We start from the raw sequence: 68,547 nt of genomic DNA, 5'->3' as shown, positions 1-68,547 counted from the left end.
TGTGGTTGTGGGTGCCTATAATCCCAGCTACTTGGGAGGCTGAGGTAGGAGAATCGCTTGAACCTGGGAGGTCGAGGTTGCAGCAAGCAGAGTTCGAGTCATTGCACTCCAGCCTGGGCAACAAGAGAGAAACTCCATCTAAAAAAAAATAAATAAGTAAACAGAAAATTTATACTAAAAAGATGGGCTAAACATCTGAATAAAAAAATACATCCTCATTTATTCCTTTCACAAACATTAAGTGCCTACTAATGGCAGATACTTTGCCGGGCATTGGATATAAATTAACAAAATACTCATGAAACTGGTCCTCACGACACTGGCATTCTTATATGAGAAATAGTGGAAACCCTTCTAGGCTGTTTTTAAATTTTCATTCAGTAAATATTTCTTGAAGTAGGCACTATTCAAGGTACTTCGTTTTCATCAGTGAACAAAACAGCCAGCTCCCTGCCCTTGTGGAACTCCCATTCTAGTAGGGAGAAAAAGACAATAAACACAACAAATGTGTCAATTACATGATATATACAAAGGAGAAAGGTGTGGAGAAAGAGCACAAGTGAAGCCGGGTAAGGGCATCAGGAGTGCTGTGGGGAGGGAGGTGTGCAGGGCAGTACGAAGTTTTAGGTAGAGTCATCAGCTTATTGAAAAGATACCTGAGCAAAAGCTTGAAAGAGGTAAGGGAGACAGTGTCTCAGATACCTGGAGAAAGAACATTCCAAGCAGGTAGATTCACCACTACTGAGGCTGGGGACATGCCTGTGTGTTCGAGGAAAGAAAGGAGACAAATGCAGCTACAGATGAGTCCACAGGTGGAAGTAATAGGAAATGAGACCAGGGAAGAAATGAGAGCAGATCATGGAAGACCTTAGCTGCCATTGAAGGACTTAGGCTTTTACTCTGAGAAGACTAAGGAGTGAATGAGGGCTTTTGAGCAGAGGAGTGACATGGCTTGTCACTCCTCTGTGACAAGAAGGGAGACGTGGCATGACTTGGCTTGTCTTTTAATAAGATTTTTCGGGCCGGGCGCGGTGGCTCAAGCCTGTAATCCCAGCACTTTGGGAGGCCGAGACGGGCGGATCACGAGGTCAGGAGATCGAGACCATCCTGGCTAACACAGTGAAACCCCGTCTCTACTAAAAAATACAAAAAACTAGCCGGGCGTGGTGGTGGGCGCCTGTAGTCCCAGCTACTCGGGAGGCTGAGGCAGGAGAATGGCGTAAACCCGGGAGGCGGAGCTTGCAGTGAGCTGAGATCCGGCCACTGCACTCCAGCCTGGGTGACAGAGCGAGACTCCGTTTCAAAAAATAGTAATAATAATAAGATTTTTCTGCCTTTGTGTTAGAACAGACTGCAGGGAGCAAGCGCAGACACTGGGAGACCTGTAGGAAGCTGCTGGAGTGACCCAGGAGAACCACGATGCAGGTTCTGAAGAGGTAGGGGCAGTAGAGGTAGCTCCCTATCTCTGCGATAGTGAGATGACAGATTCTGAGTATATTTTCAAGGTGGAGCCAGTAAGAGTTGCTGAAAGATTGGATTGCAGTGTGAGAGAAAAAGAGGAGCTGAAGATGACTTCAAGGCTGTAGATCTTTTGGAAGGAAGGAATGTTCATCAGCAGAGACGGGAAAGCTTACAGATGGAGCATGTTTGTGGGAAAAGGCCAGGAGTTCCATTTTGGGCATGTTGGGTTTGAGATGTTTATGGAAATATTAAGGTAAGTCTGGAGTTGGGTGGAAGATCTGAGCTGGAGGTATGAATTTGGAAGTGGCATCAAATCTGATTTTTATTGCATTTATTTAATATGATCACATATTAAAATATAGATGTTATTTTTTAAAATATAAAATTATATGGAGCAAAAACTAAAGTTTTTTTCTTCCCCCCCTTACTCCAAACCTACTACTCTCCCCAGCAGTAACCACTATTAAGGAGTTGTTATATGTTAAGGGACTGAAAAGATATCTGACGAATGCTCAATATACCATATTAGAAAACCAGAACCAGCCGGGCATGGTGGCTCACGCCTGTAATCCCAGCACTCTGGAAGGCTGAGGTGGGCGGATCACGAGGTCAGGAGATCGAGCCCATCCTGGTTGACACGGTAAAACCCCGTCTCTACTAAAAATACAAAAAATTAGCCAGGCATGACGGCGTGCACCTATAGCCCCAGCTACTTGGGGGCTGAGGCAGGAGAATGACTGGAACCCGGGAGGCGGAGCTTGCAGTGAGCCGAGATCATGCCACTGTACTCCAGCCTGGGCAACAGAGCGAGACCCCGTCTCAAAAAAAAAAAAAAAAAAAAAAACCAGAACCAACATGGGTTTTTCATTTCCACATGCATTTTACTACATGAGAAAAGGTATTTTAGAATTGCTTACATATTTATACATAGCATTTTTCTAAATAGAAAATGCTATTTCATATATATAGCAATGGGTAATATTGCTATTACCTATATCTTCCCTTTACAACCACACAGTAATATAATTTCCACTACCTTCTACAATCACAGTGGTAAAGTAACAGAATATCACAGCTGTTTGGAATAAACGATATTCTTGGATTTGTGTGCCTTTTCTTGTAAAATTAAGCTGATTTTTAATTGATTCTATGTTGAAATTTTTTTCTTTAGCAATCTGGAATGTATTTGAGATGAGTAATAGCATTCATTTAAAAAAAGTCATCGATTCTAGAGTACAGGATACACATTCAGCACCATAATAATAATACTCTAGACTCTAAGCTTTCATCTCTAAAATAGAACAAAGTTTCTTTACCTTCCATTAGAAAAAGATAACCTTCAAAATTTGAACTAATGCATTTCTGTTTTGTTGAGTTAGCAATTACTCTGTGCTAGGAAAGTAATGATGACTCCTCAAATATCCAGCCTCTTACGAGCTTACAGCTTCAGCTGTAATAAAACTAAATAGTCTCTCTAGTCTGAGGAGTTCACTATATCGCCCCTGAAATCAAAGATAATAAATTAATTGAAGAGGTTTTCCACCCTCTTTGGTTTGATTTTTGGCAGAGTTCTATGTCCAATGACATGTACAGAAACCTCTGCACACCTGGTGTGCCACATGATTTACCCCAAACAGTGTTTGTTATGCAGCTGTTGGATCCATTGTTGCAGCCAGTAAATAGAAAAAAAAAAAAAAGTAGGACATGAGTTCTCAAGAAGCTCACCATCCAACTGGGCAAGTAAAAATTTACCTGTAGGAAAAAACGATCACTATAATTGGTTCTGAAACTAACCGAACCAATGTATTCTGCTGTGGAAAAAAAATGAAGACTGTTCTCTATGTTTTACTCTGAATTTTTCTTGAACTTTTAGCACTGTTTGCTATCTTTTTTCTAGAGAAATCCAGCACATAGCAACATAAGTACCAGAAAGAAGTATTAACAGGAAAACTGACCACTGACCACAGGCTAATCATATATATATATATTTTTTAATGGAGTCTTGCTGTGTCACCCAGGCTGGAGTGCAGTGGCACGATCTCAGCTCACTGCAACCTCTGCCTCCTGGGTTCAAGCAATTCTCCTGCCTCAGCCTCCCTAGTAGCTGGGACTTCAAGCATGTGCCACCACGCCCAGCTAGTTTTTTTGTATTTTCAGTAGAGATGGGGTTTCACCACATTGACCAGGCTGATATCGATCTCCTGACCTTGTGATCTACCCACCTCAGCCTCCCAAAGTACTAGGATTACAGGCGTGAGCCACTGTGCCTGGCCAGACTAATCATACTTAATTCGGCAACTTTATTTTTTATGGGCACATGGGCTCCCACTTGCAACTTGACTTTGCATCCACTTTTGCTGGTAGAATGTTTTTATTTGCAGGATAAAATAAAACATATCAAAAGTTCATGGCATGTTATCAAGAACCACATACCTGAACAAATTTGAGAACCGTGTTCCATAATGTTTGTTCTTCGTGAGCAAACAGGCTCAAAGGACAAAGGAAGGGTCATATGATACTTCTCTTTCCTCCTCCTCCTCCTCCTCCTCTTGACTCCTCCTCTTCTTCCTCCTTTTCCTCCTCCTCCTCCTCTTGCCTCCCCCTACTCTTCTTCCCCTCCCTGCAGTGGTAGCTATCTCCTGGGCTCTTTCCCACTATCCTTCCTCTGCTTTCCACCTACCCACCCACCATTCCAGTTTATCCCAGAACAACCAAAATAACCTTCAAATTGATTCCCCTGCTATAGTCCCTACTCACTCCAATTCATCACACACTCTTCCCAGAGACTCCTCTTTCCGCAGCACGGATTTGTTCAAACCCTTTTCCCATCAAAAACATTGATTGATTGCCCGCTTAATAATGTCCGAAAGTCTTAGGTTCAGAATCAAATCCTCCAAAATACAACATCTGGTCTTTGGTTAATATTTGAATACATGTGTTATCTCTACACGATTTATGTTCAACTAACCACTCAGAAGAAATTTGACAAGAGATTTCTCATGTCAGTGGAGCCATGTCAAATCAGTTTAAAATGAATGTGGGGCTTTTTAAATAGCTGATTCTCAAGTAGAAGGTGGTATTGGCTGTGTAAACTTGTTACTATTTCCTGTTTCCTTAAGGAACAAAGAGATTTATTTTGACATCTATGGGTGAATATCAGGATTCCAAGTGGAAATGATCCCTTGTTTTTTTCTATGAATTGTCCTGTCACTGGAGGTTTACTGGAATCAAAGACAAATGTGCTTCTCTGGACTGCTGAAAATCAGAATGCTCAAAATCACATAACTTGATGTTTACTGTCAAGGGAAAATATGGTTGGTACAGTTATTTCATAGAGCCCTGAAATTGCCTAAGGGTCTATCATATTGTTTGCTATTGATTATAGGGTTAAAATATTTTCCACAAAAGTCTAGCAAGATTAACTTTATGCCAAATGATACCACCCCTCTAGTGTGGCAGGATAGAGCCCCACTTTCTTCTTTATATGTTGTTTTCCTTTTTATTTTTTAATAATCATAGTTTACTTTTAGAATATGGAAAAAAATATTTCTATGAAGAAACTTTAAAATTCGCTTTAAAAAGTGATATGAGCCTTAAACTTTGCAATCCGGTGTTTGTTGGATATTTTGAAATAAGCTTTAGTGGCTTCTCTCCTCTAAGTCGAGCTATTTCGACAAGGCCTCTTTCAGTACCTGTTAGAAATAACCACTAGATTCAGAGCTCAACAATGGGAGTTTGTTCATTCAATCTGATCATTATTGACTAATTTGCATTTAGAATGCTATCTCCAACCATTAATTAGTCATTCCTCAAAACAACCCAATGGGAGAGAGGAACATAATTATCGCTGTTTAGAAATGAAACCAACCAACAGTGCGTACAGTGCTCCACAGAGGCAGATCCCCTAGCTATGCAGTCATGGCTGCTGGGAATATGCCAGCTGTCAGGGCCACCACACATCCAATAGGAGATGCAAGAGTTAGAATTTTACAAAAATACCTCCAATGTTCCTATTTCATAAGCATTTGGGTTTAGATTTGCTGAGATTCAGTAACATTGATTTGTCTTGCAAACCTTTATAAATATAACATCAGATTTATCAGACCACTTTTTATGGCAACACAACATAAGATGTGCAACATTGTATATATGCTCTTAAATGTTCACAAATTCCCTCAAGTCACCAACAGAATTATAATAGTGAAGGTAAGGGATAATCAAACAGCAAATACATACTAAATATTCATTATTCACAGGGCTCCATACTGGAACTATGAACAGGGATGGGAGCAAGAAATTAAAAAGATACCTACAACCCTGGCTTTGCTCTAATCTAAGGTACCTAGAATTTGATAAAGAATCCAGCCAAATGCATATAAAATGTAATGTTTTAGAAAAATTTAATTATATGTAACCTTAACTTTACAATAAGCATTTTTTTTTTCTATATCTTTCTCCACAAAAATACATTTTCTTTAAGTTAAGATGCAAGGGTGCACAAGTTACTTTAGAAGGTTGGAAAAGTCCCAGGAATTGGCCCTGAAATTATTTATTTTATTACTTAAAGAATGCTGGTGAATTCTTTCAAGAAAGAAAATATGGGGCTGGGCGCAATGACTCACGCCTGTAATCCCAGCACTTTGGGAGGTCGAGGAGGGCGGATCACGAGCTCAGGAGTTCAAGACCAGCCTGACCAATATAGTGAAACCCCCTCTGTACCGAAAATACAAAAATTAGCTGGGTATAGTGGCACATGCCTGTAGTCCCAGCTACTCAGGAGGCTAAGGCAAGAGAATCGCATGAACCCAGGAGGCAGAGGTTGCAATGAGCCAAGATTGCGCCACTGCACTCCAGCCTAAGCGACAGAGTGAGACTCTGTCTCAAAAAAAAAAAAAAAGGAAGGAAGGAAGGAAGGAAGGAAGGAAGGAAGGAAGGAAGGAAGGAAATAAATATGGGCAGGGTGTGGTGGCTCATGCCTGTTATCCCAGCACTTTGGGAGGCCGAGGCACACATGTCACCTGAGACCGGGGGTTCGAGACCAGCCTGACCAACATGGAGAAACCCTGTCTCTACTAAAAATACAAAATTAGCTGGTCATGGTGGCGCATGCCTGTAATTCCAGCTATTCAGGAGGCTGAGGCAGGAGAATTGCTTGAACCTGGGAGGCGGAAGTTGCAGTGCACCGTGATCGGCACCATTGTACTCCAGCCTGGGCAACAAGAGCAAAGCTCTGTCTCAAAAAAAAAAAGAAAAAATTTCCTAGCTGACCATGGAAGGATAACAAATGTGATGAATCTAGCCAGGTGCGTTGGCTCACGCCTGTAATCCCAGCACTTTGGGATGCTGAGGCAGGCGGATCACTTGAGGTCAGGAGTTCGAGACCAGCCTGTCCAACATGGTAAAGCCCCATCTCAACAAAAATATAAAAACTTAGCCAGATGTGATGGTGTGCACCTGTAATCCCAGCTACTCGGGAGGCTGAGGCAGGAAAATCTCTTGAACCCGGGAGGTGAGGTTGCAGTGAGCCAAGATCATGCCACTGCACTCCAGCCTGGGAGACAGAGCGAGACTCTATCTCAAAAAAAAAAAAAAAGTGATGAATCCATGTGTTATTATTTCCCACTACACTAAGCCATCAATATATCATGATTCTCTATGTGCTCTTCTAACACACGAACACACACCACACACACTAACACATAATTGTTGCTTTTAATTGAAGAACATTTTCAATACCTCTCAAGTGGGCAAAAATCCTGTTTATATTCTTGTCTGCTCCAGTTTTGGCTTCATAAGAATTTTTTTGTTTGTTTTTTGAGGCAGAGTCTCTCTCTCTGCCCAGGCTAGAGTACAGTAGTATGATCTCAGATCGCTGCAGCCTCCACTTCCTGGGTTCCAGTGATTCTCCATCCTTAACCTCCCGAGTAGGTGGGATTATAGGAGCCCACCACCAGGCCCAGCTAATTTTTGTATTTTTAGTAGCGACAGGGTTTCACCATATTGGCCAGGCTGGTCTCGAACTCCTGATCTCAGGTGATCTGCCTGCCTCGGCCTCCCAAAGTGCTAGGATTACAGGTGTGAGCCTCCGCGTCCCAGCCCAGCTTTAAGAATTTAATCTTCATTTCAAGCACAAAAAGACTGTCTTTTTTTTGGTGTGGGGGGGTGTTGGGGCCTCTTTTTTGAACTCTTTAGGGCCAAATGAACCTTTCTTCCTTGATCCCAGGGTGGAGTCAAAATGAATCTAACAGACAAATGGCCCAACATCCTTCATGTCACTGCCGACTTCTCATTCAAAGGGGTACTTGGGGTGGCAGGTGGAGTTATAATTATAGCTTAGAAAAAAGCAGCATCAGCAGCTGTCGCTTCTGTTTGTTCCCAGCTATAACTGTCATCAGTGGGTAAATTGGCATAAACAGGCCTCCACAAGTGGAAAAACATTTAACCCCTGTACTTGTCACACTCTGGGTCCTCTCAGTGGCCAGAGAACGGAAAGAAAATCTGACTGTGCACGAGCGAAGGGTAACACCGGGCGTGCAGCACCGACCTGAAGGCGCCTCTTCAGGGGGAGCCCCAAATTTGAAGATTCTCTTTCCTGTCGGAGACTCCAAACCAAATAAATAGGTTAGTGCCCAGAGTAAACCTATGCATTTTAATTCTGACCTCTACTTGCTGTGATTTTCATTTTCCTGGTAGAGCTTAAAAAGAGTGAACTACTAAATGAAAGAAAGGAAAGTTATTTAAGGACTGTTACTTAAAATTACTGGGAATCCATGAGAACACATTATGAAATGGGCTTAATGTATTATGCTCCTCTCCCAATTTTGGCTGTATTCGCACTAGACAAATAGACAAGGTAAAGATGGAAAAATAAAACCGGTTTTGTGGCATAAGTCCCATCCTTTTGTAATGCCACTTACTTATGCCAAAAGGCCCTCCCTTCTTTATTAAAATCCGTAATGTTGAAAGCTAAGTTTGTGATTTTAGAAAATGCTGTAAACGTAGCTCCAGAGTTTCATTTCCTTAGGGAAAATAGGCAAATCAGAGTTGAATTGTTTTTCCAACAATGAGTAAAGATAGAACATTTTCTTGTTTATGATAAAATGTGTGGTGTAGGTTACTTTACAAAAGAAATCTGCTACAGAATTTATTTTTTGTGTCTAGTACAATTCTACCTAAAAGCTTCATGATTTCAGTCTAAGTAGCTCTATAAGACTCTCCTCATAGATCCTTTTGAGAAAAGATTTTAAATAAATCTAATTTTATTTGCATATATTCTATCTTAGCCAGAAATTGAGCAGGATTTAGCTCTGCGCTGTCTGTTTCAAAACCTGAATATTTAATGTATTGGTGAAAAGTGGTGGAATTCCAAAGAACTCACTGAAAACAAGGCTTTGGGGCCCAGTGCTCATCCTAACCACATTCATGAAATGGACTCAAGTAGAAAGAGTGGTAAATAATAACCTCATTTTGTTCAGTTCAAAAGAGAATGTGAACCATCCCTAAGCATTTATGTACAACCTTTCATGAGGAAAGTGCACCGTTCTTATTTATCATTATGGCCCAACTTTTTGGCTACCTTTTGAAATGCAATGAGTGCTAACGATGTACTTGGACCTCCACTAGAGAGACATCTACATGCAACCAAACCCACCAAAAGTGCCCCATCAATTACATTCCCATGAGGGCCTTGTTTGTCTCATTTGTTCATTCAAATACATATTGACCAATGGCTATATAATCTAAAAATAATATTTAACAGTTAAGGCAAGTTTAGGATGTCTAATATTACTCTTCCCAGAGACTCCTGTCTTCCTGCTTTCTGCTAAACTGAGATAATGGTTATCTGAAAGTTCCAAATTATAGAAACTAAGAAACACAAAAAAGAGATATAGCTGACTAGTTGCTGGCTTGAATTTCCTTGATATACAGACATACAGATTTATGCCCTATTTTAAACATTGCTTTTTACTTGTGTTTTGTCTTCTTGCTCTTCTAGAAAAAACTATCCAAGATGACTGTCACTTACTCCAGTAAAGTAGCAAATGCAACTTTTTTTGGATTTCATAGGTTACTCTTCAAGTGGAGAGGCAGCATCTACAAACTACTGTACAGGGAATTTATTGTTTTTGCTGTTCTTTATACAGCAATAAGTTTGGTGTACAGGTACTTTTCTTTGCATGTCTCTTTAAATGGCCATCAGATATTGTATAAGAATACAGTCTCAAAAATCTGAACCTTTTGATCGCCACTGACTTTGTGTTATGTAACTCCTTTTTTGCATGAGCCTCTCTTTTGTCTTCTTCCCCTCAGGACAGATTTTAATCCACCACTAACCATTGTTAGGATGTAAAATAGACCCTCACTGTAAGATTCAAGTGCCTTCATTCCAGCCCCAGTTGTGCCTCAAGACTGTTGCAATAGGCATAAAATGGAAGAATTACCCTTAGATGCTTACTATGTGAAGATTTTTGAATGGGCAAAGTCCACAGACAACAATTATTTGTGCTTCTGTCTACTTGTCATTCATAGTTGATGATTTGACAGCTTGTAGCAACTACCTATATAATCAACATGTTCATGATTGGTGTATGTCAGGCAAAAGCTTTCCTTCTTTTTGCCTGGAATGAAAATATCTTATCCAGGATGATGCCTGCCACACTTAACAGTACCTCAACTAAAGCAAAGGCCTGTAGACTAATTTATTTTCTTTCCATTTTCTGAGTTGAGGGCATGTTATGTTCACAAAAGGAGGTGCTTATTCTTTATAACATTACAACATATGCCTGTCAGATTGACAGGAAATTTGAGCAATATCAAGTCCAAGAAATACTTTGATGATGAAAAATTATAGACTTAATAAAATTTCATCAGTATGATAAAAGGGAAAGCTTATGAGATTTTAAAGCTTTTTAAATTAACATCGAATGCATAAATTTCTTCTCTGGAAGAAGCTAAAACTTAAAACAGGAAAGCTAAAGGTTTTTGAGGCTGTATTTCCATTTTTTCTACGTACATAGTTTGTTATTTTTCTTCTGCATACAGATAAACAAATTTGTGTTTCATTGCTCTCACATTCTTCCTTGTAGCAACAGAATCTCCTTTGGAAAAGAGGGATATTAATTTAGTTGACTGATAATTATTAAAAGTAAAATAGGTAGAGCTATTTTTCCATATGTCAAAACAACCCTTCCAAGCAAGTGTATGCATTGGTATATATTTTGACAAAATATTTTTAGAGGGAAAGTCTTGTTAACAACCTCTAATAATTTTTCAGACATGTCATATAATATATTATTTTGGCAATTTAGGTGTGTATCACCTAAGCCTTCAGAATATGAAATGGTAGAAGATACAATGGTGTTTCGTGATAATTATCTCATTAGTTCATTTTTACTAATGTGAATTTATTGCTGCTACTGCTGCTAAGAATAGAACAGAATAGCCCTAAGGACAGTTGCAGTGTAGCTAGAAATGTTCCTTGGGGCCTCAACTTTTGTTCCAATATCATACTTATACCCCATAAAATGTTATGCATATATTTCTTCTAAAGCTGAGTGCTTACATTTATAACAAAAATTATCAGTTCAAGTCATCCTTAAATTTTTAAAGTTTAATTGTAATACCTTATTAAAATAGATCCTTCTGTCTTAATCAAAGGTATACCAAGGACTGTAGGATGAGTTTGTCAAGAAGGTCAAACATATCTGTAGAAAAAAATAGATGTAGTTTCATTCTCTGAGTCTTTATTAGCCCTATTATAAGTAAATAATTATTCCTAACAAAAGTTATAAGGAGGAACCAGATTCATTAATTTGATTACATTTCTTTCTATTTTTGGAGGAATTTGACAAATTTTCTGAAATACTTTCTAGCTATTAAAATTTCTACATCTATTAGCCAAATATTTTTTCCTTGGCCAACTACTAATAGCAACCATTTCATTATTAACTAAGTATGAGGCAATTTGTTAAATGGTTATATATATGTGTATATATATTATTTAATCTTTACAATAATCCATATATGGATATTTTTATCCCCACTTACAGATGAGAAAACTGAGACTCAGAGAGATGTAAAAATATGCTCAAAGTCCAAATTCATAAGTGTCAGACTTGGGATTAAAATCTGGCTTTGTCTGACCTTAAGAAAGGTCTATGCTTTCCACATTTAAATCCTCTTTGACCATGTCTGTTTGAACATCAGAAACCATTCTGGCTGTAATTTGTCATCAGCATAACCCTGATAGACCTCTGCAACAATCTGGTACCTCTCCTGTCAGCTTTCCCTGACTTCAGTAATTCTAACACCTCTTCCAAAGCTGGGGCAGGAACTCCGAACTCACCTTGTACCCCACACCTTCTTTGTCAGGACCAGTTCCCAACAGCTTTCTATCTGCAATCTAATTAGTTGCTTACTATTATCTTATTATCCCTTTGTTTCCTTTATCAAAGTTCTACTGACCCAAATGAGCCTTTGATGCTTGTTATAATGGATCTTTCCTTGAGTTCCTTCTTCCTTTGGAACAGCTACACTCGTCGATTTATTCAAATTCATCTGTTTGGCTTTCCTTCCTGTATTTTGATCATTATTATTAGTTCACCTTAAAACATTTCTTCAGACTCTGAATCTCTTCCCTATAATGTAAATATCAATAATGGTCTCATTAAGTGCACTTATATTTAACGATACCAGAAAATGGGGTTTGGGCAGGATGGGTTAGATCTATAATATAAATTTTGAGAGAGTGACTCAATTTAATAATGAAAGTTTTCATTTTTCATTGTTAAATTTGTTTTAGACTCCAAACAATTCTGGGCTTTAAAATGAACAGGTATAATAAAATCCCTTGAAGTATAACACATGATAATCAAGAATGTGCTAAGTAGCATATTCAGGGGAAAGATCAAGGTGTCAAATTCAGTGTTATTATTGAACAATTACTTAATAATGCTAATTCATATTTAATCAATAATACACTCTTCTTAAGGTATTCCTGATGAATAATTGAAAACTGAACTATTTTGTAACATACCTTGCTCTAAATCCAATGAATCAATCATATAAAACTTTTAAAATATAAAATTTTTAGAATAAAATGATTAATTAATCCCACTATTTAATAGCCAATCATGTTTACAAAATGTTAGCACTTGAAACATTAAGCAATTGAAAAGTTTTCAAGACACATCAGCTTAAGAAAAAAGGAAAAAATTATTGCTCCTTCAAAAATAAAACAGATTATTTGTGCTTAATTGTTTGCACTTAATGTCACTTGCAAAGCAGGTGCAGAAGTATAATATCATAAAGGGCTGTGCATTTTATTTTTGCTCCAGATTGTTACTTACAGGAGCCCAAAAACGTTACTTTGAAAAATTATCAATTTACTGTGACAGATATGCTGAACAAATTCCAGTAACCTTTGTGCTTGGTAAGTATAGGTCACACGCAGATTGCAGCCACACAGCTGTCTCCGTTACGATGACACCGATGACTCTGCATGGGAGTGTTTCCAAGCTGAGAGGCATGCCTGAAAAGCCACCGCTTGCAGTAGAACCAGAATCATCCATAAGGTTTGCCTTCACGGCTGCTTTTGCTAAATTAACGCCAAACAAGTTTGAGGAAATAATCTGCTATTGGACATTTAAGCTTTCTCTTCACTAACTCTCCATTTTTGCAGTCAATATTTGAGATCTAATACCCACTTACAGGGTGCTTAGGCATTGCCAGGCACAAATGAAATTTTTTTCTGGAAGGCAAAATCAGAAGATATGGATAATAACATATTTTTGTCCTCCAACCTCTAAAAAGGCTAAAATTCAGCTAAAAGCATCAGTGTCACCAACGTGTCTGCTGTAAGAAACTGCTTTATAATTTCCTGTTATTCTACAGGGTTTTATGTTACTCTGGTAGTAAACCGATGGTGGAACCAGTTTGTGAATTTGCCCTGGCCAGACAGGCTAATGTTCCTCATCTCCAGCAGTGTTCATGGAAGCGACGAGCACGGGCGCCTGCTTAGAAGGACGCTGATGCGTTACGTCAATCTCACCTCCCTGCTCATCTTTCGCTCGGTGAGCACTGCTGTGTACAAAAGGTTTCCAACAATGGACCACGTGGTTGAAGCAGGTACTACGAATGGCTTTTCCTTCACTAGGCTTTCTCAGCTGAGACAGGACCTCCAGAATTCCTTTGAAAATTCCTTATGTTTGTTTATTCACTCAAGAAACATTTAGTGGTCGGGCACAGTGGCTCACGCCTGTAATCCAGCACTTTGGAAGGTCAAGGTGGGTGGATCACCTGAGGTCAGGAATTTGAGACCAACCTGGCCAGCATGGCGAAACCCCATCTCTACTAAAAATAGAAAAAATTAGCCGGCCGTGGTGGCATGTGCCTGTAATCCCAGCTACTGGGGAGGCTGAGGCACGAGAATCACTTGAACCCAGGAGGCGGAGGCAGAGGTTGCAGTGACCCGACATTGCAGCACTGCACTTCAGCCTGGGCCACAAAGTCAGACCCTGTCTAAAAAAAAAAAAAAAAAAAAAAAGAGAGAGAGAGAGAAAGAAAGAAAAGGAAAGAAAAGAAAAGAAAAAAGATAAAGAAACATTTATTGATTTCCTACTATGTGCCAGAAGCAAACTAAGAGACAAAGATGAATAAGACGTGATTCCTGCCCTCAAGTTTACTTCAGCGGTAGGGGAGAGAAAGTGGCAGATAGTAACATTGCCTTAAGGTAAACATAATAATTATCATATTTATTTAAACAATCTGGCTGGGGGAGCTCTTTGGGAGGCCCAGGCGGGTGGATCACCTAAGGTCAGGAGTTCCAGATGAACCTGGCCAACATGGCGAAACCCCGTCTCTACTAAAAATACAATAATTAGCTGGGCGTGCTGGCTCACGCCTGTAATTCCAGCTACTCAGTAGGCTGAGGCAGGAGAATCGCTTGAACCTGGGAAGTGGAGGTTGCAATGAGTCGAGATCGTGCCATTGCATTCCACCCTGGGGAACAAGGTCCCCATCAGTCCCCAAAAAATAAAAAAATAAAAATAATCTGTCATATTAACTTACAGTTTTCTAGCACTATACGGTTTTGTCTCCTTTATAGCTATTTTGTTTGGACCTCAAGAAAACATGAAAAAGGTAGAAAATAGATTCAGAAAGGTTACAACCTGCGCTGAATTACACAGCTGATCAGTGGAAAGGCCAGAATTAAAATTTACGCTCCAAACTCCTAAGTTAATACTTTCTAATAGATTCTGGTAGGAACCGGCAATGTCAATTTCATCTAGGCAGACACTGAGAGGTGATAGTCAAAAGCTGTTTTAGTGTGGACCTCTTGTCTCTTGTGCCTCAAAGAAGATGTAAATAGTTAAAGGATGATTCTCTTTGGTGTGTAAATATTTAGCAAAGAAGCTGTTAAGTCCGCCTTCGATAGGGCAAGGATTAAATGGATAATTCTCGGCACGTATGGATAAGAACCGTGAGGTGATTCTGCCTTTACATTGAGTCCAGTCTCACATTAGTTTGCAGTATTTAGTCTCCTTTCCTGAAATGTCCTGGAAAATAGATATTTTCGGATAATAGTTTTTGTTTGTTTTGGAGTTTTTGTTGGCTTTTTTGTTTTTGTTTTTGTTTTGCCTTTTTAAATGGCTAATATAGATAGTGACTACTGAAGTCAAAATAAAACTGTAGAGATGAATGTCTACATTTCACATTTTATTCGAGAAGAAAGAACTCCAGTTTGAGGCATACACACAGACCAGATGGCATTCAGTACGTCCAAAATACAAAGAGAAGTTTGGAGGTTTTATAAAAAGACAGAAATGTTACATATTGCTCTTTGAGAAAGTTCATTGGCACTAGTAAGTTTCTGGGGAGCTGGGAAGTTTTGACTGGTGAGCGATGGAGGTGGGTAAAATTAGTCTTCAAGTTGCAGCAGATCATTTCAGCAACTATAAAATTGGTTTCAGGTAATAGCAGGCAGTTTCAGCAACCAGGCCTGCAGAAAATTACTTTGTGTCTTGGCTGCTTTTTTTTTTTTTTTTTTTTTTGAGACAGTGTCTTGCTCCATGGCCAGGCTGGAGTGAAGTGGCACGATCTTGGCTCACTGCAATCTCTGCCTCCTGGGTTCAAGCAATTCCCCTGCCTCAGCCTCCCAAGCAGCTGGGACTACAGGTGCACACCACCACACCGGGCTAAGTTTTTGTATTTTAGTAGAGATGGGTTTCACCATGTTGGCAGAATGGTCTCAATCTCTTGACCTGGTGATCCACCCACCTCGGCCTCCTAAAGTGCTGGGATTACAGGTGTGATGCCCGGCCTCAACTGCTTTTTCCTGATGGCTTCTTGACTCTGTTTTATTGGGTATGACAAGAATGACCCAATTCTATTATCAACTTTCACAATGATTAAGAACACAGAGTAAGGGTTTGAAACCTTATCTCACAGCTTACTAGCTGCATGACTTTGTCTGAGGTAGTTAACCATTCTGTTCCTCAGTTTCCTAATCCATAAAATGGACTTAAAGTAACTTATAATAGCACCTACCTCATATACCCCATAGGCTTGTTATGAGGATTTAGGAAGTTCATATTTGCAAAATGTTTGGAGCATTGCTGGCACACAGTAAGTGCTGCATGATTTCTTGCCATTGTAATGAAATTATATCTCGAACAACAGCACAACATAGCACTCTAGCTGCTTTAGAAGAGGTTGCGAATGTCAAGGTGGAAATAAGGCAGAAGGGGTGTAGGTGACATTGTTAGAGATGCAGAGTAAGATGTGAGAAAGTAATGGGTGCCAGGAGCTGGTTAAGGGGGATTCAGGGGGAGGGTTTGAAGGCCTGGCACATGCACAGGTATATGATAATATAAAATCAGTAGGAACTTTAAAAAAAATTAATTGCCATCCTTCCTCCAAATATGAAAGTAGAATACTGTTTCAGAATGACCCAGTTAAAAATACTACTAGGCAACTCAATTTTATCTTACCTTAATGTCTCCAGGAACAAATAGATTAAGAATTACCACCTCTAAGAAAGACCTAAAAACAAACAAGAAATGTATGACCTATTCCAAGTTGCTGAGCTAAAGTTTACTTGGATGAACAGAGGTGATATTTCTCCAGTTCTGACGCATCCTTGAAATGAAGAGAGTGCATTCTGACGGGAATCAGATGCCGGGTCCAATCCTCAAAGCAAATCTCATCTTAGTGTCACCTTCATATTAAAAGCACATCGGGAAGAAGCCAGGTTGGCTGGCAATGGAGAGGTCTCTGGGGCCTCTGGTCAGACATGAGCTCAGAGGACTGAGCTGTGCTCAGGTCTGAGGGGAAAGTAGATATAGGGAGGCAAATAGGAAAATGATGTGATTTCATTTCCTTTGAGTGTATTCTTCAGAATACCAAGGCCCACTCCCTCTCAAACTTGTACAGATGTCTGCCACGTACTTGCACTCTGACTTCTCCCTTTCCAAGGCATGTGGGATACTGAAATACTTCTATCTCTTCAGCTACCAATGTTTCTGCCATTCCAAGGGAATCTCAGAATGAGTCCTTCACTTCTGGATGTACATTTAAACTAGTCTCTAGGAGTGGTCCACAGACCCACAGGCCCTCTACATCTTGAATAACTTGAGTTTATGTATTTAAAATGTATATTCCTGGGTCCTACCCACATCAGGCCCTCTGAATTATTATAGAACCTAATAGAACCTTTGGATGTACGGCCTAGGAATCTGCAGTGAAACATGCTCCTGTGTTGGTTTTTTTAGTACCCCAAAGCTTGAGAAGTATTGCATCCTTTCTGGGATGCTTATTTCTTAAACCCTTTTTCTTACTCCTGGGGCAAAAGGCTTTGGCAACCACCAACTCAACGATAATAAAGCAGCAGCAATTAAGAAAGGATGGATTGGAGGTTTCAGCTTGAGGTTCCTGAATTACAAAGAAGAGCTTTGAGGAAGCAGGCTGGTGGGAGGGAGGCTACTGTATAAGGGATTTGAATTCCACCTGCTTGGATGTAACAAGCATTGTTCTGACTTAAACTTTTTGGTTGGTCTGTCTGAAGTGGATGAAGGGAGAAGAGAACTGACAGAGGAGCTCTGATGAGGTGAAAGCCTTTCCAAGGGTCCTGTGACACAATCACCGATTATCTCAGTGAGAAGGTCCCAGTAGCTCTCATTCATTCCTAAGTACGTTCTCAAAAGACAGAAAAGGGGTAGTGGGTACAGCTAGTCCCCACAAGAATATATTGTGCTTCTGGCAAGTAATTTTGAAGATAACTACTTTCCTCTCCTGATGCTTGTAAATACTGGATAAGATGTTTTGATTTAGTATGAGACCATACTATACGCATGCATTGTGTGTTACGCGGCAGGGCAAAGGTTCCAAGCCACTATCCTCTAAGCCAGGAGAGACGCTTCAGAGGCCTGTCTTACTGGCTGCCCCAGGCCGGCACCCCCTGTCACCGGCAGTGCTGACTCACTGAACTTCCTGCTGCTTTCCCCAGCAGAGAGGGCTGACTCAGAGTCTGCACATGGGGTCCACTTCCAAGTTCTTCCAACTGGGCATATGCCTCCGCCACTCTCTGACTGTCCTTTGCCTGTGCCAAGGTTTCTGGGAAGAACAGGAAGTTCAGGGATGGCGGAAAATGTTTGGCAGATCCCCTGAGTCCAAAGCCAGGGCACCTGCTCCTGCCTGAGGGCAGAGAGGACTGGTAAGAAAAGCACTGAGGGCCCCAAAGGGGTGGAGACAAGGTTAAGGGCATGAAGGACCTTCTTGTCAGTTGAATTCTCTACATAAAATCACCTGTAAGAGAAAGTACATGTTCTCACACTTCAGGGTGCATTAGATATTGTTAAAATCAATATTGCTAAAAATTTGGATCCCACGATACCACTCCCAGAGATTCTGACTCAGTAGGTCTGGAATGGGCTCCAGGAATCCGTGTGTTGAACAAACTCCTGGAGACTCTGAGGCTGGTGGTCCCTGGCTTGCACTCTGGGAAGCAATGGGCTTTGAGGCAATCGGTTTCCCTCCAGCTTCTCTTTCTTCTGCGAGGGTTTTTGCCTACATAGAGTCAGTGCTGGACAGAAGGAAATAATCGAGAGGGCCAAGAGTGAGGACCAGCACCTCCTTCTGAAGCATCTGGCAATTCCTTGGCTGGAGCTGGACAAGCTAGGTCACATACCTGCTCATCCTTGAACTTTCCTTGCTTTTAAGTTGGACAGTCAAGTTACATTATTCTGAAAAATAAAAAGACCAAAATGCATGCTGCTGGGGAAATATATATAATTTGATGCTACAGGTTAAATTTCTCAAATTAAAAATAAAGTTTTTATTTCTGCTTATATGAAAATAAAAATACAACAGTAGAATTCAGAATAATGTCTATTATGCTGAAAGTCCCTGAACTGGTCTGTGATCAATTATTTATCAGAGATACTGCAACAGCCTCTGTTACTTTTGCCTATTGGCTACAAATCTGCTCTGGAAAATTCCAGTCATTCCAATCACCTGCCCTGGGAGATGTCACTCATTCCAAGTCAAGTCAGACGCACAATTCCAGATCTTGGCTGAGTCAAGTGATGACCTTAGTTGTGTGCATATAGTATGGTCTCATACTGAATCAAAACATCTTATCTAGTATTTACAAGCATCAGGAGAGGAAAGTAGTCAACTTCAGAATTACTTACCAGAAGCACAATGATACGTAATAGGAAATTATATACATTCCTCTTAAAGAAACATTACCAAGCTGATGCTAGATCTATTACGCCTTTGCTCATGCAACAAAGGTTTATTGTGTGTACAATATATGCCAAGCACTGTGCTGGGCACTGGGAATACCCTTATAAGCAGAACAAATATGGTCCCCATCCTCATGGATTAGTAAAGTTTACTACAAATCTTATCTTAAATTAATCATTGTCGTAAACAAGCACAAATGTATTTACAGTTAAACTTTACATCTCTGCATTGCAGTTCTCTCTCTCTAAAACAAATAGTTTCTGTCTGTATTTAGTAGTTCATAAGAGTAGTTATAAGACAGTAGCCTCTGAGGAAAAAACACCCTTTAATTTTCTTAAAGCCTTGGAGTCTTTTTTTTTTTTGGAGACAGGTTCTCATTCAGTTGCCCAAGCTGGAGTGCAGTAGCACGGTCATACTTACAGTAACCTCAAACTTCTGGGCTCAAGCCATCCTCCTGCCTCAGCCTTTTGAGCAACTAGGACTACAGATGTGCACCACTGTGCCTGACCAATTTATTTGTTTGTTTATTTTAATTCTTTTTTTTTTTTGATATGGAGTCTCACTATATTGCCTATGCTGGTCTTGAACTCCTGGCCTCAAGCAATCTTCCCACCAAGGCCTCCCAAAGGGCTGGGATTTCTGGCGTGAGCCACCACACCTGGCCTGCCCTGGAATCTTAATGTAAAGTTTCTTGACTGTCTTCTCTGACTACAGGGAGTCTAATGAGACGCCACTGGAATTGTTAGTGACACTTATGGTTAACAGACATTAATATAACCAAGCAAGCCACCAGTTGTCAATGGATGTTGAGATAAAAGTTCTAACTTCAGATGCTCTGGCCATAAGGCTAGCCCTATAACTGGAACTCAGGTCTGGGTCACTTACTGCTTAAAAGCCAAACAACTCGGAACTTTGGTAAAAGGAATGTTAGCTTTATTCGAGAAGTCAGTAACCAGGGGAAGGCAGTGAACTAGGGTTGAAAGGCCACCTTTCAGAATTGTGCCTCTAGGTAAAGAGTTTTTAAGGGAAATTAAGAGAAATGAAGATCAAAACCGTCTTGTGAAATGTAAGCAGTTTCAATCAGCTGGGCAGTTAATCATTGCTTTCTTGGTGAAAGTTTTGTGACATTCTGCAGGTGCCATCAGCCTATTCTTACAGGCTAGTCAGCCCATTCCCAGAGCTGTTGGTCAATGTATTTTCTTTTTCTTTCTTTCCTTTCTCTCTCTTTCTCTCTCTTCCTTCCTCCCTCCCTCCCTCCCTCCCTCCCTTCCTCCCTCCCTTCCTCCCTTCTTTCTTTCTTTCTCTCTCTCTTTCTTTCTTTCTTCCTTTCTTTCTTTCTCTTTCTCTCTCTCTCTCTCTCTCTCTGTCTCTCTCTCTCTCTCTCTCTCTCTCTCTCATAGAATCTTGCTGTGTTGCCCAGACTGGAGTGTAGTGTTGCAGTCCTGGCTCACTGCAACCTCTGCCTCCCCAGTTCAAGTGCTTCTCCTGCCTCAGCTGCCCAAGTAGCTGGGATTACAGGCACATGCCACTACACCCAGCTAATTTTTGTATTTTTAGTAGAGACAGGGTTTCACCATGTTGGCCAGGCTGGTCTCGAACTCCTGGCCTCAAGTGATCCCCCACCTCGGCCTCTCAAAGTGCTGGGATTATAGGTGTGAGCCACCGAGCCCAGCCAGCATATTTTATTTTATCTCTGTTGAAGGTTCTGTTTTCTTGAGGCTGTTTTTTGGGACTAATCTACAAACTCAAGGAAAACAATAATATTATTCAAACAAGCAAGCTTTTCTCTAACATGGAATTAATACTGTTAGAACCACATTTGCGTTTCTGGCACAGATAGATCATTTAATCTGTGATCTTCTCTTCTCTCACTAAGTAAACTAAAATGACTTTTGTATAACATATTATGTAACATTCACAAAATTAATTGAATCTGGTATAACATTTCTGCCCCGGGTGGCTGTTTTTTGTTTTTTGTTTTTTCCCTGATGCATTACACAGCTCTGGGGCTCCTTGGTCTCTGACTCTCCACTGCCTTGTGTTACAAGAGTGAGAGCCAAGGGAATGGTGGTATTCACAGCTGTGCCAGTTTCTCCTCTGTTGGCTGAACTTTTAGAGGCTGAGTAAGTCACCCCTCTGTAGTCTCACATGATGAGGTCGGAACAGACAGAATGTCATCTTGTGAGTGAAACTTGAATCACCTATGTGTACTTGCTCTGCACATGAGAGAAAGTGCATGCAGAACTAGCCCTTCTTGGATTAATAGCATGGATAGTCTCGGTGGGTCAGTGTTTGAAGGTTCCCCCACATTTCTGTTTTAGGAGTTAAGTAAAGGTTATCCACTCAGTGTTTCTCAAAGTGTGGTTGCAGACCACATTCACCGAATTAGCAAGGGCGCTTCTTTAAACCGCAGGTTCCTAGGCAACCTAGGGAATCAGATCTAGGGCTTAGGACCTAGAAATTGACATTTTAAACAGGCTCCCTAGAAGCACTGCAGATGTTTGACCCAGACTGAGAAGGCCGAAATGATCAACATGAGGGCAGTTGTTCAACCTAAACTTTGCAGCATGTTGGAATCTCTGGTGATCTTTTAAAAATTCAGATGCCTGACTCCCATTCTCAGATATTAGTATTCATTAGGTATGTAGAGCAACCTGGGCATCAGGATTTTTCAAAACTCCCCAGACCATTGTAATGTATAGCAGAGTTTAGGAACAGCTGCACTAGAACACATCAATTAATTCCTCCAATTTCATCTGCAAATTGCCTCAGATCTATTCTACCCAGGGCAAATAAAATTCTGGGCCACTATGCAGATGAGGATTTAAAAGCACTGATTTCTTTGTATGTTATTTCTTGTGTGTGATTATGGAGAAGGCAGTGAATTACCAGATGGGATACTAATTTAGGGACAAGGATATGGGTAACTAGAGATTTGCTCATATCAATGTAATAGAGGAGTGTCTGTCTCTGTTCCTTACTGCTACTCCCAGAAACTGATTTTACTCCACTGTATCCTATTTCAGACTTTTCCAGCTATGGTTTGTAACTCATTATGGGATTCTTAAATCAGGTTAATGGCTTGTAACCAGCATTTTTAGTGGAATGGAATGGAGAAGAATAGAATAGAATAGAATAGAATACAATAGAATACAATAGAATACAATAGAATACAATAGAATACAATAGAATACAATAGAATAGAATAGCAGAAAGCACATCATGCGCATACGGCAGGGCTAATAACTGTTTCCTGAACAACATATATCTTACTGTGGTTCATGGTAAACAAACAAACAAACAAAAAACCTGGTTGGCATCCTGCCCTGCATGATGTTGTTGCGATGTGATTTCATTCCTCTCTCAATCTCATTTTGCTCCCCCCTTGATTTTCCCAATTGACAGGGATTTCTAAACCTCTTCCATTGAATGGAAAGGACAGCTGTAACTGAAGTTGGTGGCTTCATTCCATTCATTTGGAAAACAGAGATAAAAACAAGCCAGGCACGTTGCACTCTTCCTGAAAAAGTGTCATCCCTTGGAGAAGGGCTCAGATGCTGAATGCACATCTTTCTCTTTCAGAAAGAACTGGCATCAAACCCATTCTGCCTTCAAGTTTTGAGATGCAGAGCTTTTAGTTCCTCTGCTAATAGAGCCTCATATGAATACTCTGCTTGAAAGGCAAAAGACATCTGCCTCAACTTCAATCAAGGAAAAATAGACCAACTGTACAGCAGGCAGAATTTATGATGACTGGAATTTTGTCTATCAATGGATGTAATTAATCCTTTGGCTTGAGGGCAATAAAATTTTGTCTTAAAGTAGCAGATCCTGCTCCATCAAACCACAACTCAACAGAGAGTAAATGCAAACATGTATCTATATTGAGAGATAGATTTTACTCTGATTAGAAAGACGAAGGAGGGTTTTGGGGATAAACAATAAGAAATTGCTGAGCAGAGCTGAGCCAGCCAGAAGGAAAAGCGATAGCAAGAGAAACTGTAGGCAGATGCAACGGCAGGATAAAATAGCTATGCCAGGGGTGTGATGGGGCCTGAGGAGAGCATGGCATGGAGACAGACACGTGCAGGGAACCAAGTGGTGGGAGGACAAGCCCACTGAGAGTGTTGCTGAACGTAGCAGATCAGTAACTATCATTAGCATAGCCTCAGCAATGGCAATAATGATCATATTCTGAAAAAAAAATTGGTCTCTGCTTAAAATGGCTTGAAGTCCTGATAAGGGTGACATTCTGTTTCATAACAAATACTTTTGGAATGGACTTGACCAACAATCTAGAGATTTTCTTTCAGTTGACCAACTTTGATTTCCAAAGGTGTTACTTTTGTGAACCCCAAAATCTGAGACAGGTCTCGGTGAGTTTAGAAAGTTTATTTTGCCAAGGTTGAGGATGTGTACCCATGACACAGCCTCAGGTGGTCCTGATGACATGTGCCCAAAGTAGTCAGAACAGTTTGGTTTCATACATCGTAGGAAGACATAAGACATCGATCAACATATGTGAGATAAACATTGGTTCAGTCTGGAAAAGCAGGGGACAACTCAAAGTGGGGAGGGGGCTTCCAGGTCATAGGTAGATAAAAGACAAATGGTTGCATTCTTCTGGGTTTCTGATTAGCCTCTCAAAAGGAGGCAATCAGATATGCATTTATCTCAGTGAGCAGAGCAATGACTTTAATAGAATGGGAGGCAGGTCGTAAGCAGTTCCCAACTTGACTTTTCCCTTTAGCTTAGTGATTCTGGGGACCCAAGATATTTTCCTTTCACACTTTGGATAAATATGATATGTGACCCTGCAAGGAATAACGAAAATTATTCTGCTTATATATTCTTAGAGGATACATTAATGTCTCAGTGATTGTCATTCATCTTTCACAGCACCTAGCAAAATACTCAAAAAAGTTGTGCTAAAAACAAAATCACCAGCTCTTCTTGCTCTACTTGTCCTCTTTCAATCTCTTGCTTTAGTGTTTGCACCAAATAAACCCTCACTCTGCATATTTGCCTTCTGCATAGAAGCTAAGAAAGGACTTGCTAGCACAATTTGATCCATACTTCTGAATAAAAAATAACCAGACATAAAGTTATTCTTTGGTCAAATGATAGAATGAAGCCAGTATATAAACGGGATCACTTTTGAAAATTGCACTCTAGGTCTCAAGAATATCACTGTTAGACAATTGATATGGGATATGTGAGAACAGGCTACACAGCAAGTCTTTAAGCATAAAGCCAAGACAGATCAAGTTTATTAACTTCATCCAATGAGATTTAACTGGCCAGGCATAGTGGCACATGGCTGTAATCCCAGCACTTTGGGAGGCCAAGGCAGGCAGATCACTTGAGCCCAGGAAGTTCAAGACCTGCCTGGGCAACATGGTGAAACCCAGTCTCTACAAAAATACAAACTTAGCCAGGCATAGTGGCGTGTGCCTGTAGACCCAGCTACTCAGGAGGCAGAGGTGGAAGAACTGCTTGAGCTCAGGAGGCTGAGGCTGCAGTGAGCCAAAGATCACACCACTGCACTCCAGTCTGGATCACAGAGTGAGACTCTGTCCCATAAAAAATTGAAAAAAATTGAAAAAAAAAAAAAAAAGATTTAATCATGCTCTTCAATTCTTTAAAAAGCAAAAACAGATTTTTTAGATCGTGCAACAACTCTGAGATGCACTGAGAAACAAGAAGAGAATTACCAAGCTCATTTTTATTTTATACTTCCAGGGAGAGTACCATTCTCCAGGCATGCAGAGAACCCTTCTAAGCTAGTATAAACAACCCGAGTGTTATCTAAAACTAGTCTCCTATTGGCAAATATTGGCTTTGTAGTTGTTACTTTGTTTATTTCAAATCCTGAATAAACAGAACCTTCAGTTAGTGGGACAGTGATTTTCAAACACCACTATATGTCAGAATTTTCTGCACAGCTTGGAAAACATGCAACTGCCTAGACCCAATTCTATTAAATCACCCAGGAAGATTTAAAAGAATGCTGATGCCTGGCCTCATCCTAGATTAATTGAATCAGAATCTCTAACAATATAAGACCTAGCCATTGGTTTTTGTTTTGTTTTGTTTTGTTTTGTTTTTGTTTTTGTTTGAGACTCCGTCTCATAAAAACTCTGTCGCCAGGCTGCAGTGCAATGGCACAATCTTGGCTCACTGCAACCTCCACCTCCAGGATTCAAGCAATTCTCCTGCCTCAGCCTCCCAAGCAGCTAGGATTACAGGTCCCTGCCACTATGCCTGGCTTATTTTTGTATTTTTAGTAGAGAGTGGGTTTCACCATGTTGGTCAGGCTGGTCTCGAACTCCTGACCTCAGGTGATCCACCCGCCTCAGCCTCCCAAAGTGCTGGGAATATAGGCGTGAGCCACCATGCCCGGCTGCCATTGATATTTTCTAAAAGTACCCCTATGAGATTCTAAGGTGCAGACCTGGGTTGAGAACTCCTGCCCTACTGAGCCTGATTTAGTAGTCAGGGTCAGGGTCCAGCCCTCTCCATATTTAATAGATATCACAAGTGATTCAGGTCTATGGCCTTTGGATCTTATTCTTAAAAACAATGGCTTAGGTCACGTCAAAGATCTAGATAACGCCAAAGCTCTATAAATTGATGACTCTCAAAATGGGCATACCTCATTCCTCCTTTGACTTTTTTTTTTTTTTTTTTTTTTTTTTTTTTTTTTTTTTTTTTTTACTGTAACACTATCTCTTAAATAAAATTTGGCCTGCATCATAAGGAGGGAGGATTATTTATTTATTTATTTATTTATTTATTTATTTGAGATAAAGTCTTGCTATGTTGCCCAGGCTGGTCACAAACTCCTGGCCTAAGTAATCCTCCTGCCTGGGCCTCCCAAAGTGCTGGGATTATAGGCATGAGCCACTGCACCTGGCAAAAGGACAGGTTACCTTAAATAGGACAACCAGATTTGTTAACTGATTACAGATGGTTAAAGATAGAAAAATGTGGTATATTAGGGCAAAAGTTGATTTTCGTCTGAATGTAGTATCAGAATTCCATAAGCAAATGATTGCATTTCTGAGGGAAAAAACCCAAAAATTAATATCTAATAAAAACCAGTTTTATAAATAAGTTTTAATTCAGAAAACAATATTTATATTAAATCATAATTAACATTTAAAAGCTACTTAAAGATCCAAGGGGGTAGATAACAGGAGAGTCATTACAGCATTATATTTAGTAACAAAAAAATCAAAAACAACTTAAATGTCTTAAATGTCTATTCAAAAAGGAACTAGCTAAATATTATATACAATTAACAGTGTTAATATATACAGAGCAGCCATTAAAAGGAATGCTGCTGCTCTCTATATATTAATTTTTTAAATCTTCAAGATATACCTGAAAAATAGAAGCAAATGGCAGACACATATGAAGTATAAAATCTTTTGTGTTTTTAAAAATAGGCCTGTATGAAAATCCATGAGATTTCTCTGGAAAGATACACAATAAACGGATCATCGTGATTTCCTCCAGGGAGGGAAACTTTGTGACTGGGAAAAGGAGACTTTCCCCACTAGCAGTCCTTTGGCCCTTTGGGATTTTTGTGCCATTTGAATTATTCAATCTAAATTTCTAAAAAGAAAAGATCGGTCAGGTGGCAGCTCACGCCTGTAATCCCAGCACTTTGGGAGGCCGAGGTGGGTGGATCACCAGGTCAGGAGATTAAGACCATCCTGGCTAACACAATGAAACCCCGTCTCTACTAAAAATACAAAAAATTAGCCAGGCGTGGTGGCGGGCGCCTGTAGTCCCAGCTACTCGAGAGGCTGAGGCAGGAGAATGGCGTGAACCCGGGAGGCAGAGCTTGCAGTGAGCCAAGATCGCCACTGCACCCCAGCCTGGGTGACAGAGCGAGACTCCATCTCAAAAAAAAAAAAAAAAAAAAAAAGATCAAGTGTAAACTGCAAGTTTTAAAGTGCATCTTGTTGCAAACAAACCCTGGTATATAGTAGGCATTCAATAAATGTTTATTAAATAAATCTGTTACCTTATTCCTCTTCTATTATTCAGTCATTCAATCTCCTCTTCCCTTGGTGTTTGGGGGAGGGAGGAGGAGGCAGAGGATAACTAAAGTTTCACATAATATGCCTTAGTGCTTTGTGGGTGCTAAGTGTGTGCTAAGCATTATGTTAAATAACATCTTGACACATGTTCATCATCTCAGGTAATTCTACAACATCCTTGTGAAGCCAATATTATCTCTCTTTTACAGATGAGAAAGTTGAGGCTCAGAGAGGTCACTGCAAGCCCAAGCAAATTGCATTTTATACACACACACACACACATGCACGCATACACACATGCACACACACACACACAAAGAAACCCTTTTTTGGGGGGCGGGGAGACAGTCTCACTCTATGACCCAGGCTGGAGTGCAGTGGCAGGACCTCAGCTCACTTCAACCTCCGCTTCCCGGGTTCACGCGATTTTCATGCCTGAGCCTCCCCAGTAGCTGAGATTACAGGTGTGCATCACCATGCCCGGCTAATTTTTGTATTTTTAGTAGAGACAAGGTTTCACCATGTTGGCCAGGCTGGTGTTGAACTCCTGACCTCAAGCGATCCACCCACCTCGGCCTCCCAAAGTGCTGGGATTACAGGCGTGAGCCACTGCACCCAGCCACAAATAAACAATTTTAAAGTATGTGCAAAATGCTATGGGGACAATGAAGATGAATATACTCTTTGCCCTTCAAAAGGGTCATAGTAAGGGAAACATTTATGTGTAATATTACTGTGATGCAAGCCAAGAGCGAGTACCATGTGGGAACTTCAAAGGAAAGAGATCCCCCAGGAAAGAGAAAGAAGGACTCAAGGAAGGCTTCAGAGAGGAGAACGTGATTAAGCAGGACTTGGAAAGGAGAGATCAGGAGAAAAGTCATGTGAATCACATGTTCGGCACTATGCCAAGTGCTTTGTATACATTCTCATATCGTATTATTTTAATCATAACAATTCTAAGTATTATGGTTCCCAACTTTAGATGCCTAAACCAAAACCTAGAGAAGAAATTTCCCCAAATGTTCTAGTTCACATGTAATGTCTCCTTACCTCCTGATGGCCTCCTCTATCAGGGATTTTATATAACTTGTGGGTGTGCATGTATATGTATGTGTGTGTGTGCTCACACACACACATTCCTTAACTCTAATATAAGTATAAACTACTTGAGACAGGAAACTTTATTTCATATTTCTTTAATATCCCCTCATTATATGCTTACATATAGATGCTGAAATGTGGTAACATGTTAGTGTCAAACAGTCTGTATACCTACCCATTTTTATTTTTTTGTAAAGGTTTTATGACAGCAGATGAAAGGAAATTATTCAACCACCTCAAGTCTCCTCATCTGAAATACTGGGTTCCATTCATCTGGTTTGGAAACCTTGCAACTAAAGCCCGGAATGAAGGTAGAATCAGAGACAGTGTTGATCTGCAATCATTGATGACTGTAAGTATATCATAAATCACAAGGAAAAGGTGCTAATTAGAGACCAAGGGGGATCTGGATATAGCACATTAGACCAGGAAGAGTCAGCTTTGTTCAGTCCTGGTTCCAGAGGAACTGGAAAGATTGGAGCAGTGTCAGACCCCTCAACATGTAGGACAGAGGTGGTACACAGTTAAACTCGAGTTGCTTGGAAATGGTTCCTTGGAAGCTGCATTTTAAACAGAATCATGCTTTGTAATAGGCTCTGTAAGAAAGTATTCCTTGATTGATTAGCCAAGGGTCGCCAATGGCTCGGAAAGCTATGGTGCCCCTGTAGTATATTTGCCATCCCTGGCTCCAGGATTCTAGAAAAAAATTTGGAGGAGAAATAAACCTCCCCAGCCAAATATTTCCCCAAAATTGGAATATCGCGACTTAAGCCAACCTTTCAGATACTCTAGTAAGTAAGATAGTATTTTCACTAAACAAAATAACCCCCCCAGAAAAAAATTGTATGTAAGGGCTGGATATATTGGTGCCATGACAATCCCCTCCCTGGATTAGGCTAACGGGAGTGAATTGTTTAAAAATAGCACCCAAATTAATGTGAACTCTTTTGCCTAGTCTTAAATAATAACTTGTGTACAATAGATGAGAAAATCAAAGAATCCTGTCCTTCCTGCTTCAGAGATAGATTTTCTATCAATATGAGTGTTATAGTCTCCATTTGTGGGAGTAATTATATCTCTTTTCTAAGATCTACAGTAAGCATGTTTTAAAATGAGAGAAACAAAAAAAAATTGCTTCCAGATTACCTACCAAAATCGATAAAAATTACTTATTTAAAATATTAGCAATTTCCTTCTCACCATGGCTTTGGGCCAATATACACGTTGGAAATTATGGGTTCAATAGAATGTGGGGGGGGGGATATTTCTATGAAGGCCTTTTTTTTTTGGAAATAGTCTCAGTCTGTTGTCCAGGCTATATGCAGCACAGTGGCGCAATCATGGCTCACTGCAGCCTTGACCTCTTATACGCAAGTGATTCTCCCACCCCAGCCTCTGGAGTAACTGGGACAACAGGCACGTGACACCAAGCCTAGCTAATTTATCTACTTTTTCTAGAAACAACGTGTTTCTGTGTTGCCCAGGCTTATCTCAAACTCCTGGGCTCAAGCAATCCTCCTGCCTCGGCCTCCCAAAGTGCTGGGATTATAGGCATGAGCCACCATACCTGGCCATGACTTATTTTAATATTTTTTTAAATGTCCAAATGTACTCATCAATGAACTCATTGTTCCAATGATGTTCATTGATTGATTGTCATTTTTAGAACTCTCCTTTTGGAGTATCCTTGGGAACCAGTTTACTAGTCTTATAGTCAGTCCTGTAAAAGACATGCTCACATTCTGAATCCCAGTAAGTGCTTATTACCACACCTGTCATCTTAGTAAATCATGCTTGATCTGTTTCTGGCTTAGGAAATGAATCGATACCGCTCTTGGTGCAGCCTCTTATTCGGTTATGACTGGGTTGGGATTCCGCTGGTTTACACCCAGGTAAGAAATACTTTGCATGGAATTCTTTATTTCTACTTGTCCACCTTGGCACTGTAGCTTTGCTGTGGGAGGCCAGCACCGTCCCCTCACTCCGGTCTCTCTCTGTTCCAGGTTGTTACTCTTGCTGTCTATACCTTCTTCTTTGCGTGCCTGATTGGACGCCAGTTTTTGGATCCCACCAAAGGCTACGCAGGGCATGACTTGGATCTTTACATTCCAATCTTCACCCTCCTACAATTCTTCTTCTATGCAGGATGGCTCAAGGTAGCCAATGGTCTCAGGGCCCCACTTTGTAATCTGTTATGTTCCAGACTCTCCACACTGATCCTTTACTGAGTCTTTAGCAAATCATTCACGAGTGAGTCAAAGGTAGATCTAACATGTAATAGCTCAGCAATATTATTACTTTTCTGCCAGGGATTCAAGTGACAGGGATATACTCAGTACTGTCTGAAGCAGTTCATTTGTGCAAAGAGATTAGAATAACACTCTTTTATGGTTATTGATTCTCTTTTACGTCTCTGTGTATTCCCATTAGGATTACAATAATGTAACTAAAGTAATAAGTGTACCTGCATTGATATTGTGTACCACAATAAGCAACTAGGCAGAGTAAAAGAGTCAACAAGAAGCCTTATAAATCAGACTTAGCCATTAATATTGCAGTAGAATCTTGGTTCTGCTCAACTCTATAAATAGTTATTGCAGTTCCCTGAAATTCTGCTAGCTGTCCCACAACATTAAATGTACCCCATTTTCTTTTTTTTTTTTTTTCCTAAGACAGAGTCTTGCTCTGTTGCCCAGGCTGGAGTGCAGTGATGCAATCTAGGCTCACTATAACCTCCGCCTCCCGGGTTGAAGCAATTCTCCTACCTCAGCCTCCCAAGTAGCTGGGATTACAGGTGTGAGCCACCGTGCCCAGTCTAAATGTACCCCATTTTCAAAACCAGAACCGAGACTCAGAATTCCTCAGAATCAGAACCAGAAACACCAGAAATAATGACAACATCTGGTTTGCCAGGGAATTAAACAGGTTCAGGAGGTGAGAATGGCTTGCCTAACTATCTGTGTAGAATTTTCCTTGTTTCCCCTCCCTTCATCACCACCTCCTCAAATGTATGTGTGTAAATATCAGAGACCCGATTCTTCCATCACCTCTGTAAACTTCCAAATGGGAAGTATGTGATAGAAAAAAATCAATGACAATGGCTTCATTAAACTCATTGAAAGGCAATGATGGTATGAAGATGATATTCATAAAGTAGAATTTTCAAATGTTTGGTCTTCCAAAGAGCCATACGTTGTTGTGACCTGTTGAGGCCTTCAGGTTGCAGTGAAATTTTCCCTGCAGAAGTCTTTCATTTCATTGGTTTGAATCTTAACCAAAAAAAATAATATGTTGACATTTCCAATTATACTCCAAAGAGTAAAGGCATGTCCCTTACAAATGGCAAAAGCATTTTTAATCAGATTACCATGATTCTTAATTATTTCTACCTGCATAGGAGCAAGAACGCAGAAGAGACTAATGACTTTCATTTTCCATTAGAGGAAAAAATAGAGTTTAGCTTTATAAAGACAAAATCACCGCAGTGGCCCAAATACTCAATCATTCTCAAAAAGTAATTTTCTTCCTTTCCCGAGTTGCGCCGAGCTTTTTATTCTTTGTTTTGTGTCCATGTAAGGTGCTTGACCACCTGTAAAGAGCAAATAATGGTTCCTTCCTTCTGACATGCTTTCTAAAATATTTACATCCTTTTCCTTTATAAACTGTTTTAAAGTCCAGCACGGTGGCTCATGCCTGTAACCCCAGCACTTTGAGAGACGGAGGTAGGAGGATTGCTCAGGAGTTCAAGACCAGCCTGGGCAACATGGCGAAACCCCATCTCTCCAAAAAAAAAAAACAAAAAACAAAAAATTAGCAGGCATGGTGGCGCATGCCTGCAGTCCCAGCTACCGAGAAGGCTGAGGTGAAAGGGTCGCTTGAGCCTAGGAGGCCGAGGGTGCAGTGAGCCATGTTCACACCACTGCACTCCAGCCTGGGTAACAGAGCAAAACCCTGTCTAAAATAAAATAAAATAAATCTTAAAAGAAAAAATATTAAAAGGCACAATCTTAGCTCCATTAAAGGATAGGCAAACCTGCTGGGTATGGTGGCATACGCCTATAATCCCAGCACTTTGGGAGGCTGAGGCAGGAAAATCGCTTGACCATGGGAGGCAGAGGTTGCGAGCCGAAATCACACCATTACACTCCAGCCTGGGCAACAAGAGCGAAACTCCATCTCAGAAAGAAAGATAGGCAAACCTAAACACCAATGGGTTGTGCCTCCATTTCTAAACAGCTGTTCTATCTCAATGATTAGGATATTTATAAATCTTTTCAAAGTACAGAAAAGCCATCTTAACCTTATGAATAGTATATCATTCAGTTACTTGCTGGAAATGCAGCCCTAAGTGGAATAAAAGATATATTTTGAGATTGTCAATTCAGAAACATACATGCCATTTTGTCAGTTTAATGTAGACTATGATAATATATGCAGGACTGATTGCATAAAAATGAAAATCTGGATAGAATAAAAAAAGGTTTCAGGACTCAACCCTTAATTAATCTAAGTAAATCTCCAGGCAAGAAAGGGCAGATAGCCCTACGAAACTGGTGACAAGAACAACATAGATATCACTGTGAGGCTTACTGATTCAGGACACAGACCTGCCTAAGGAAAGGCACTTAAAATAAGAGCCACATATTAAAATCCCCTGGGAGCTTTACCCAACACTGATGCCTGGGCTCAGCCTGGTTAAATTGGAATCTCTGCGGAAGGGACCCAGGCATCAGTTGGGTTTTTTTAAGAGCTCCTCAGGTGAGTTTAATGTGCAGCCAAGGTTGAAAAAAACTGCTCTAAGTATTAATACGTTGACTTAAATCCTAAAAGTAGGTAGATTTTCTACTGAATAGTTTCAGAATCTAGAATATTGAGACTCTAAAAACTAATCATCTGGTACCTTTATTTTACACATTTAAAATGTTTTTCCATCTAGACTCAATGTAAAATCTCCCTCTCCCCCAACTCTCTCCCTCTCTCCCTCTCTCTCTCTCTCACACACACACACAGGCATGCACATATGTCCAGATAATAAAAACCAAGTGAAAATTTTCAACAAGGAAAATGATAGATAAGTTGTATTTGACACATAAACCTCTCATCAAGAAGGCTATTCAATTCAGGAACATGATAAGAATATTTAATATTGATCAAATATTCAAAGATATGCGACAATAGTTACCTAACATTTTCCCGGCAGGAAAACTAACTTACTGGATAAGGGTAAATCCTTTAGTGTAAAACTAAGTAAGCCTCAATTTCCAGCTTTAGGACTTACTAGCTCTCTGACTCATTTACTTAGCAGTTACATTCAATAACTGTGAAAGCTGGGCCAGGCACAAGTGGCTCATGCCTGTAATCTCAACACTTTGGGAGGTCGAGGAGGGCAGAACACCTGAGCTCAGGGGTTCAAGACCAGCCTGGCCAACATGGTGAAACCCCATCTCTACTGAAAAAATCCAAAAAAAATTAGCTGGATGTGATGGTGCTCACCTGTAGTCCCAGCTACTCAGAGGACTGAGGCAGGAGAATTGCTTGAACCTGGGAGGCAGAGTTTGCAGTGAGCCGCGATTATGCCACTGCACTCCAGCCTGGGCAACAGGGCGAGACACTGTCTAAAAAAATAAAAATAAAAATAAATTGTGAAAGCCTCTTATATTATTTTCTTTCATTGTGATTTAAGTCTTTCTTTGCTGTTTAACCTTCTCCCTGTGTACATTTTGCCTTATTATCTGGGCCCTGTAAATTCCCTGAAAGCACAGCCTGTGTACCCTTCAGGGTGCCTTGCAAATAGTTGGTTCTCCTTCACTGTTCATTCATTTGATTTGGCTCCTAAATCAGAAATGGCTTCCCCTGATAGGGCCTGCATTGTCACCAGTTGGATGGACAGATCCATTTGGAGAGCATACCTACAAAGGCGCATCATTCATGGTTTGAGAATCATGTCTTGCTTGCTAATAAATATCTGGGTAGAACAATCTACTCCCCTCTACTCTTCATATTATGAAAGTCACAAAAGGAAGCAGAGAGGAAAATAGGAATCATCTCCAGATTCTATTCTTAGTTTTCACGGGTATCATGATGGATTTATTTTATGTTCAACTACAGGTAGCAGAGCAGCTTATCAACCCTTTTGGAGAAGATGATGATGATTTCGAAACTAACTGGTGCATTGACAGAAATTTGCAGGTTAGAGGAATTTTCTTTCTCTTTCAAATATTAATAATAAGTCACTTGTGATATTTCAAATCTAAGCAGATTTTAAATGCACGCCTCTTGGCTTCAGAGCTTTAGCCACAAATGAAAGAGGCTTGGCTGTGCACTATGCTGTCTCAGGTCCTTTTGGAAGCTTATACATCCGGGATTTCAGCTCCAGTGAAATGTAGTTCCTTTTAAGTAGAATTTCAAGCCAATTTTCTTTGTAAGCCTCTCTATTAGCTTTTTCTAGCCTCTTTCATCTCAGCATAGAGCAGTATTTTAAATTGTTCTTTGGTTTGTTTTCTATTGCCAACCAGAGAGGTTAATAGTGACTTAAAATGGCATCCAGACACAATCTGGTGGGAGTTCCCAAAGTCGTATCACATCAATACCAGCAGTCAGAGAGCCACCGGTTGGACACTGGGAGCCTGGGCCATGCCAGCCTGTGTCTCAAATCTGCATGAAATGCACTAAATGGGCCCCAGGGCCCTTACCCTGAAGCACTATTCCAGAGAGCTTTTCATGAAGAACCAGCATGAAGGAATTTTCCTTTTAGGCAAGACTCTCCCTAGACCATTCTCTTCCCTGTGAACTACAGATGAGTGAAGGCCTTCATCTTGTTCATTTGTTTCAAGCCCTTAGTTGGCAGTTAAGTAAGTCCAAACATCTCACAGCAGATCCCAATGTCAGTCTCTTAGGGAGGACACATAATGCTGAGGTCACTCACTTTGTCAAAATCGGAATCCCAGAGGATTAATAATGTATTCATGTATCCCTTTGTCAAAGCCAAGAGGAGAGAGCACCATAGCACCAAGCAGTATAGACTTCTTGATATGTTTTTCCAAACAAAGAAATGAACAAGAAACCAGGGCATATAAGAAGTGATGCCAAGTAAAAATGTGTTTACGGGGTTAACAGAATGAAAACTGGAATCTTCACCTTCCTGTAATATTTGGGGTTAAGTGGGTGCTGTCAGGTAAAACAACAGCATAATTGTGAGCACAGAATAAAAAGATGGCTCCCCTCCCTCCAGCTAAGAGGCAGCTCCTCTCTGGGGTGTGTGGTTTGATCCCGGAGTGTGGGAGGCTTGAAGCCCCACTTATCCTCATTGCAAAGTACTCTTGAGCAGTAAACGACAGATACAACTCTCTGTGGCAGCTGTGGTCATGGCAAATACGAACTATAGACATTGGTATATTCACTCACTTAGACTGTGTCCTAGCCCACTCTAACTCTCATCTGCCCACAAAAACTTCTCTTTTTTATTTAATTTACATCTGAGTTATTCTAACAATATAACAATGATTTTAGGTCTCTCTTTTAGCTGTGGACGAAATGCACATGAGCTTACCCAAGATGAAGAAGGACATTTATTGGGATGATTCTGCTGCTCGTCCACCATACACACTGGCAGCTGCTGACTACTGCATACCCTCATTTCTGGGGTCAACAGTCCAGATGGGGTAAGTACATTTTTTTTAAATCTCCAATATTTTCCAGCCTGAGCAATATAGTGAGACCTTATCTCTACAAAAAAAAAAAAAAAAAAAAGAAGAAGAAGAAAAGAAAAGAAAAGAAAAGAAAAGAAAAGAAAAGAAATAAAATAATTTAAAGTAGCCAACTGTGATGGCACCTGTAGTCCTAGCTACTTGGAGAGGCTGCAGTCGGAGGATTGCTCGAGCCCAGGGGTTCAAGGCTTTAGTGAGCTGTGATTGTGCCATTGCATTCTAGCCTGGGTGACAAAGTGAAACCCTGTCTCAAGAAAAATAATTAATTAATGAAAATTAAAATAAATATCTCCAATATTTAGGAAGTGAGCAGATAGATCACTGTTCTAATCTTTTTACCTTTTTTTGGCATTTTTTTCTACCTGGGCTTAGTATGTACGTCAGTCTCTGTTCAGTGGTTTTAACACAGCAATCACCCCTATGTATAATGAGCTTTAAAGTTGAGGCCTGAAGTAAATCAGGCACAGTTCTATATTTCATTAAGTCTGAGCATGTATTTGATATTGCAGAAGTGTGTGAATGTGGGAGAATTTTATTTGCTGAAGGCAGATGCCACAGTTTCCACGTAAGTTAAAGAGAAAAGCACAGACTAATTCAGAAAGTAAGAAACTCTCCACTCAAAAACAAAACAAACAAAAAACTGTAGCAAAAGGGGAAACTTCTGTGGAATTTTTCTTATAACTCTTGGCAAGACTGTGGCTCATAGTTCCCTGAGGCATGCTCTAAGCGGATTTATGCAGTGGGTTCGTGTCCCGTGGTTGCTGCCTGTGACCCTTCTTTCCCTCCTCCCCGAAGTGGCCTGCCCTCCTCCTTCCACTTGCAGGAGATCTCACTTCAACCCTGTTCCCTTTGCTGAATGTCTCCTAATCCCCATCAGTGATGGTTTGTGGCACTTCTCTTCCAAAGGGGCCCCTGAGGCTGAAAACCTTTCAAGACCCAAAGAAAAGGAAGACTGAAAGTGGAATTTCAGTAGTTCTGGAAAGTAATGAGAAAGATTTAGGAGCCAGGAGATTTGCCTTGTTGCCCACAAAGCACATCTTAGAGAAGGTTGCCTACTCCAGGCTAGATTTGCTTCTGCTTCTAGCTAGCCTTCTAAGACCAGACCCACCCACCCAGGGCTCCTTCCAGGCCAGAGAGCTCATCCCAGCCCTCAGTGTATTCCCAGTTTCCATGGATAGGAATCTCTTGTTGTATGCATGTCTCAGCCTTCATGATACCTTCTGCCGGGGCAGAGCTTCATGGATATCCAGCAATCTTCTCAATTTTCAGAATTAATAAGAGCTGTTTTTCCATGAGTTTGATTTTAGATAATTAAATATGCTTTATCCTTCTCCTCACTCCCACCATTGATTAATGCAAAGTACTTGAAGATTTAACTTGAAAAGAAAAGAGACCAGCAATGCTTATAGAATCAGGGCATCATTGTGATGACTCTATTTAGACTGCAAATGCTCCGCAGGCTCTATTTCTAATGTCCATTGAGTTGTTCTTACCCCGTGGTTAAGATGATTATTTGAAGGTCTCAAAATTTTTATCCTGATCTACTTACTCATCCTAATCATCATAATTCTGCAGATTACCATATACATGTTCATGTTCTTTAGAAAATATTAAAACACAATGTTTCTCCTGTTTCTAAATACAGAAACAGAATTAGGGATTGACAAGATCTCAGAGAAAATTTCTTCCCCAGAAGATTATTGGGAAGATTCCATGAGATTGTAAACATTAAAATGCTTTAGGTAAAACTATAGAGCATGATGATTATTATCACCTAGTCAAGTCTTATTTGTGGATGTCAAACTGAAGCAGAGAAAGATTAAATCACTTTAAGCTATTTTTCATATTAAACTCACCCTGGAAATTTAGGACAGAAAATAAAACAACTGAGAGAAAACCAGGAGGTACAATATTTAAAACTGCAGCAAAAAATTATCAGTTGTCAGACAGAAGTCCTCCAACTAAAATGGCCTATTTGCCAGCAGGATGGAGAGAAGAACAGACAAAGGCCAGAATCTATGGGGAGAGGGTTTTGTGAGAGGTTTAACTGGATCTGCTAGAACCAATTGATCAAAGAAACTATTAGGCAAAAGCTCACTTGATCTTGATTTTCTGTAGAAATGAGGACCATTAAAGTGGACCACAATCCAGGAAAATTTACTGCAGGAAAACAGGCGATCAGAAGCCCTGAGTTGATAGAAATGGCGCCCTTTGGATTTATTAATGTCTATTTTTCCTATGATTGTCGTATTAGAAAAAATGTTTCTGTTGCCTATGACGAAAACCAAATTCAAGCTTTCTTAAGCAAAAGGAGGTTTATAGTGTCACACCCAGAGACGAGCCTAGCTTTGGGTGTCACTAGATCCAGAGGCTCAGAGAATGTCACCAGGACTCACCATTGCCCCATGACTCTCAGGTCTGCTTTTCTCTCCACTGGCTCAGATTTCAGGCAGTCTCTCTCATCCTGAGGGCAAAATGGCAAAATGGCAAGCTCCAGGCTTACAGCTTACCGTCTCAGCTAACCTGTGGAAAGGGCACATCTCTTTTCCAACTCTTGAAACTGAAGTGCTGGATTTGCTATGACTGACTGGGCTTGGTTCACATATCCATTCCTGGGCTAATTACTATCAACAGAGGGACAATATTTTGACTATTCATGGCTGGTTTATAGGTCCATCTTTGAACCAAGGGTTACAGTCAGCCCCATCCAACCATATGGAGTATGTGATATCTCAAGAAAAAGCAAGATGCTATTATCAGGAGAAGAGTGAATGGTTTTGCTGAGCTGGCAAAAACAGTAGATGTTCTCTAAAATCATCGAAGATAATTCCCTAAGCAATGAATGGTTCCTTCACCAAATACAAGGTCAATGTCAAATGAGCCACCTGACTGAGGCTCAGGGCAAGGGGAAGGTAAAAGTTAAGAATTGCTCTAGCACCGGTGGTTTTGTTGGTGCTGACTGAGCCAATGAGCTCTTTGCATGAGAGTGAAGACCACATATCAAGATGCTGTAGACACAAGCATTCCATTTTATAAAAGTGCCTGCTGCTTGATGACCATATCAAATCCTTTCCTGGATGAGATTTTTTAAAATTTTCTTATTCTCTTTGAGGTGTATGTTCCCAGCATATTGAATTCAGAAATCAAATTGTCCTTACCTTTTCATATCAATGTTTTTGGTTTGTAGCCACAATTCCCATAATAACCCGGATATTCTAAAATCAAAGCAATGCCCTTCAAGAACAGAGCAAAAGTACTCCTCTCCAAGGGCCACCTGCAGGATCACCCGCCTCCCAGCCAGCACACTCAACAGCGCTGTTCACGTTCAGCACACTGTTCATTTCCACTTCAGAAGGAAACTCCTCGGAGACAATGTCTTCATTCTCTAAATTAAGGAACATGTTCAAAACATGGCCCTATTTTCTGCATATTTACTAAATAGATATAACTCAAATAAATCAATTTTCCTTCTTTCTATCTTAAGTACAAATTTAAAATGTATTTTCCCTTGGACCCTCACATACAGAATGTGCTCATTTATTTATTCAGGTACATTTTTTTCAGGGCCTACTATGAGGTAGGTTCTATGCCAGATGCTAGAGGTAGTCAAAAAAAGAAAAGAAAAAAAAAACACCTCCTAAGTTCACAGATGTAAGGCCAAGAAAAGTGACACTACAATGTGGTAAATGCTACAGTGGAGAAATGCTAAGCCTTATGGGAACACACACAATGAAGACACACTTCACTCAGCCTAGTGAAGCAGAGAAAGCCGCTTGGAGTCAGGGACTCTAATATGCATCTTTAAGAGTGAGTTAGGAGGCGGTCATGGTGGCTCACAACTGTAATCTCAGCACTTTGGGAGGCCGAGACAGGTAGATCACCTGAGGTCAGGAGTTCAAGACCAGCCTGATCAACATGGTGAAACCCAGTCTCTACTACAAATACAAAATTAGCTGAGCATGGTGGCACAACCTGTAATCCTAGCTACTCAGGAGGCTGAGGCAGGAGAATCGCTTGAACCCAGGAGGCAGAGGAGGTTGCAGTGAGCCGAGATTGCACCATTACACTCCAGCCTGGGCAACAAGAGCGAAGAGTAAAACTCCATTTCAAAAAAAAAAAAAAAAAGAATGAATTAGGAGCCAGTGAACAGATAGGATTGAGGGGATTCAGCAGAGGGCACATTTCAGGCCAATATGGACAAAGACAGAAAGGAATGATAAATAGTGTACTCAGAGTAACAATTTGATAGGCAAACCGGAAGAGCCAATAAATGAATCTGGAGAGGAGGCAAGGGCAGAAGATGGAGGGTTTTATAGGCCAGGTAAGGGTTTCAGCCGTTATTCAAAGCTATTAAATGACAGGGTCCCATTTTTGCTTTAGAGAGATTAGCCTGGCAACTGGCTGAAAGACGGATAGCTGAGGATAAGACCAGAGCCAGAGTGAGCAGGCTGTTGTCATTTAAACAGGAGTGGATAAGGGCCTGAAACAGGTGTATCACAAGGGATGTAGACAGTAGAGGTGACGGAAGGGACAGATTCACGAAAGGAGAAGGAGTGAAGAATGGTAATAAACCAAAGATGAGAGAGAGTGTAAGGGCGAAAGCTGCTCTAAGGAAAAGATTATGAGCTGTCCCTTTTGCTTGTGTTGAATTTGAGATCTCTATGGGTAATTCACATGGAGATGGCCAGCAGGCAGGGAGTCCAGGGGCAAAGCATGCATTTTACTGGTATCAGTACGTAGAACCAAAGAGTGGGTGGGAAAGCTCAGAACAGTGTCAAGGAGGCAGAGCAGAATCCGAAGGGTAGAACACTGTCACTGAAAGGGTGGCCAGAGGAAAAGGGTAGTCGGAGTAGAAATGGTCAATATAGATGCAGAGTAACCCAGAAAATGCCCTGCCAGGAGGCCAAAGGTACAAAGTTTCCAAATAAAGCCTGAAGAGCATGCCATAGGTTTTGTATGTTAGGGTCATCAGAGACTTAGGTGAGAGTGTGGGGTAGAAATTAAACTGTAGTAGGTTAGAAGTGATGTATAGGTAAGAAGATCAAATTGCCAGTGTAAGCTGTTTTCAAAAAATAATTTTATTGTAGAAAAGTTCAAACCGGGCCAGACACGATGGCCCACGCCTGTAGTCCCAGCACTTTGGGAGGCCACGGCAGGCAGATCACTTGAGGCCAGAAGTTCGACACCAGCCTGGCCAACATGGTGAAACCCCTTCTCCACCAAAAATACAAAAATTAGCCAGCGTGGTGGCACACACCTGTAGTCCCAGCTATTTGGGAGGCTGAGGCAGGAGAATCGCTTGAACCCAAGAGCGGAAGGTTGCAGTGAGCCAAGATCATGTCACTGCACTACAGTTTGGGTGACAGAGCGAGACCGTGTCTCAGAAAAAAAAAAAAAGAAGTTTAAGCAGTTCCAAAGGTAGAGAACAAGCTATGATAAAGCTCCATGTATCCATCACCCCTTCAATTATCAAGTTACGGCCAGTCTTGTTTCATTCCCCACCCACCTTTATCTTCCCTGCCATTTAATCATGGTAAAGCAAATAGATCATAATGCCATTTTCATACCTAAAAAACGAAAATAAAACAAACCCAAAACGCATGTAATTCCTCAATTCATTAAGTATCCATGGACTATTTTTTTGAGAAGTCTGAATTGACGGGGTAAATAAATCAGACCGTATTCACTAAGAGACAGGGATGCTGGTCTGTTTCCTCCCTCAATTCAGACTTCTAGGAATGGCTTTTTTGTTTTGTCTTGGGTAAGGCTAGTGGCGTATTTTTTACTTGCTTTGTTTTTTGTTTTGTTTCGTTTTGCAGGGGTTTTTTTGTTTGTGTTTTGTGTTTTGGTTTTTTTGGAGACAGAGTCTCTGTCACCCAGGCTGGAGTGCAGTGGCGTGATCTCAGCTCACTGTAACCTCCACCTCCTGGGTTCAAGCAATTCCCCTGCCTTAGCCTCCCAAGTAGCTGGGATTACAGGCATGCACCACCACACCCAGCTAATTTTTGTATTTTTAGTAGAGACGGGGTTTCACCATGTTGGCCAGGCTGGCCTTGAACTCCTGACCTCAGGTGATCTGCCTACCTTGGCCTTCTTAGAATTACCTTCACCACCTATACTGAATTTCACTCAGCTGCTGTACCTGGCCTTGTCTGGACAGAGCCATTAAGACTCCCTCTGGTGTTTACTGTAGTGCTGTCCACTGTGTAACTTAGAATCCCTTTTAGCAGAGGACCCACAGGAAGAAACGTATTTCAGACATTGGGCGGAAAAAAGGAAGCTTTGCCTCTTCTGGGCAAATCTTACACTATTTATCTTATAAACTTTATAATTTTATAATTAATGATGGTTTCCTTTTCATTTTGGCTGCTGGGAAGCTGACAATCAAATTTGTAGTCTACCTTTACTAAGTCTGTGGAATGGGATTATTTTGGAAGGTATTTCTAGATTCTGTGTCTTTTATGATTGTTTCTTATTCTACCTCTACTATATTGGCCTGATCTTATATATTATATATATTTATATAATGTAATATATAAATATAATATTTTATATGTCATATATACTACATACTATTATTGCATCGTATGTATTTCCATAAGGCCACATCAAACCCTTGGTAAGATGAAGCAAGATGTGATAAAGAAACAAATTAACAACTCTCCTTGTTTTGAAAAAGGAAGGAAAAAAGACAGGCTGAGGAAAAGGAGCCCACTGGAAGAGAGGAAAGACACAGGAGCAAGGGGGGATGACTGAGAAAGGTCCTAAAGAAGACATAGGGCCGACCCCGGGGGGTAGGGGAGGTCCCAGTGGCTGAGCTAGAGGGAAGCAGTTGAAGTTGGATACAGTAAGGGGAGAAGGGGAGTTGGTGCCTGTGCAGCCAGGGAAGCGGGAACCAATGTTCTTGCCTCATCTAGTCATCGTGTCTTAATCTAAAGGAAGCTTTAACAGAGCTCATCTTTCTCTGTCCAATCTTGGACCAAAGAGCTACTGTTTTAAAACTGCATTTTATAAGCTTTAACACCAAACTAGTGCTGAAGTTCCATCTCCTGATCTTTGCATGGGGCACATTAAAAATCACCTTTAAAATCAACACTCCGAATGAAAAAAGGCCAGTTAAAAATCTGAATGCAGTCCCCAAAATAGAAATGCTTTCATAAATATGCCAGTCTTGAGCATTTGCTAAATAATGATAATTATTGCATGGCCAGTAAGCTACAGTTAGTCATTTTATGAGTTAATAAGCAAGGAAAAAATATTTCTTGTGTGAATTCTTTTACCATTATCTCATGGGGGATCACTTCAGCTGAATCTGTTTTGTTTTTTCTTTTGTAATACTACGGAATCCTTTCTAATCTGCTGTAGCTTTGTTTTTGTTTTTGTTTGCTTTTTGCCTTTTGTATTTTTGAGACAGAGACTCCCTCTGTCATCCAGGATGGAGTGTACAGTGGTGCAATCACAGCTCACTGCAGCCTCGCACTCCTAGGCTCAAGCTGTCTTCCTGCCTCAGCCTCCTGTAGCTGGGACTACAGGTGCACACCACCATGCCTGGCTTTTTTTTTTTTTTTTTTTTGAGACGGAGTCTCGCTCTGTTGCCCAGGCTGGAGTGCAATGGCACAATCTAGGCTCACTGCAAGCTCTGCCTCCCGGGTTCACGCCATTCTCCTGCCTCAGCCTCCCGAGTAGCTGGGACTACAGGCGACCGCCACCTCACCTGGCTAATTTTTTGTATTTTAGTAGAGACAGGGTTTCACAGTATTAGCCAGGATGGTCTCAAGAGGCAAAGGTCTGGCTATGCCCATTCTGGTCTTGAACTCCTGGTCTCAAGAGATCCTACCACCTAGGCCTCCCAAAGTGTTGGGATTACTGGTGGGAGCCACCGTGCCAGCCTTGATCTGCTGTTTTAATTAAGGCATCTTTTCATTAGCTTAACTATGGAGATGCTATTAACCAAGATTGAGAAAACACCCACGAGTAGCCAAAAGAACATTGTCTGTAAGAGGCACAGTGAGAAAATATACCCAAACCCTAACGTAATAATGAGTTTTCCTGGGACAATAATAAACACATGCGTGATAAAAATAACTTTACCAAAAGGAACTTTAAATGCTTAAACTCAAGATTTTTAAAAACAAATGAACAAAAATCAAGGTCCAGAACTACCCTGTCACTACTGGCTTGAGGTAGAGGTAGAATGCCTGTCTTCACATTATATCATCATGAGTCACTTCAAAATTCTTACTATCTTTTAATTACTTGGGATTACCCATTAACACAAATTAAGACTCTGAGGAATGAAACACAGAAATTAAAGACTGAAGTCTCATAATGCCCTTTAGTCCTAACTTGAAAATCAAAACAGCCAACAGTAAAGAAGATAATCCCTTAAGGGCATTGGAAAAACCCTAACAAACTATCCATTCATAACAGCTAAAGGATTCGAAATTTTGGAGAAGAGAGGCTGTAACTGCTTATGAAATGGATCACTCAAGTGTGTCCAGAGCGCTTGCTCTGTCTTGCTAATCTAAAAGCATGCTCCAAGCTTGTAAACTTTAAACTGCTGACTGTAATCCCATTTAAAGAGCTTTGTTTTATTGGGCTTTTCTGCCATAATTCAAATAATTATGTCAAAATGTTCTCACATATATAATAATCTTTAAAAAAGGGGTCTATGAAGTCAATTAAGGATCCACTTAGTAAAGAGGAAAAATATTCAAAATTTTAAAGAACTCCTTCTGGCTAGGAGTTGAGGGATTTATTTAAGATGTATTTGGTGCTATGGAACTGTGTCAGAAATAGTCATTTCTACTTATCTATCTTTATTCTAAAAGTTCTAGGAATATGTAACAATAACATGATATTTGGTAATTATACAGACATGCAAATGTACTTAATGTACACAAAATATTTAGAATTATACAGTAGGTCAGAAGTATTTTTAGTGATATTAATTCAAATATATCAAAATACATATTTTAGTGAGCAAAGACTTTATTAAGGTGTGGTTAAATATACTTCTATGTTGATATTACTTAGTAATCCTCTTTAGTCAACTATATTCAAATATTTTAGCTTTACAAGAAAATACATAGTCTGATACATACTATTGCATGCTTATATTACAAACTACCAAAAATATCTCAAATTCTGAATTACTAACTTCAACAAAAGTGTATTCTGGGAACATTGACTTTTCACTTAATGTACCAGAAAGGAAGGAGAAATGGAAACTTCCAAGGAGATGAATGTGCATTAAGTTTATAATTTTAGAACTACTCAGGGATTCTTTCACACCCTGATGTGGGGTCACTATGGGCAATCAGTTTTCATCTTTAAATGGTATCAGATGTGTACATGGCTTGATTTCCTTTTTTAACAAAATTCCTACAGAATAGAACACTATTGAAGAGGGAACTTTAAGAGAACCCCTACTTTTGGCCATAATTTCTTTTTGTGTCAGCCAGCAAGAGCCGAACATAACCAGGGTGGTAGGATGTAGCTAGATAAGCCTTGTGAAAGGCACAGGAGACCACTTCTTCAACCAGATTTGCTAAAGCCTTTGGTTCAATGATCAGATAGGCCAACACTGGGGTAGCAGTGGGGTCATCAGCTCTAAATGCAGCTTTCTGGGCTACCTTCTAGGATGCTCTAGAGCTTAGAACTGTCCACCTGAAAGAGAGTAGAGAGAGGCTGGGTGAATACAATATTTGGTCCACTGGATTTTCCTCATAACCCTTAGCCCCATACCTCCCGGTTCAGAGGGAGGGTTGCCTTGTCCATTGTATAAATCCTTGGCTACAGCTTTGATGATGATTCTGCAGTGCAGATGGTTAAAAATAGCCGCATGTGCCTCAGATGGGTTTGAAGAGTACATTTTGCTTTGCCCATGAAAAAATGCTTCTCCACGCATGTCTCTGTCCTGATAGATTCTCAGGCAAATTATCGGCTCCCTCCAAGGCAGTCGCCTGACTGTGAGTACACTAGCAATTTGAAAACAATAAATCTGCAGTGAGAAGTAGAATTCATCATACTAAATATCGTTTTCCTAAATTCCTCATTTCAGTTCTGTTAAAAAGGCCTCTTTTTATTTGAATTTAAATTGTCAAAATACCGCTTCAAAAGTAGAGCAGAGAAAGAGAGACAAGCATCATCCAGTTTTATCTTTCAATCTTTTTGAGGCTCTATATTTACCTAATCACTCTCATGAGAAGGGGGTTGCTTTGCAAAAAGCTTTCTTTGGAGAAATGCATTAAATCCTTCAAGCTATCAGGGCTATTTTTGTCTTTCTATATTAGACACACCCCAAGAAGTATGGCAGTCTGCTGACATCTTCGTCAGCCTGGCTCTTGCCTCTTTGTTATGGCAGCAGAGGGTGAAGCATGTTCTTCTGCACCCCTGACCAGCCCAAGCATCTTTTAAAGTTCCTAATAAATCATGGCTGCTTATGCCCTCAGATGTTTGTCATTTGCAGGGGAAACCGTGGGGCTGGTGTTTGTGGAGGTATTCCATATAGATTTTGAAATTTGGGTTTTTTATTAATACTTGAGATTAAAATTATTTTAATCCAGACATCTATCTAATCTGTGGAAATAATACATGCGCTTCCTTCTTCTGGACTCACCTATAACTAACCAGCCTGACTGGCTTAACAGAACCTTTTCTCTCTCTCCTTCTTCTACTCTTCTCCCTTTCAAAAATAGCCCAATATATGACACAATCGTTCTCATTCTCATGTTTTCTATGTTTTTGTATTGATGCTTTCTATTGCACAATAAGTGTATATTGCAGAGTTTGATGATGTTTGGCAAATGGCACAAAAAAAACAATATTGAGAGGCAAGGTCAGGGCAGTCTGTCTCCACAGTTTTCACCATTTGAGCAGCCCTCTCTTCCTTCCCTCAAATAACCCAGCTTCTTCCAGTTCTTATATTTCCTCTTCACGCGCCCAGTGCCCTATCATTAAATGGCTTATCATTAAATGGCTAAGTCATCCCTTTTGAAGGTGTTAATTGTTAAGTGATATCTCCTGGTGTAGTAACAATTTTAAAAGGACAATCTTGAAGAAGAAAAGAGAGTGACCTTCAGAAACACATTATCATCTCCTCCAACCCTGTATGAGAAGTCAATGATGACTTAGAAACCACTTCTGAAAGTTTGCCAGTCATTGACAGAGTCCTTTTTACATCTTCTACTTTCAAAGCTTTTCTACAAATGTCACCCCTTTTGAACTTTCAAACAACCTAAAAGGCAGGTAAAGGATAATTATCACCAGCTTACCAAGAATGATACTAAGTCACAATAGATTAAATGAGTCCCCAAAGATCACGCAGCTGGTTGGTGTCAGCATGGACAGCAGCAATCCTGGCTCTGCAAGTTCTCAAAATAAATTATTTTTCCCACCACAGAGACAGTTCTCAAATTTCATCCCTGGAAATTGATGGCTGCATGACACTTTCCATGAATGTCCTCCTATCTATAATTACCTGCCTCTCTCAGTCCAAATAAGTTCCAGAACATAAAACCGAGCTCTTTCAGCTGACTCTCTCTAATAGGAATATAATGAGGGTACTTTTGTTCTATCATATAATATTTCTGCTATTAGTTGGTTAAGTGGTATTATATTGAGCCTCAGGATTGTACTAACCCTAGACTAAGAGGATACTTTAAATATCAAATAAGGAGCAGAAAAAAAAAAAAAAAAAAATAAAAAATAAACTAAAATTTATACCCCAGCCTCCCATTTGGGAAATACTCTTTCAAACTATTCTAAGGCCGAGTGTGGTAGCTCTCACCTATAATCCCAACACTTTGGGAAGTCAAGACAAGAGGACCACTTCAGGCCAGGAGTTCAAGACCAGCATGGGCAACATAGGGAGACCCCATCTCTACCAAAAATAAAAAATTAGCCAGGCATGGTGGTGCACACCCACGGTCCTAGCTACTTGAGAGGCTAAGGTGGAAGGATCGCTTTAGCCCAAGAGGTCAAGGCTACAGTGAGCCATGATTGTGCCACTGCACTCCAGCCTGGGTCACAGAGTGAGGCCTTGTCTCTAAATAAATAAATAAATAAGTATTCTATTTTAAACTATTTTGTTCTTAAAGCACAGCTTCTGCTGTCATATTGGGAATAGTGGCTACCAGAGAAAGGAGGAGATGAACATCGTGTGTTTAGATCTTCCATGGAAGCATTCAGAAGAAATGTCATTAGGTTTGTCATACTGGGGAGTTTCCCTACTGCTCTGCTACAGCATTAAGACCTGGAGGGCATCATTCATCACTCAGCGTAAGATATGTAACACTGCCCCCAAGAGCACAGAACACGAAGTGTTCTTCCAAAGACCGTGTTTCAGACTAAAGGAGTGAAAAGTTTTCAAGTCATGTTTCTTATCCAAAGCAATCATCAACATTGCTTTTTGTGTAGCCTTCCACCATGGACACCCCTACCAACACCACACAACCCTAGCAATGCCCTCCATTCTCAAAGACAATCCACAGCTTCCCTCTGTCTCCGGGATAAAGGCCACATCCCGCAACCTGGTATACGACTCTTCATGGCACAGTCTAAGGACCTCTTTCCAGCCTAGGCCTGACACTTTCCTGTGTTTCACACAGATTCAAGTACCTCCTATTTCTCACAAACACCCTCAACTTTCCTGCTGCCTTATCTGTTCAAGTCACTTCTTTCATGTGGAATGCTCTGTCCTTTTCCTATCTATCCAATTCCCACTCAGTGTCAAAGCCCAGCTCAAAAATTTGCTTTGCCCCAAATGTAGATATTTATTTATATGTCTTCTCTCTCCTTTTCAGTGATCATTTAAAAGGTACCTAATGCAGCAAATTGTTCATGATAAGTGCTCAATAAATTTAGTCGGGTGAATAAACAGATAAATTTCATGCATCCACTCCATAGTCTTATGAGCCAGGAAGGTACAATAAGGTCTTCTTGGCAGACCTACCCAATGTCAGTCATGAATCAGTAGAATGTTAGCAAGAACACTAGACGTTCTGCAGCTTGCTTGTTGCAACTTGTCTTTTTCCCCCATCTATGACCCAGGGGTTTATACCTCTTGTTGCAGTTGAAGGTCTTATACATACGTCCTACAACAGGGCATAAAGTTTTTGTCTTTGAGTCACAAAGTTTTGAGGTATTAAAAATAAAAACTTTTTTCCCTAGAAGGCTGTCTTTCTTACAATACTGCATCCTTTAGAGGTAGTTTAAAAAAACAAATCTTAAATAAATAGTTGAGATCCCAAATGGAAGACAGATGCTTGTCCTATATAGAGAGATTGCCAGCTTGTCCTTGATTCCCAGAACACATCCAGAGTGGTGATGGTAGTGAATAAGTTCACTTGTGGCTCCGCTGGTGTCCTCCTCCCTAACTAAATCGGTGCCTGTGGAGTGTGACTGGAGAGTTGACCAAATGCAATCCACCCAGCAGGGTCACCAAGGCCACTGAAGCATGAGTCTGCATTTTTCAAGTCGATGTAATAGAATCTGAGCCTCACATAGTGGAGGGTGGATCAGAAGGCTATCTGGTAGCCAAGGGTGCTGCTGGGGCTTTAGAAAAACAGCACAAGGCTGTAATCGAACGCCGTCCAGCACATTCAGCCAGTTAATCATCTCAGTCATCCATGTTTTATTCATAAACATGAGGAACGATGTTTCTTTGGCTGCTTGCTTTGCCCTTTCAAGTTACACCAATATTATACCGTCCCAATGTTTTCCTTCATGTCACATAAAACGCACGTGGCATCTTGTCACCAGAGATGTCTCTACCAATATTGGACTGAGACCGGCTGGTTACTGTTGCTCCCAGAGCTAGCACGATGAGCATTTGTAATTCAAGGGCAAGGTTTTAAGTTGTTCTTCAAACCCCATTAAGGCTGTAAGTCCATGGAGATGTGTAGCAAATAACTATGTAATCCGAGGCCAGAGTAGACCAAATTACCAAACAGGCTTATCTCACCTCAATTATTCATTTTATGTCAGTCCTGAAGGAGATTTAAAATGTTAGGATTGGCCAAGCGTGGTGGCTCATGCCTGTAATGCCAGCACTTTGGGAGGGTAAGGTGGGCGGATCATTTGAGGTCAGGAGTTTAAGACATCCTGGCCAACATGGTAAAACCTGTCTCTACTAAAAATACAAAAATTATCTGGGCGTGGTAGCACCTGCCTGTAATCCCAGCTATTGAGGAGGCTGAGGCCTGAGAATCACTTGAACCTGGGAGACGGAGGTTGCAGTGAGCTGAGATCATACCACTACACTCCAGCCTGGGCGACAGAATAATACTCTGTCTCAAATAAATAATTACTTAACTAAATGATAGAATTATTTGTTTTATTTTTTAAATGGTAAAAAGCCAGCAGGAAATTCTTGGTAGCCAGTCCATCAAATTTAATCACAAAGGGAGCCCAATCGTGATGCAAGTTCACCCTACCTGGATGAATATATCCTTTCCACAAGGTTCCAATTTCTCTTGTTTTAACCCTAATTGTACAGATGTAAATGCAAAGCCTCATCAGGAATGTTTACAAATTACCTCTGAGCAACGACTGTGCTTTACTCACTCTTCCACCCTGGGCTCTAGCAGGCTTTCCATCACAGTGATTAGGAGCAGGGACTTGGAGCCAGACTTCCGAATTTGCTCTCGCTAGCTGCGTACATTTAGTGAATCTCTCCAGGCCCCAGTTTCCTCATTTGTAAAGTGTAAATAATAATACTAATACCAACTCATCTAATTATTGTGATAACTGAATGAATCAATGCATAGGAGGTGCTTAGCAGGGCCTTAGTATATAGTCAATAAATGTGAACTGGTCATTGCACTCTCATGAATTTACTCTCATCCATTGTTAAGGGGGGGTTTTATGGGTCCTTGGGAAACATGACTTTAATTCAACTGTACTAAGGGAGAAAGAATATGTACTAGGTGATAGATAGATAGATAGATAGATAGATAGATAGATAGATAGATTCATAGATATAGATATATAGATATTTCTTAATGTCTGAGTCTCTAGATCAGTGATTCTCAAAGTGTGGTCTGGGGATATCTGGGGATCCCTAAGACCCCTCCAGAGAGTCCTGAAGGTCAAAAATGTTTTCATAATAGCACAACATGTTATTTGCCTTTTTCATTCTCATTCTGTCAAGAGTGTCCAGAGGAATTTTCCAGAGGCCACAAGATATGTGATGATGTCATCACTTAGCAGTAAATGGAATGTGTGCTTGTACAAGCTTGCATTTCAGACATTCCCCAGTTATAATTTTAAATACAGTAAAGAGTAGTAGATATAACCCACATAAGCAAATCTCTTTGGGATATTCAATAATTTTTAAGAGTTTAAAAGGAATCTGAGATCAAAAAGTGTGAGAGCCTCTGCTAGACTATCTCAAGTCCTCAAACCCCCATTTAAAAATATATAAGGCAAACATACCAAACTCATCTCTTAACTTTGAGACTCTGCCCCCAAAACTAGGCCCCCGAAGCTACTCTGCCTGGGTCTTGTCATTGTGTGTTTCAGGCTGTCTGGGTCCGACTTTCCTGACGAGGAGTGGCTGTGGAATTATGAGAAGCATGGCCACCGGCATTCCATGATAAGAAGAGTCAAGCGGTTCCTGAGTGCCCACGAACACCCCTCCAGTCCCAGAAGAAGAAGCTATAGAAGGCAGACAAGTGACAGCTCCATGTTCTTACCCCGAGATGACCTCAGCCCAGCCAGGGATCTACTGGATGTGCCCTTAAGAAACCCCCACAGGGCCTCACCCACCTGGAAGAAATCCTCCTTCCCCGAAGGAAGCCCCACGCTGCGCTCCAGCATCGGAGAGCTGTCCACCATCAGGGAGACCAGCCAGACAAGCACTTTACAGAGCCTGACCCCACAGTCCAGTGTGAGAACCTCGCCCATCAAAATGCCACTGGTGCCCGAAGTACTGATCACAGCGGCCGAAGCTCCGGTGCCCACTTCAGACAGCTACCACCATGACTCCGCTACCTCCATCTTGAGCTCTGAGTTTACAGGGGTTCAGCCAAGCAAGACTGAGCAGCAGCAGGGCCCCATGGGATCCATCCTGTCTCCTTCAGAGAAGGAAACACCTCCCAGAGGCCCCGGTCTCCAGACTGTTTCAGCCAGTGCCGAGGAAAATATATTCAACTGTGAAGAAGACCCTGGTGATACCTTTCTAAAAAGGTGGAGCTTTCCAGGATTCCTGGAGTCCAGCCACACTTCCCTAGGAAACCTAAGTCCAGACCCCATGAGTTCTCAGCCAGCTCTTTTAATTGACACAGAAACATCCTCAGAGGTCAGTGGGATCAACATTGTGGCTGGCTCTCGAGTCTCTCCTGATATGCTGTATTTAATGGAAAACCTGGACACTAAGGAAACAGATATCATAGAGCTGAACAACAGGGAAACTGAGGAATCACCCAAATGAGTGCCACAAAGTTCTAGGACCTGGTTCTGGCCTAGATTCTTATCTCCCCAAAAGCAGCATTAGTCCCAGGACATACCTGAAGGCTGGTTAACTTTTTAAAAACATGATCACACGATATAAGCTACTTAGAACTTTGAAGGGCATTATGATCCTGACTTTTTGAGAACTGCGAAAAATCAAATGCATTAACGTCATCCATCACAACATGGCTGTCACTGGAAGTTACACAGACCACAGTGATAAATAAGTCTTAACCAAATAAGGAATCTGAAAAATATACACGACTTACAAATTCATAGATTATTAGCTGTGGAAAGAGTCTCATAAATCATAGTCCAATCCCCTAGACCTAAAGGCCCAGACACATAGGGTTCTCTATTTCTCTTCTTTTTTCTCTTTCTTCTTCTCTTTAGCCATAAAGAAAGGAGATGGATCACACAATGCCTGAAAGACCCCCTCCTTCCTAACTTTTCGTTCGAGGCTTTCTAACCATCTCATTCCTACTTTCCGATAACTAGTATTGTTATTATCACTTCCTGATTCTTAAGCTTCATCAGCACCAGAACACTTCATTCTCTTCAATTTCCTTTTCTACTTTTGTCTCTTTCCCCTTTATTCTGTCATCCTTTTTTCCCCTTCCCTTCTCTCTGGTTGTGCTGCTTTTCTAGTGACTCTAATCTGTCCCATTTTTCAGGTTATAATATTTCCTCTTGCCAAATCTGTTGCTTACCTCTTGCCATGAATTTCAAAATATAAGACATTGGCAAAGCCTCCTACAGAATCATCAAAGGTGTCAACGAATCCAGCCTGATACCCTTCTAGCCTCACTTCCAGTGGAAGGCCTATAGGAGTGATGGTTCCCCCCATGCCCTTGCAGCCATTGCCATTTCTTTCTGCTTCCACTCTTTGGTCTTGGGCACTGGAGAAAAATGAAGCCAAGAGAATATGAAATTTGCATAGCCAAATGCTATGGAACCAAAGAATAAGATGACTCACTCACGTCTGTTTAACTCGAACTCTTATGCAAAAATCTTAATCGTGTTGCAACGTGGGACCAGTTACTGTGTCTATCGGGTCATTTGGGAATGAGGTAGGATACTGGGCTGGGTGGCTAATGGGGTCCAGGGCTGCATAACGGGGACCAGATGTTGGTACTCCTCCCAGGGAGCTCTCAGGATGGCTGTTTGTCGTGAGCTCCCAGGTGCCTAGGCCATGCCTTACGACTGCTGCACTTACCATTTGTCATATGATGACACTTGACTTCATATGGCTTTAGAAATAAAATCACCCTCATAACTACCATTTATTGAGTGCTCACAGTGTTCCAGGCAGCAGCGAATCTCATGAGACTGATACACTGTTATTTCCATTTTAAAGGCAAGAGAAACAGGCTTTAGAGAAGTAAGGTATTTGCCTAAAATCACATAGCCAAGAAGTGACAGTGTTCACATTCAAACCCAGGTTTATCTGACTCAAGAGCCCACACTGTTAACCTGTATGCTTTCTCACTGTCCTATGCTATGTGTAAGGCCCTGAATCTGCCAGCAATTTGCCCAGCATTCTGGAGGATGCTCCAAGGGAGGCATGCCCAAAGAGATTTAGGTTCAGGCTAAATCTCTCCAGCCTCAAGGGCCTCTCTGGGTCCTCCCCGCTCAAGTCTACCTGGGTCTTTTATGCACTCATAGAGAAGGGCATTGCTCCAGCTTGGAGTACCAGCCATAGTCCTCTTTATTTTTCATGACAGAAGAAAGTTGGCAGGACCCTCCTTCCCTTCGCCAACTCCTCCTGATACACAATGTTAAAATTGGCACATTTTCACATGACCTCATATCTCCCAGGCCTCCAAGCTGCATGACAGCAATGACACTGACTTTAACTTTTCTCAAAGGATTGAAAAGAAATAATATTAGAGGAAATGCTACACACCTTGATGGTTCTCTATGTTGGTTGGTAGTGTTAGCACCTGGGAAAGCACCATTATTCCCAAAGCAGTACGCATAGACTATGGGATCAAGAGCCAATATAACACTTCAAGAAGGCAGGACCCCTAACCTTCTCCCAGTCACCGCGCTCTTAATGCTATTTTATTGGATGTTTCAATTTCAGTCTGTCTATTCTCTTCTCTTTGGTTCTATCTGTTGCTCAAATTCAAGTAAGTTTCTACTTAGCTGCTTTTGAAATATAATCAGCTTTCATTCCTAAATCCAAGGTGATAAATTATACACAAATATAATAATACATTTATGAAGGGCTGGCAGTGTTCATTTATCTCTGCTTCCACACACCCCTTATGCACTTTTATCCAGATAATTATTTAATTTCCTCAATATTTCTTCAAAATTTGAAATAGACTCTCATTTTCTCCTTGCAGTGAAAACTAAATTATGGCATGCTCGATGAGCCCATGTGGTTGAATTCAGCTATAAAATCAAGCCAGCAATTGCTCAGAGCAGATGAAGAAATTCTCTATTAATTCTAAAATGAGTTTTTACTCAACGCAGACCATGGTTGAAAAAAACAAAATGATTTCTTCTCATGTACCTGATTTCGTTGCCTGCCTAGCTCCTTTTCCCCGAGTGCTGGAACTTTCACCCACCTGGATGAATGGTCACATGGCCTGGTGCCTTAATCTTTTGGGTTTGCATTCCAAGAACAGGCTCAACTCTGTCACGTTAAATGTGACCCGAAAGCCAGAGAGTGCGGTGAGGCCAAGCTCTATTTGTTGTGTTCTCTCCCTGCTTTGTAGAGATAACTCTGCCCTGACACTGAGGTCTGCAGTTCAGTAAGGAAATGGCCCACTAACTTTTTCTCAATTTTCCAAGAATTTAGAGATGACTGGCCCCCAGCAAAACAAAGAAGACTGTTATCTCCCATTCCTTTACTGTCATGTCTACTTCATGGTGTATCGCCTCCATCACTCCAGGCATCCACTTTCAGCCTGGTTCAGCTAAGCTATGGAAAATATTTTAAATGGAATGGAAAAATGTAAAATTTGCCATGAAAGTAAAGATTTGTTTAAATCTTAAAAATATACCTCTTCTTTTAGTGTTTTCCCCTCTAGATTCCTTCTCCAGATAAATTAGATAAATTGATTCAATTTTTTCTTTTCCTTTTTTTTTTTTTTTTTTTTGTTGAGACAGAGTCTCACTTTGTCACCCACAGCTGGAGTGCAGTGGCACAATCTCTGCTCATTGCAACCTCCACCTCCTGGGTGTAAGCGATTCTCCTGCCTCAGCCTCCCAAGTAGCTTGGATTATAGGTACATGCCATCACACCTGGCTAATTTTTTTGTATTTTTAGTAGAGATGGGGTTTCACCATGTTGGCCAGGCTGGCCAGGCTGGTCTTGAACTCCTGACCTCAAGCGATCCACCCATCTTGGCCTCCCAAAGTGTTGGGATTACTGGGATTACAGGCATGAGCCACCATCCCCTGCTTGATTCCATTTTAAATCAGTTTTCTGAGATCTTATTGTTATAAAATCTACTCTCTGAGAATCTACTGAGCCCAAGTGGCTATGAGTTATAATGGGATAAAGAAAACCAGTGTTTTCCTTTATAAACTTGAAAAAGTCTCTGTTCTTCTGAACTTCTTATTCTTATCTGTAAAATGAGCTCTTTTCTGGCTCATTTCACTGGGCCTTCATGAGATGTCGTGAGAGAAGGCTGGGAATGCAGCAGCACCGTATGGATGGCAAGCATGACTGGGGATTAATGTTCCCATGGATTCACTATGAACTTCAGAAAAAGCCCTTCTTCTCTTCCTCATTTAGTTACTTGTTTGCCAAGATCCCCTTATTCTACAGGATTCTAACCTCTTTCATTCAGGAAGCTTTTCTTATTTCTTTTTTAGAGACAGGTCCTGCTGTGTTGCCCAGGTTGGCCGTGAACTTCCTAGCTCAAGAGATCTGCCTGTCTCAGCCTCCAAAGAAGCTGGGACTTACAGACATGCGCCACTGTGCCTGGCTCAGAAAGCTTTTCTTCTAAGACGCACACCATTAAGCTTCCAAATAATTGATCTTGTCATTTCTCTTTGTCATTTGTTCCTTTCATATGCTTCCCAACTCCTCCCACGTCTTCTTTTTCTGCAGTGTTTTTTGTCATAGTTCTTCACTGTCCACCATATCCCAGGCCTCATTGTTATGGCAATGAATTCCTCCTCTGACCCATTATGTGTCTCCATCCCCTCAACCAAAACATGGAACTGGAGAAAAGTAGTTGCTTCTGTTTTCTCCACTATAAATCGAGAGGCTTTAGAACCCCTGGTTCAAAGTTAGAAGACCCTCTTGAGGTATCTAATCTCCCTAAATCTGGTCCTAGACCAGTTAATTAGAAAGAACAACTACAGCTGTAAAAACGCCTAAGCAAGAGCCAGTTGAAACCTATTTCCCCTGCCCCTCTCTCATCACAATCATCTACATGGTCAACAACAAACATTTTCTGATGTGCTGGGCCTATTAACAGCAACAACCAAAGATTTCCTCATTTCGTCTTGTTGAACTATGTCAGATAGGTCCTCAAGACTTTTGCATGCTTTTTTGTTTTTTTAGTTTCTATGGACCTTAATTTTTGGGACAGGCTTTTCCGGTCATAGGGCCACTGAGTCAAAAGAACCAATTCAAGAACACCAAGATCGTTCTCTTTTTGCAAATCTTACAAAACCCAGAAAAAAAGATTCCTATTCACTGGCAAAGCTCGAGAGACAGAATCCTAACAAACATTCACCTCTCTCCAAACTCTCTCTCTTCATCACCTCCACCTGTGCAGCCAGCTCGTGCCAGTCCATGGCAAATGGAAAACGCACCAATTTCCCTGTAAAATCAAGACCCAAAAACCACATTTGCCCAAGTAATTAATTCACTTTGGAGGTTACATTTTTGTGTTTTATTTTGTTTTGTTTCTAGGTTAATTCAGAAAGTGGACTCAAACCTCCCTTTTGCCACAGGTAGATTTGTCCAGGTGGTTACCTAGAATCATCTTCTCTGACCTTCTAATTTTAGACATTTGCCAAAAGCAGCAAAGGGAATGTTGTATCTTGTATCCTGAAAACAAATAAGAACGTTTCTAAAAAGGGTTTTGCACAGAAGTGCTGATGTGTTCCAGGTTCTTTGTCTAGGCCAGTGGCTCTCAGCCAGAGATGGCTTTGCACCCAGAAGATATTTGACAATGTCTGGAGATAATTTTAGTTGTCATGCTGGGGAGTATTTCTGGCATCTAGTGGGTAGAGGCCAGAAATGCTGCTAAATATCCTACGATGCACAGGACAGACGTCCACAACTATTTGGCCCAATATCCCAAGTTTGAGAAACCTGATTTAGGCCAATAAGAAGGTAAAAATGAGAAAACCACCAAGGAGATTAGTGATGAGAGATGAGCTAGAGAAAGAAATAGAAGAGAAGAGATTGGCCCAGCAACAGACTAAATTCCTATTCTGTGTACAAGCTGTGAAATAATTACCATTTCTCCCTTGATGATAGAGGATCCGATATCTCAAATTCAGAAAAATCGGATTTGAACCCGGAGGTTTATGCTTAGATTCCTTGAATGGCTCCTACCAGTAAGAGTAGCTAAATGCCATTGCTGGCATGACTATAATTTCCTTAGATTATAGTTTACATAAAGATTGACCATCGATCCGGCACAGTGGCTCATGCCAATAATCCCAGCACTTTGGGAGGCCAAGGCAGGCGGGTTGCTTGAGGTCAGGAGTTTGAGACTAGCCTGGCTAACATGGCAAAATCCCATCTCTACTAAAAAAATTACAAAAATTAGCCGGGCATGGTGGCGCACACCTGTAATCCCAGCTCTTGGGAGGCTGAGGCACAAGAATCACTTGAACCCAGGAGGCGGAGGTTGCAGTGAACTGAGATCATGCTACTGCACTTCAGCCTGGGCAACAGAGCAAGTCTGTCTCAAATAATAATAATAAATTCTTCCCAATATTATTGAAGAACTTGTGCCAATAAACTGCTAGACTGTGGATAGACAACTGATCTAGCTTCAGCTTTTATATATGTCTTTCTTAGGACTGAACAAACTGTATCTTCTAGACATGTAATTTGGCACTTTATTAGAAAGGACTTTTTAGTAGAAAAGTTACAATGGATGGGGTCAGTTTACCACCTTCCCATGGGCCAAACTCATGGATTCCTCTGCCTCAGACTTCCAGGAGAATAACATCAAGGAATTTGTGAAATCCTGGATGATGTCACCAGTTGGACTCATATTCATAGTCATTCATGAAACATTAAGCAACTATTGAGTGTCAGGCATTCCACTAAAGCTGGGTGTCTGGGAAGTTCTGTCCCTCCCACCCTCCCTAACAGATCTGCCACTCTCTCTGCAGGTCCTGGGAAATAAGAACATGCCTTCTGAAGCTCATTCATGTTTGCCCCTGAGTTTGTTTTCTTCATCCCCAATGCTGTTCCCCATCCTAACTATTTTAGTTTAACGTGAAGCCCTTTGCTTGTATACATTCTTATAGAATGCATATTGTTTTGTGTGCAACTGTTTTTGGAGTATAGGTCTCATCTGTTTGTTTTTCACTTAGTACTATGTTTTTCACTTAGCACTCCCAAATTCTCTCTTGTAAATCTTATCTACTCCCCAAATTGCTTCTTGCTGCGTACTCCAGAATGTCTTATATCTCACTTACATACTGTCCCAATTGCCTCTACCTCCCTCCAGAGACCCTAGGGACCTCCCTCCAGACACCCTAGGGACCCATAGAAGAGTTTCTTTGGGGTGTAGACCCATGAACAGATTGATCTCCTCCAGAAGTGTCCTTGCATCCCTTTCCCCAATCCCAAGCTTGGCATTGCCTCACTATCTGTTTTTTCCAGCCTGACAAATGTAAACGGATGCCTAACTGTTGTTTAATTGACATTTATCTGATTTCTAATGCCATTAAGCATCTCTTCATGTGCCTGTGCATCCTTTCAGGACTCTTCTTCTGAAAATTGCCTTTTCAACTTCTTTGCTTTTTTATCTAATGGACTTTCTATACTTTTCTTATTGATTTTCGGGAGTTCCTTCTGTTTCTAGACTGGTAATAGACCCTTGTTGGTTTCACACATTGTAGTGGTCTTTTCTGATCTTTTGTGTGTCTATTAAAAGTATCCATGGTATTTGTTTAATAGAAATCCTTAATTTAATATAATCAAATTCATCAATGTTTTTGTTTTATGCTTTTGAAGTTATTTGTATAAGAAATACAAATTTCCCATCCCTCTCTTATGATATTCTCCTACATTTTTTGTCTTATTTCCTTTACAGTGTTAAGTAGGGATAAGTTTTGTTGTTTTTTTTTTTCTCCATAGAGTGAGCCAATTATCTCCCCATCTACTAAACGACCTTTCATAAGTTCTACATATTTTTTGCAAATTAGATACACTGGTATGAAACAAATAGCATCTGAAAGAGGGGAGAGAGAGGGTGATATGAGTGGAAGAAAAGAAATAAAACTCCAGCTCCTCCCCACTAAATACTAACTTCCTTCCAAATACCTGCCCTCCTGCTACCTGTGAGTGGTGACATTTCCCCTTTCAGTGCTTGGGGCATAGCACTCATTTGCACAAAAGCCGACTAAAAATAGGCCAACTCTTGTATCAGACTAAACTGCAGGAGTAAAGCCTGCTACTTAAGGAGCTGTTGCTTAAGGAGAAACAGAGATGACAGTTCAGGACCCTTCAACACTCAGAAGAAGGCAGGAGCAAATCCAGAGAGGTGGAGTCCACAATCAAATTCTATTTAGGGTCTGGGATCAGCAAAGGTGGAGGCTTGCACCAAATGGCCAGTATCACTTGTTCTGCTGAGGTCTGCTCTGGGTCTACAGTCTAAGTCTTTACTCACCTTTATGCCTCAAAGATGGGTGAATATTGAGTGTTTACTGCCCCCCTTGGCCCTGTCCTTATAAATCAGCTGCCATGCTTGGATGGTTGCAGATGGGTTCAGAAGTGAATGAATCTCATCTTGTTTTTATTCCCAAGGAACAAAACTTTCTGGAAGTGGCAGCATCTTCAATTCTAATGATAAGCTTGGTATTAATCCACATGGTTACTGGACCCTACTGACTCCAAAGGAAAAGCACAACCAAGATTAGAAAACACTTTCAATCAGTCATTTTTTTCCAAATAAAAATGGAATCCGATTACTTTCATAACTAAAGAATGAAGGAAGACAGGCAGATTTCTGTCACATTCATTCACCTCTCTTCAACATGGTTTTGCTCCCCCGGCCCTGATGCAGAGGCTCACCTCTCTTCAACATGGTTTTGCTCCCCCGGCCCTGATGCAGAGGCTATGTGCCCCTGATACTCTGCAGGGAAAAAGGTTTAGCTGGAAGGGGCTGGATGGGACAATGCCCTTGTCGTGGGTACAGTGGAAATGAGACATGCGCCAACTTGCCTTAGAAGGCAGCCAGGCCCTTTCCACTGGGATGTAAGCTCCATTCACTGGCTTTTTCAACCAGTGCATCTCCAGTGATTAGAAAACTGTCTGACCATATGAAAAAAAAAAAAAATAGGTGCATGGATGCTTGAAGGAAAGAAAAAAATGAATAAATAAAACCAAGTCAGATCTAGATCCAAAGTTAGGAGACCTGAAAACCTCAATCAAGTGTAACCACAAACTTAGCTGTGTGATCTCAGTCAAGTTACTTGAACACTCTGGACTTCATTTTGCTCATCTCTAAATGAATGGTTAGACTAAGTTATTTAAAATCCCTCTCAAGGCCAGGCACAGTGGCTCACGCCTATAATCCCAGCACTTTGGGACTGGTGGGTCACTTGAGGTCAGGAGTTTGAGACCATGGCGAAACCCCTTCTCTACTAAAATACAAAAAATTAGCCGAGCATGGTGACAGGCACCTGTAATCCCAGCTACTTGGGAGGCTGAGGCAGGAGAATCACTTGCACCTGGGGGTAGGGGGGCGGAAGTTGCAGTGAGCCGAGATCGCACCACTGCACTCCAGCCTGGGTGACAGAGCAAGACTCCATCTCAAATAAATAAATAAATAAATAAATAAATAAATAAATTCCTCTCAAATGCTGGTTCCAGTAACATCTCTGGAGATTCTATACCTGGGGAGGAAGAAAGACACAGTTGTGATGAAAATTAGAAAATTGACCTAAATAGTGAAAGGAAAAGGAGCGTGAGATCAGGAAAGGGAGGGTTAACACCTTTTGGGTACTTAGGTTGTGCCTGGTGTTTTACATATATCACTTCAATCGGTCCTCATGACAGCTACAAAGTAAATAGGAGGAATATAGAAAAGCTAAATAACTTGCTACAGGTTACACAACAATTAAAATTTCAGTCTGGGATTTGAACACAGGTCCCCTAGGCTCATTGTTGATTCTACTATTCCACACCACATCCATAATAGTTAACCAGGTTAGGATAGAAAGTTATGTTTGCAGCACACAACTGATAAGTAGTCAATCACCAATCACTGTAACCACTCAACCACCTCTGCCGACTTACCCTTTGAGGTCCATGGAGGAACCTTGGGAGACCAACATTTATTGAACCTATTAGGTGGCAGTTGCTGCAGTAAGTGCTGTCCATGCCTTATCACATTTAATTCTCTTAACAAGCTGTGAAGTATCTCTGAGCTCATTTTATAGGTAAGGAAACTGGGGTTTGGAGAAAAAACTTAGCGTTCCTGGGAGCCTTAACAAAAATGCAGTGAGCTTTAGCCCTTCCAAAAGCTTACCTATCAGTCTGCCCTTAGCCATCCTCTAGCGGATGTCTGGTAATAATATAATAAACCAATACTGAACACTCTGCCAAATAAGTAGAACACAATTTGTGCTCTTATTCAATTGGCCATCCCTTTCACCCTGGCATTTCATCAACCAGAAAAAATAAAAACCAAACATCATCAAACAAAAGAGGCCCCCCATAGGTTCTTCAATTCTCATATGTATATAAATGCCATTGAAGTCCCAAGAAAAGTGTCAAATAAATTTAAAGCCCAAAACCAAATAGCTACTGGATTTGAATCTACTTTCTTCTAATAGTTAACTGTAAATAAAGATGCAAATTGAATAAATTACATTTATTACAATCAGCAATGATTTATCAATTATACTAAAAATACTATTTAAAAAATAGCTAAACAATTAGGACTCGCCAGTCAAATGGTCTGGAAAAATAAAATAGCATTAAACATAATACTAGCAAAAGAAAGTGGAGTTTGTGTCATAATCAAAACCCAATGCAGTACTTATATCCCTAATAACACTATGCCCAGCGGAACCATAATTAAAGCATTACAGAATCTTACTGCTCTATCAAATAAGCTAGCCAAAAATTCTGAACTAAACAATCCCTTCAAAAATTTAATAAAAAATTGGAGTAAATTTAAAAAAAACTTACGTCCTCAATCCTCATCTCTCTAGCCATTAAAATAGAGTTACTTATTCTCATAAAATACTGCATCATACCCTGTGCCCCAAAATTAATACAAAACCTTATTAAAACAACTCTCACTAAAACCTCTTGCAATCCTCCTCCCCCTAATTCACATAAACTTTTCCTTCTAAAAGACCAAGTAAAACAACAGAGCCAAATTATGCTAAAACAAATTTTTTTTAAGTTATAACAATTCCTTATCACATTTAATTCTCTTAATGAGCTGTGAAGTATCTCTATGCCCATTTTATAGGTGAGGAAACTGGGGTTTGGGGACATAAACTACTGCAGCCATGCCACAGAGCTGATAATGAGCAGAGCTGGGTTTCAAAATCAGGCCTGCGCATAAGCCATGAGGCAGATACGTGACTTCACTGAAGGATAGCCCAACCCTAGAGCTTATTTCTCTATAAACACATTCTCTACAGTTGTACCTGCTCCCCTCCCGATCCCTTGCTTCATTGGCAACAACTTAAACTCTTGGGTTTAATATGGGATTGTACTTTGTCATGAGTCCAAACTGGTTTGGGTGCCTGAAGCACATCTGAAGATCCAGTGCAAGACCAGCAATTCCTCCTTCTTTGTACACATGTGAGGTTTTCAGGTTCTGAGACCATGCTTCAGAACACTGAAATTACATTAAATGTGTGGCGGCCTGTGTGAATTCAACTCTGTGAGCTTGGCGGAGAAAAGAGAAGCACCTGTATACGTGTAGAAAGAAAAGACCATTCTCCCTTCTCCCCTTCTCCCCGGGAAACAGATGTCTAAGAATGAGTGGAAGATGGAAGATAGAAAAATCCCACTCCCTCAGCCTCAATTCCAGAGTGATCCTGGTGGTTAAAGGTACAACACTCGAATCTTTCAAACAACTTGGCTCCTAAACACAAGCCAACAATCTCATCTGCTGCTCAACTGAAAAACATTCTCCACTTTTTAGCATCCAGGCATGTGGCGTTCCTGAGAAATGCACTTTATTAATGCCCAACATGGTACCTTCCTAGGAGATTTTAATGGTAATTTTCACTCTACCAGTGTTCTCATGTGTGCTGACTTCAGGGCCCAACCCTCACAGATGGTCAGTATTACTCACTCAAGGCTTTAAACTGGGGCATTCCAGAAGTACCAGTTTCCATGATGAAAACTGGAACAGTAGAAGCACTTAAAGCAATTTTACTGAATCTAGTTTTTGTCTTTTTTTTTTACATTAAGCAAAATAATGTTTACTAATAAGTTTCTTAATTTAGTAGTCTGAAACACAATTAGATATATACAATTTTGGTCTGCAGTGGGAAGGTGTCTGGTAGTCTGAATCTGATTTTCAGATAGCTCTTTTATTTTTGGCCAGCATGCCCCAATTTACCGCAGTCTCCACCACTCCCTATTGTCCTACACTAGGCCTGCTTCACTCATTTGTTGCCTGCCTAGCCCTCATAGTTATCTTGAGTTTGTACTTCTTTTACTAAAGCATCACTGGCTCCATGAAGACCTCAGCCACTGTGAGTTCCATAAATGCACTGAGGGAAAGAATAAGAAAATGCAGAAGTTAAAGTTCTCAGATCATCTTTCTGCTCACTTCTATAAACTCCCAGCAGCCCCATGCTATCACTCAGACATGTTAAACCTGCATGCTTTTCTCTTGTTGACCTGCCTCTCTGGGTGAAATACACAGTCATGGTATTTGCCTTGGCTGGATGACAGTGTAAATCATCCAAGATGCAGGGACTCCCAGCACCAACCAACCCTGCTTGACCAGGCCCCATTGGCAGCAGGCCTGGCAGAGATGTCAGATCCCAGACAACTCAGGAACAGCATGTCATTGCCATGCCATTCCCACTCGGGAAACTCGAGCCTCTTCATTCAGGTTTGTATAGCCACAGCCGCTGTTCACGGAACCTGGCAGGCTGGTTGGCTCTTACCATAGGCGGGGCAGCCAGGAGCCCTCCTGCTATTTCCATCCTTTAGCCTCAGGAGCCATCAGTCACTCCCAGGTCAGCTCCACAGCAATGGGCATGGAGCGCTGAGCAACAGAGAGCACTCCACACAGACAGGAGATGAAAGGATTTGGGATGGGTTTTTTTTGCGGGGGGGGGGATGGGGGCACAGGGGTTTGAGATGGAGTTTCACTCTCTCACCTAGGCTGGTGTTCAGTGGTACAGTCTCGTCTCACTGCAACCTCTGCCTCCTGGGCTCAAGCGATTCTCGTGCCTCGGCCTTCCAAGTAGCTGGGATTATAAGCATGCCCCACCACGCCCGGCTAATGTTTGTATTTTTAGTAGAGACGGAGTTTCACCATGCTGGCCAGGCCACTCCTGCCCTCAAGTGATCTGCCCACCTTGGCCTCCCAAAGTGCTGGAATTACAGGTGTGCACCACTGTGCGCAGCCTAGGATATGGAATGTGTTAAAGCCAGCTTTACTCTCCCAAGGAAAAAGGCAAGCCAGTAAGTAGAGGAAGAAGAAACAGCTAAGCCAGAGTTAGTAAATCCTGCTGGTGGGAGAGATGGCTGAGGACAAGATCAAACCCCCTCACTGCAGGGGAAATAAAACTTCTAAAAGTTGTAAGTGACCAAAAGTTGATAAAAGACTGATGTCAGGCAAAACGTCAGTCAAATGTAAGTGGCAAGAATATGCCCGTGTTCTTGAGTTCTCTCCATGATGGGCGCTGGCTTTGTGTCTAGCCAACACAAGGTTCAGAGCCACTTTCCTCCGAATATTTCCAGGGACACTCAGAGAGCCTGTGGAAGGAGCACTGAGGCATTTGAGAGCAAAGAGCAGAAAGCCAGCATCAGAGTAGAAATGACCCTGTCCTTCAGCTGTCCCACCGAGGTCAATGGGGTCTGGCCCCACAGCCACCAGTGCAGTTCTCTGCAGCTGCCTCACCTCCAGTACCCAAGGCTAAGGGAGTCAATATTTCTCCCACACAGTTTTTGCAAATCCCACTCTGTTGTTACCCCACTGAAACATGCAGCATAGGGTGGGGCACAGTGGCTCACATCTGTAATCCCAGCAATAAGAGGCCAAGGCAAGAGGATTGTTTGAGACCAGGAGTTTGAGACCCACCTGGGCAACATAGTAAGTGCCCATCTCCACTAAAAAAGAATAAATAAATACATAAATATAAACTTAAAAACTAGCCAGGCATGCTGGCACGTGCCTATAGTCCCAGCTACTCAGAAGGCTAAGGCAGGAGGATGGCTTGAGCCTAGGAGGTCAAGGTGGCAGTGAGCTATGATCACGCCACTGTGCTCCAGCGTGGGTGACAAAGACTGTCTCCAAAAACCAAAACAAAACAAAAACATGCAGTAAAAATCAGATATAAGTATGTCTCCTAGGATCCATGGCTGTCCAGAGTTGGTGTGGACATCTAAAACTTGTGTGATACACACAAATCCCCTCCCTCAGGGCCTCCTAGAACCTAAAAGAGCAGATACAGCATGGCATGGGTGTCACTGCCCCCTGCATCCACAACACCTGCTGGCTGGGTGCCGGCCAGGTACCTTTCCTATGTATTTTTCAGCAGACAGTGTGTACTTCCCATGGTCTGTGGTCCACAATATACCAGGGGAGTAAGTTCTTCTTGTTTTTTGTTTATTTGTTTGTTTTTCCTAGAGATGGATCTTGCTATGTAGCCCAGGCTGGCCTTGAACTCCTGGACTCAAGTGATCCTCCCACCTCAGCTTCTGGAGTAGCTGGGACTACTGGGATATGCCACCATGCCTGGTTTATGGTTTTACTTTACATTCCACATATAAAACCAAATTTCAAACATGGCCTGGTCAACCTTTGTGAAGAAGCGAGGTCTTTGAACATAAAAATAAGAATATGAGCTTTGGGCCAGGTGTGGTGGATCATGCCTGTAATCCCAACACTTTGAGAGGCCGAGGCGGGCGGATCACCTGAGGTCAGGAGTTCGAGAGCATCCTGGCCAACATGGCAAAACCCCATCTCTACTGAAAATACCAAAAAAATTAGCAGGGCTTGGTGGCAGGAGCCTGTAATCCCAGCTACTCAGGAAGTTGAGGCAGGAGAATCACTTGAACCCAGGAGGTAGAGGTTGCAGTAAGCCGAGATTGCACCATGGCACTCCAGCCTGGGTGACAGAGCAAGACTCTGTCTAAAAAAAAAAAAAAAAAAAAAAAAAAAAAATATGAGCTTTGGACTCAGATTTCATGGGTTCAAATCTTGGATAGACCACTTTTGGTGACAAGTTACTTAACCTTTCTGTGACTTGGTTTTCTCACGAATAAAATGGAGGTAACAGTAATATCTATTTTTGTGGGTGTTAATAAATTCATATTACACTGCCTGCCGTAGAGCATACACAATAAATGCTTGCTATTACATTTGTATCATCATATTATTAAGTAGTATGGTGATTAAGAGCTGAGGCACTGCTCTAGTCGGGCTGAAACACTTTCCAGCTGTGAGACCTTGGGTGAGCTACCCAACATCCCTTAGCCTCAATTTCATCAACTACAAAATTGTGTTAATGCCAGAACCTTCCTCATCAGGTTGTTTGAAAAATTAAATGAAATTGTGAAGATAAAGCGATTAATACAGGGTCTGATGCAAAGTTATGACTCAGTAATTATTAACTATTTTTAATATTAGTTAAAAAAAATGGGCCACACGTTCGAGCAAAAGATTTGGGATTAATTTTTCCTCCCCTTCCCCCTCCTCAGATTTCATAATTTTTAATGTTTCTTCCCTAAAGTATATAAATGACTATTTTGCGAAGTCAAATATCTATGGACATTATTTCTTAAATCTCCTGCCTTGGACCGATTTGATAAAAACAGCACGTAACAAACTCCACGTGGCGGAAGCAAAGGCCAAGGGAGGAACACCAGCGAGAGTTTCTCCACGCTGCCTCCAGGTGGCAGCAGTTAGCATGGTGAGCCTCAAAAAGCCCAGATGAGAGCCTCCGCTTCAATCCATCTGAAACCAAGGGTGGAAGCTTTGTTCATCCCTGAGGGCGACTGGAGGTTCTCAGATGCACTTGACATTGCCTCTGGGGAAGGAGGCTTGGGACATGGATGGACAGGGCTGGGGTGATCAGGGCTGCCCCTAACGTATGTAGAGCCCCTGTGTATGTAAATAATTTGAGTCATTCCAAATGAGTATGCTGAAAAAACAAAACGCTGCACCAGACCCAGGAGTGACTCATGCATCAGTCAGGTTCCTCCTGGAAGTAGGGCCTGCAGGATAACCCCATACGCCTTAGAGCGCCTTGTCCACATGGCATTGCCAGCCCTGCCAGTCTCAGGCACCAGGGAGGGACTTGAATATGAGAAACTTTAGAGAAAGATGCTTCAAAGCACAGAGGGGCTTTTGGGTAGAAACAGCCTTTCTTAGGGGCAGGGGTTCTGCATCCCTTGGTCCAAGATAATACACAAGTACACACACTTTAATTATTTCTTTAAGCTCTTGTTAATGTTTAAAATCCGTTCTAGTATATGTGCTGCCGAAGCGAGCACTAAAATCCGTTCTAAATGGATTGCTTACCAAAGACAGAATCCAAGAAATTGGCAGCTGAGGGTCTTACCAGGAGGGGGAAATGGGCCGAGCGCGGTGGCTCACGCCTGTAATCCCAGCACTTTGGGAGGCTGAGGCGCGTGGATCACCTGAGGTCAGGAG

General features: G+C 41.2%; 1 protein-coding gene across 6 annotated transcripts; it reads left to right on the top strand.

The window, feature by feature from the left end:
• Nucleotides 1-7,870: 7,870 nt before the first annotated feature.
• On the top strand, nucleotides 7,871-64,001 carry BEST3 (bestrophin 3). 6 transcript variants are annotated; one of them, XM_050746575.1, is made up of 10 exons: nucleotides 7,878-8,082; nucleotides 9,458-9,624; nucleotides 12,798-12,892; nucleotides 13,354-13,587; nucleotides 28,556-28,710; nucleotides 30,173-30,250; nucleotides 30,362-30,514; nucleotides 34,467-34,547; nucleotides 35,868-36,019; nucleotides 51,590-54,655. In XM_050746575.1, the coding sequence occupies exons 2-10, from the start codon at nucleotides 9,473-9,475 to the stop codon at nucleotides 52,497-52,499; spliced, it is 2,010 nt and encodes a 669-aa protein (XP_050602532.1). In that variant the 5' UTR covers nucleotides 7,878-8,082; nucleotides 9,458-9,472; the 3' UTR covers nucleotides 52,500-54,655. The 6 variants fall into 6 exon arrangements, with proteins under 6 accessions (XP_050602536.1, XP_050602537.1, XP_050602532.1 ...); XM_050746580.1 differs by lacking the exon at nucleotides 51,590-54,655 and adding an exon at nucleotides 63,664-64,001 and having other exon boundaries at nucleotides 7,875-9,624; nucleotides 35,868-36,017; XM_050746576.1 differs by lacking the exon at nucleotides 30,362-30,514 and having other exon boundaries at nucleotides 7,878-9,624.
• The last annotated feature ends 4,546 nt before the right edge of the window (nucleotides 64,002-68,547 follow it).

The sequence above is a fragment of the Macaca thibetana genome, chromosome 11 (assembly GCF_024542745.1).
Source record: "Macaca thibetana thibetana isolate TM-01 chromosome 11, ASM2454274v1, whole genome shotgun sequence".
Lineage (NCBI taxonomy): Eukaryota > Metazoa > Chordata > Mammalia > Primates > Cercopithecidae > Macaca > Macaca thibetana.
The sequence above is the reverse complement of the archived record's forward strand: the minus strand, read 5'-3'. Positions and strand labels throughout refer to the sequence as shown.

Excerpts from the sequence above, each read along its gene's own strand:
- BEST3 (XM_050746575.1), top strand. The coding sequence starts at position 9,473 with ATGACTGTCACTTACTCCAGTAAAGTAGCAAATGCAACTTTTTTTGGA. Across the intron at positions 34,548-35,867 it reads GCATTGACAGAAATTTGCAG|GTCTCTCTTTTAGCTGTGGA; the intron begins GTTAGAGGAATT and ends CAATGATTTTAG. Across the intron at positions 36,020-51,589 it reads GGGTCAACAGTCCAGATGGG|GCTGTCTGGGTCCGACTTTC; the intron begins GTAAGTACATTT and ends TGTGTGTTTCAG.